Raw genomic sequence first — 72089 nt, 5'->3', positions numbered from 1 at the left:
CGACCTGCTCGACACCCACGAGGACTACACACCAGTGCCCCAGCCTACGCGGGACTCGACGCCGGAAGCTTCACTACCCCTGCCGTCGCCACGTCGATCACAGCGGCAGACAAGACCTCCGGAGAGACTCCAATACACAAACTTTTAATACACTTCACCCCGCCGGACTCATTTTTAAACAAGGGGTGAATGTGGTAAACCACTGTTATACCTGCCTGTGTGTGTGGTTGTATTCCACTGTGTACATGTCTGTACATGCCTCGGCTGACTCCACCCACGAGTCCACGTATAGAGGTGACTGCTCCACAGTCCCTCTGTATTCTGGACTGGTCGACCACTCGAGGCACACCTTCATTCTCTTGTTAATAAAAGCCTGTTAGTTACTCGCTTAACCTCAGTCTTTTGAGTAATTGATAGCGCATCAATTGATAGCGCATCAAGCCTACTTCGTATAAGTTCAACTCGTAGTCTTTGGTGTTGTTGATAGTGCATCACCACTGCAGCCATGAGCTCAGTGTGCCTCAGCCCAGCCTGGACGCTCATTTCAGAGAGGGCACGCACCTCCTCTGCACTCTGTGCAGCAGCACTCGCGGCCTGACTCGCCCTCCGGGGAGACGGCCCCCAAGCTTCCCTAACCCCCTTGCGTTGCTGCAGCCCACTGGTTCCTGGAGCTGGCTCCTCCCCAGAGCATTCCCCCCCGCTCCCCTCCAGGGAAGTAGTCTCCCCAGTCTGCAGATGGGCTGGCTCGCCTGAGGGTGGTTCGGATGGTCCGGCTTCCTCCTGGTCATCGCCTCCAGAGTCAGTGGCACTGGCAGCTTGAGGGCCCGGCTCCCGAGCTGGTGATGCAGCATCTGAAAGCAGGGAGTTTGAAGAGTGGCTTTAGCGAAAGGACAGGGTGGCAGCAAGGGATGCATGAGTGCTGCAATGCGCTGACTTGGGCCCAAAGTGAAAAAGCATGCTGGTGGGGGGAACAAGTGGAAGGAGCGAGTTCAGAAAGGTGATGACCTTACCATCGCACTGCACAATGGGGTCAGCGGCTCCAGAGGTGACAGGACCACTCATCCAGCCTCCAGCAATCTGGTGTACACGCTCTTCAAGGTCTGTCAGGGTCTGCAGATGAGGCCGGCCTCCTCCAGTACGAATCTGCTCCTGATGGTTCCTTGCCAGCTTGGCCTGCAAGAGAAAGAACGGGAAGTGATGAAACATGCTGCCCTGAGCTGACGTCATATGCCCCCCATGGTCGAATAGCCCTTACATTATGCTGCGCTGATCTGACATCACATGCCCCCCATGGTAGAATAGCCCTTACATTATGCACTGAGCTGAATGTGCGTGTGTGTTTCCAGGAAGAGCCATGGGTTATGGATGACAGCTGGTCATTGGGGCTTTGCAGACAACTCTGGCCATAAAGTGAGGTGCAGATGGAGGGATGGAGATGATTGTGAAAAAGGCACTTACCCTAACGACCCATGCAGGCCGCCATTTTGGACCCCACCAACCACGTGTGAGTCGTGCGGGCCGCCATTTTGGGCACCACCAGCCGCGGGGGAGCCGCCATCTTGGACACCATTTCGGGATCAGGCCCCCAGCACGGGCGAATGCTACAGCGACCCACCGACCTCGACGATGGCCTCCATCACCCTGGACCAATCTAGGCCCCATCAACTAGCCAGGTCCATGATGAACGTAAAGGTAAATGGCCATGCCACAAATTGCCTTTTCGACTGCGGAAGCACGGAGAGCTTCATCCACCCCGACACGGTGCGATGCTACTCCCTATCGGTTATGCCCACACACCACCAGGCCTTTATGGCCTCAAAGTCCCATACGGCGGACGTCGGCGGCTACTGTGTAGTGACTCTGACAGTGAACGGCGTGGAGTACAGAGATTTTAAATTCCTCGTCCTGCCACAGCTCTGCGCTCCAGTACTGCTAGGATTAGACTTCCAGTGCCATCTGGAGAGCGTCACGATGGCGTATGGTGGGCCCCTGCCTCCACTTACAGTCTGCAGCCGGCAGAATTTAAACACGGCGCCGCGCAAAGTATGCAGCCTGTCCACCCTGAAGGTCAAACCCCCCCCCGTTGTTCGCTAACCTCGCCAAAGACTGCAAGCCAATTGCTACTAAAAGCAGGCAGTACAGCGCCGGGGATAGGGGGTTTATTAAATCAGAAGTAGAAAGACTCCTGAGGGAAGGGATTATCGAGGGCAGCACCAGCCCATGGCGAGCCCAAGTGGTGGTAGTGAAGACCGGCGAAAAACAGCGCCTGGTTATTGATTACAGCCAGACGATCAATCGATACACGCAATTAGACGCATACCCACTTCCCCGCATATCTGACATGGTCAACCAGATAGCACAATACCGGGTATTCTCGACGATTGATCTGAAGTCGGCATACCACCAGCTCCCCATCAGGCCTGAGGACCGCCAGTACACGGCCTTCGAGGCCGACGGTCGCCTCTACCACTTCCTCCGAGTCCCCTTCGGCGTCACCAATGGGGTCTCGGTCTTCCAAAGGGAGATGGACCAGATGGTTGACCAGAACGCGCTGCAGGCCACCTTCCCCTATCTAGACAACATCACCATCTGCGGCCATGACTGGCATGACCACGACGCCAACCTAGAAAAATTCCTCCGTACGGCCCAACGGCTGAATCTGACATACAACAGAGAAAAATGTATGTTCCGCACCACGCGCCTCGCTTATCTTGGCTGCGTGGTGGAAAACGGAGTCATCGGCCCCGACCCCAACTGAATGCGCCCCCTCCTGGAACTACCCCTCCCCCACTGCCTAAAAGCCCTGAAGAGATGCCTAGGGTTCTTCTCTTACTACGCCCAGTGGGTGCCCAACTATGCGGACAAAGCCCGGCCCCTCATCAAGTCAACCTCCTTCCCCCTGACGGCAGAGGCCCGTGCGGCCTTCACCCTCATAAAAGAGGACATTGCGAAGGCCACAATGCACGCAGTGGATGAGTCCATCCCTTTCCAAGTGGAGAGCGATGCATCTGACTTCGCCCTAGCCGCAACCCTTAACCAGGCGGGGAGACCCGTGGCCTTCTTTTCACGGACCCTCCAGGGCCCCGAAATTCGACACTCCTCAGTCGAGAAGGAGGCCCAGGCGATAGTGGAGGCTGTACGGCACTGGAGGCATTACCTGGCCGGTAAATGTTTCACCCTGCTCACTGACCAACGGTCAGTAGCATTTATGTTTAACAACAGACAAAGGGGGAAAATCAAAAATGATAAGATATTGCGGTGGAGGATCGAGTTATCCACCTACAACTACGATATCTTATACCGGCCTGGGAAACTTAATGAGCCCCCAGACGCCCTATCCCGTGGGATATGTTCCAACGCACAAGTCGATAGGCTACGGACCCTCCACAATGATCTCTGCCACCCGGGGGTCACCAGGTTCTTCCATTTTATTAAAGCTCGCAACCTGCCTTACTCCATCGAGGAGGTCAGGACCATGACCAGGAACTGCCAGGTCTGCGCCGAATGCAAACCGCATTTTTATAGGCCAGACAGGGCACACCTGATTAAAGCCACCCGCCCCTTCGAACGTCTCAGCGTCGATTTCAAGGGGCCCCTTCCCTCCTCTGACCGCAACACGTACTTCCTCAATATTATTGACGGGTGCTCCCGTTTCCCCTTCGCCATCCCCTGCCCGGACATGACCAGCGCCACAGTCATCAGGTGCCTCAACGACCTGTTCGCCATATTTGGCTTCCCCAATTACTTCCACAGTGACAGGGGCTCGTCGTTCATGAGCGACAAGCTGCGCCAGTACCTGCTCGAGAAGGGCATAGCCACGAGCAGGACTACCAGCTACAACCCCCGGGGTAACGGACAGGTAGAGAGGGAGAATGCAATGGTGTGGAAGACCGCCATGCTCGCCCTAAAATCCAAGGGCCTCCCAATCTCCCGCTGGCAAGATGTCCTCCCCGATGCGCTCCACTCCATACGATCACTGCTCTGTACTGCCACAAACGCCACCCCTCACGAGAAGATGTTCGTCTTCCCCAGGAAATCCACCTCGGGGACATCACTACCGCCATGGCTGACGTCTCCGGGACCCGTCCTGCTCAGGAAACACGTGAGGAGCCATAAGACGGACCCCCTGGTCGAAAAGGTTCACCTCCTCCACGCCAACCCACAGTACGCCTACGTGGCATATCCTGACGGGCGGGAGGACACAGTCTCAATTCGAGACCTCGCACCCTCAGGTACCACCCGAAACACCATCGATCACCATCCACTACCTCCACCCACCACCACTACCCACGACGCACCACCGGGGTGTCTACCACGAACTGACGACATGCCGGTGCCATCCCTACCCCAAGAGGACGACACGCCAGTGCTCCGTCCCACGCGAGAAGCGGCCGCGGGCAAAGAACCGCTGCAACCGGCACCACGAAGATCATTACGGCAGACAAGACCCCCGGAGAAACTTTCGTATACGAACTTTTGAAACACTTCACCCCGCCGGACACTTTTTTAAACAAGGGGTGAATGCGGTAAACCATTGCTAACTCTGTACATGTCTGTACAGGTCCGGGCATGTCTCCACCCCTGGCTCCACCCCTAAGCCCGGGTATAAAGGTGACTCACCACCCTTCCCCCGGGAGCTCTTAGGATGGATCCACTAGCAGAGGCATGCTCCAGTTCTTAGTCAATAAAAGCCTACTTCATATAAGTTCAACTCATAGTCTTTGGTGTTGTTGATAGTGCATCAGCCACGTGCTAGTCAGAGTAGAAATAGAAGGATATTTCAGATGAATATGTGGCTAGAGTAATGGTGCAAGGGGGAGGGATTCAAATTCCTGGGACATTGGAACCGGTTCTGGGGGAGGTGGGACCAGTAAAAACTGGACGGTTTGCACCTGGGCAGGGCCGGGACTGATGTCCTAGGGGGAGTGATTGCTAGTGCTCTGGGGGAGAGTTTAAACTAAAATGGCAGGGGTTTGGGAACCTGAGCAGGGAGACAGAGGAAAGGGAAACAAGGATAAAAGCAAAAGATAGGAAGGAGAAAAACAAAAGTGGCAGTCAGAGAAATCAACGGTTTAAATCAAACATGGCCACAGTAAATAATAATTTTAATAGGTCTAAGAGCGTTAAAAAAACAAGCCTGAAGGCTTTGTGTCTTAATGCGAGGAGCATTCGTAATAAGGTGGATGAATTAGCTGCACAAATAGAGGTAAATATGATTTGATTGGGATTACGGAAACATGGCTCCAGGGTGGCCAAGGCTGGGAACTCAACATCCAGGGGTATTCAATAATCAGGAAAGATAGGCAAAAAGGAAAGGGAGGTGGGGTAGCATTGCTGGTTAAAGAAGGGATTAACACAATAGTAAGGAAGGATATTAGCTCTGATGATATGGAATCTGTATGGGTAGAACTGAGAAATACCAAGGGGCAAAAAACGTTAGTGGGAGTGGTATATAGACCTCCAAACAGTAATACGGAGGTTGGGGATGGCATTAAAAGGGAAATTAAAGAAGCGTGCAAGAAGGGCACAGCAGTCATCATAGGTGACTTTAATCTACATATAGTTTGGGCTAACCAAATTAGTAACAATACTGTGGAGGAGGAATTCCTGGAGTGTTTACGGGATGGTTTCCTGGACCAATATGTCGAGGAAGCAACCAGAGATCAGGCCATCTTAGACTGGGTATTATGTAATGAGAAAGGATTAATTAGCAATCTTGTTGTGTGAGGCCCCTTGGGTCGGAGCAATCCTAATATGATAGAATTCTTCATTAAGATGGAGAATGAAGGAGTTGACACAGAGACTAGGGACCTGAATTTAAATAAAGGAAACTACGATGGTCTGAGGAGCAAGTTGGGCAGGATTGATTGGGGACTCTCACTCAAAGGGTTGATGGTGGATAGGCAATGGCAAACATTCAAAGACCGCATGGATGAACTACAGAATTTGTTCATCCCAGTTTGGCATAAAAATGAAACAAAAATGGTGACTCAACCGTGGCTAACAAGGGAAATTAGGGATAGCATAACATCCAAGGAGAGGACATAAAAAATGGCCAGAAAAAGCAGTAAACCTGAGGATTGGGAGCAGTTTAGGATTCAACAAAGGAGGACAAAGGGATTAATTAAGAAGGGGAAAACAGAATATGAGAGTAAGCTTGCAGGGAACAAAAAAACTGACTGTAAAAGCTTTTATAGATATGTGAAGAGAAAAAGTTGGTGAAGCAAAGCGTAGGTCCCTTGCAGTCAGAATCAGGGGAATTTATAACGGGGAACAAAGAAATGGCAGACCAATTAAATACATATTTTGGTCTGTCTTCACAAAGGAGGACACAAATAACCTCCCAGAGATGTTGGGGAATATAAGGTCTGATGAAAGGGAGGAACTGAAAGAAATCAGTATTTGTAGGGAAATGGTGTTAGGGAAATTGATGGGATTGAAGGCCAATAAATCCCCAGGGCCTGATAATCTACATCCTAGGCTACTTAAGGAAGTGGCCCTACAAATAGTAGATGCATTGCTGATCATTTTCCAACATTCGATGGAATCTGGAACAGTACCCATGGATTGGAGGGTAGCTAATGTTACCCCACTATTCAAAAAAGGTGGTAGAGAGAAAACGGGAAATACAGACTGGAAAGCTTGACATCGGTAGTGGGGAAATTGCTGGAGTCCATTATAAAAGATGTAATAGCAGAGCACTTGGAAAACAGTGACAGGATCGGACAAAGTCAACATGGATTTACAAAAGGTAAATCATGCTTGACTAATCTACTGGAATTTTTTGAGGATGTAACTGGTAAAATAGATAAGGGAGAACCAGTGGATGTGGTGTATTTGGACTTTCAGAAGGCTTTCAATAAGGTCCCGCATAAGAGATTAGCGTGTAACGTTAAGGCACATGGGATTGGGGGCAAGGTATTGACTTGGATAGAGAACTGGTTGGCAGACAGAAAGCAAATAGTTGGAATAAACGGGTCTTTTTCCGAGTGGCAGGCAGTGACTAGTGTGTACTGCAGGGATCGGTCCTTGGACCCCAGCTATTCACAATATATATTAATGATCTAGACAAGGGAACTAGATGTAATATCTCCAAGTTTGCAGACAACACAAAGCTGGGTGGGCGTGTGTGCTGTGAGGAGGATGCCGAGAAACACCAGGATGGTTTGGACAGGTTGGGTGATTGGGCAGAAGCATGGCAGATGCAATATCGCGTGGATAAATGCGAGGTTATCCACTTTGGTGTCAAAAAGAGGAAGGCAGATTATTATCTGAATGGCAATAGATTGGGAGAAGAGGAACTGCAATGAGGCCTGGGTGTCCTTGTGCACCAGTCGCTGAAGGTAAGCATGCAGGTGCAGCAGGCGGTTAAGAAGGCAAATGGTATGTTGGCCTTCGTAGCGAGAGGGTTTGAGTACAGGAACAAGGATGTCTTGCTGCAGTTGTACAGTGCCTTGGTGAGACCACATCTGGAGTATTGTGTGCAGTTTTGGTCACCTTATCTGAGGAAGGATGTTCTTGCCATGGAAGGAGTTCAGTGAAGATTCACCAGACTGATACCTGGGATGGCAGGAATGACGTATGAGGAGAGGTTGGGTCGATTGGGCTTATACTCACTGGAGTTTAGAAGAATGAGAGGGGATCTCATTGAAACTTATAAAATTCTGACTGGACTGGACAGACTAGATGCAGGAAGGATGTTCCCGATGGTTGGGGAGTCCAGAACCAGGGGTCACAGTCTAAGGATAAGGGGTAAGCCATTTAGGATTGAGATAAGGAGGAATTTCTTCACCCAGAGAGTGGTGAACCTGTGGAATTCTCTACCACAGAAGGCAGTAGAGGCCAATTCATTAAATATATTCAAGAAGGAGTTAGATATATTTCTTAAGGCTAAAGGGATAAAGGGGTACAGGGAGAAAGCAGGGACAGGGTACTGAATTTGGATGATCAGCCATGATCGCATTGAATGGCGGAGCAGGCTCGAGGGGCCGAATGGCCTACTCCTGCTCCTGTCTTCTATGTCTATGGTTCTACGTGCAGCACACTGGAAATGTGGCAGAATTTGAAAGGCCTCTTAAAATGGGCTTATAGATGTAATTAAGTGGTAGTTAAGTGCCTTAAGGGCCTATCCCGCCGCCTGGAGGCGCGACCGAAACTGATTCTGGAAGCCCGCCTCTGGGAAAGTTGCGCGGAGGCAGGTTGATGGTGTGATCGGAACCCGCCATAATTTTTCCAATTTTACCACCAGTCCCGCCTCCAAACCCGCCCCCTCAGGGCTGGTAAAATCCAGCCCTTTGTGTTCTCCTCACAGTTTACTGTCCCACCTAGCTTTGTATCATCAGCAAACTTGGATACATTACACTCAGTCCCTTCATTTAAGTCATTAATATAGATTGTAAATAGCTGAGGCCCCAACACTAATCCTTGTGGGACTCCACTAGTTTCAATCTGCCAACCTGAAAAAGATCCGTTTATCCCTATTCTCTGTTTTCTGCCCATTAACCAATTCTCTATCCATGCTACTATATTACCCCACAACCCCATGAGCCCTAATCTTGTGTAATAATATTTTATATGACACCTTATCGAATGCATTTTGGAAATCCAAATATACTACATCTACTGGTTCCCCTTTATCTACCCTGTTAGTTACATCTTCAAAAAACTCCAATAATTTGTCAAACACGATTTCCCTTTCATAAAACCATGTTGACTCTGCCTAATCATGTTATAAGATAAGAACATAAGACGTAGGAGCAGGAATAGGCCACTTGGCCCCTCGAGCCTGCTCCGCCATTCAATAAGATCATGGCTAACCTTGGGCTCAAAGCCACTTCCCTGCCCACTCCCCGTAGCCCTTCACCCCCTTATCTTGCAAAAATCTGTCTATCTCCACCTTAAATGTATTTAATGACCCAGGCTCCAAGGCTCTCTGGGACCCTGAATTCCACAGATTTACAACCCTCTGAGAGAAGAAATTCATCCTCATCTCAGTTTTAAAAGGGCGACCCTTTATTCTGAAACTATGCCCCCGTGTTCTAGATTTCCCCACGAGGGGAAACATCCTCTCTGCAGCTACCTTGTCGAGCCCCCTCAGTATCTTATGTGTTTCAGTAAGATCACCTCTCACTCTTCTAAATTCCAATGAGTGTAGGCCCAATCTGCTCAACCTTTCTTCATAAGTCAACCCCCTCATCTCAGGAATCAACCGTGTGAATTGTCTCTGAACTGCCTCCAATGCAAGTATATCCTTCCTTAAATAAGGAGACCAAAACTGTACGCAGTACTCCAGGTGTGGTCTCACCAATACCCTGTACAGTTGTAGCAGGACTTCCCTGCTTATATACTGCAACCGCCTTGCAATAAAGGCCAACATTCCATTTGCCTTTTTGATTACTTGCTGTACCTGCAAGCTAACTTTTAGTGTTTCATGCACAAGGGGACCCCCAGGTCCCTCTGAATTGTAGCATTTTGTAATCTCTCTCCATTTAAATAATAATTTGCTTTTTTATTTTTCCTGCCAAAGCGGATAACCTCGCACTTTCCCACATTATATTCCGTCTGCCAAATCTTTGCCCACTCACTTAGCCTGTCTATATCCCTTTGCAGATTATTTGAGTCCTCTGCACAACTTGCTTTCCCACCCATCTTTGTATCATCCACAAACTTGGCTACATTACAGTCGGTCCCTTCATCCAAGTCATTAATGTAGATTGTAAATAGTTGAGGCCCCAGCACCGATCCCTGTGGCACCCCACTAGTTACTGTTTGCCAATCGGAAAATGACCCATTTATCCCGACTCTCTGCTTTCTGTTAGTTAGTCAATTCTCTATCCACGCAAATATATTGGGGCAGTAATTCCTCCCCAAACGCGTGAGTACGGAAGGGGTACTCACGCGTCTGGCCGGAGGAAATGCCGGTTTTCCGCATGCACAGCGCATGCACTGAAAACCGGCATTTCCTCTCCTCTAACCCAAGAGGTGAAGAGGCTAGCGCGTGCGCTGTAGGGGGCAGCGCGTGCATCTTGGATTGCCTCTGTTTTGGGGGATTTGTGCATGTCTAAAGGCCTCCGGTCTTTATGCTTGTAAAAAGCACACGTAAGTATTTATTTTTACAGGTAAGTGGTGTTTTAGTGTAATTTAGAATTTTTTTTCCCACAGGTTTATTATTTTAAAGAATCTACAATAAGGTAAGTTTAGTTTTAGACCCTTTTTATTAAAAATTAATTTTTTTCAAAAAAAAAAATTATTGTTTAAATTATTTTTTTAAACTTATTTATACTTAATTTAACGATTGGGATGTTTTTTAAATTTTTATTTAAAGTTTAAATAGTGTTTTGGGCCCCCGTAGTTTTCATGAGTTTGACAGTTCTTACTCTCAAACTCATGAATGAACCTTCCCCTCCCCTGATTGGTTGTACAGTGCTCACCTGATCCCAGCTGGCACATCGCACTAACTACGCCGCTGGATCAGGTAAGCACTGCGCGCTGACATCTGAACCGGGTCTGTGACAGGAAATGCAAGCAGGCCCGGGCTTCAGATGTCAGCGCGCAGGGTGAGTGCAGATCGGGGGCTTGCACGCGCGGCAAGCCCCCGACACCAAGTTCTGGGCCATTACCCCCAACTCTGTGAGCTCTTATCTTATGCAGTAACCTTTTATGTGGCACCTTATCGAATGCCTTCTGGAAATCCAAATTCACCACATCCACTGGTTCACCCTTATCCACGCTGCTCGTTACATCCTCAAAGAACTCCAGCAAATTTGTTAAACATGATTTCCCTCTCATAAAACCATGCTGACTCTTCCAAATGCCCTGCTACTGCTTCCTTAATGAAAGACTCCAGCATTTTCCCAACGACAGATGTTAGGCTAACTGGTCTATCGTTCCCCGCTTTCTCTCTCCCTCCTTTCTTAAATTATGATTTTCTAAGTGCCCTGATACCACTTCCTTAACAATGGATTCCAGCATTTTCCCGACGACTGATGTCAGGCTAACTGGCCTGTAGTTCCCTGGTTTTTCTTTCCTCCTTTCTTGAATAGCGGTGTTACATTTGCGACCATCCAAGCTGCTGGGACCTCTCCAGAATTAGGGAATTTTGGAAGATCAAAACCAATGCATCCACTATCTCTTCAGCCACCTCTTTTAGAACCCTAGGATGTAGGCTGTCAGGTCCAGGGGATTTGTCGGCTTTTAGTCCCATTAGTTTCTCTAGTACTTTTTCTCTATTTATATTAATTACATTAAGTTCCTCATCCTCATTAGACCATTAGTTCCCCAACATTTTTGGTATGCTTTTTGTGTCTTCTACTGTGAAGACAGATACAAAATATTTGTTTACCCTTTCTGCCATTTCCTTATTCCCCATAATAGTAAGTACACATTTAGCCCAATGTCTAAAACCATCCGTGTAGGGAACATTGAGCAGGAAATCGTGCGCTTGGCTTCTCCAAGCCTGTTCACATTACCTGGACTTGAAGGTAATAGTGGCACGGTGGCATAGTGGTTAGCACTGTTGCCTCACGGCGCCAGGGACCCGGGTTCAAATCCGGCCTCGGGTGACTGTCTGTGTGGAATTTGCACATTCTCCCCGTGTTTGTGTGGGTTTCCGCCGGGTGCTCCGGTTTCCTCCCACAGTCCAAAGATGTGCGGGTTAGGTTGATTGGCTATGATAAATTGACCCTTAGTGTTAGGGGGATTAAATACGTGGGGTTACGGGGATAGGGTGGGATATGTGTTGGTGTTGGTGTAGGGGTTACGGGGATTGGGTGGGATATGTGTCGGTGCAGGCTCGATGGGCCGAAATGGCCTCTATCTGCACTGTGGGGTTTCTGTGATTCTGTAATCAAAGAGTTCTGACTGAGTGAAACATTCTATCTCTCTTTATACCATTGTCTGGCTTCCTGCTGGATTCAAACGCTATTGGGTGTTTTATGACCCTTGGATCATAGTCTTTGTTATACAAACCTTTGATGTGATGCTCTATAGTAAAAGGAACCTATTGCCTTATTTATACTGCAGTAATTTCCATCTCTGACACCGCCCACTCTCCCCTCACTGTGCTCTGAACAAAAGCCTGTGTTTTAAACGCTTATTTTTCAACTATACAACTCTTTTGGCTCCATTTTATATTACATAAGAACATCAGAACATAAGACGTAGGAGCAGGAGTAGGTGATTTGACCCCTCGAGCCTGCTCCGCCATTCAATAAGATCATGGCTGATCTGATCTTGGCCTCAACTCCACTTCACTGCGGGCTCCCCAAAACCCTTGACTCCCATATTAATGCCAACTAGTTTATTTATTTAATAATCTATATGTGCCTATCCTTACAGTACAATGTCCTTCTCCAATGTCGTCAGTGTTATGAAGGGAAAAGTTAGGAATTTGCGAGCACACAGTTTAAATTAATTCTGTCTTAATGAGAGGTTCTGTCTTTGTTCTGTATTAGAATAATATGAACCAATATCTATATTCCTACATTCCCCACTTCGAAGCTAAAAAGAACCTCCTTTTTGTGGCCTCGCAAACTTATTTCCCGGTCAGAGCTCATATTTATATTGTATTCTATCAGATCTTAACTTGATTCAAGGTTTAAAAAATCAAAATCATGCAGACCATTACTGTGAGGGCAATGGGCCCGAATAGCTGTGCTACTAGCAGGAGCACAGAGGCTGTTCTTGCCCAGGGATGCTCTATACCACCGCCCACCATTCATGGTTACCCAGGATGCCAATAGACTGTTCAATATCATCATTCTGCTGCTGCATAACTACAATACTGTCCCTGAGAAGTGCTGGTGCATTGCAATATAGATTTAAGACTCATGAAAGGGGCGCAATTGGATGGCCAAAATTTACAACTGCCTGTCAGGGTTCTGTCTGAAGGGTAATGTTTACTTGGATTTCTGTTACTTTGTGGGCCCTAAAAGGCACCAATCTTTTATCCCCAATTTTCGTCATTTTGTTTGGTGTAAGGCAAAATGTGGTTGACCAGACCACACACATGGTGTGTAACACAGTAGCTTCCTCTCTCCGAACATTAGTTCTCTTTGAGTTCCATCAGTCAACCTGTATGGTGCAGTTAGGGGATTCTTCATCCAGGGTGAAGCCACATGGTGACGCTGAGCTCCGCAGCACATCGCAGTCACATAGTGAGGAACCACTGTCCCTAGAACAGCAAGAGGTGTCTGGGGCTTTCCACGCTCCCTCATTCCATCTCACCAATACCCTTGGATAGTTTACAAACTCCTTGGTGTATTTCATCTTCCAACAAGTCTATCAAGTCCACTTCAAATATTTCCATCGGTCTCACATCAGCAGAGACAACAGGATTCCCATTATCCCGGGAATCAGTCCGAAATAATCTCACTCTGCTTGCAGGCTTCCTGGCATAATACACCAATCTGAATCTTTGCACGTTATGCCAATCCATATTCCCATCTGATTTCCACATTCTCATTTCTTTGCCTAATATCAAATTTGGTATCAAATTGTTTGCTAATACATTTAATCCTTTTTTGGATCGGATTAAGTAAAAAAAAACTCGATACATACTACGCGTATTGCCTTTGAGATAAATTGTTTCTTATAGTCTTCGTTGTTCTGGTATAACATTCCAGCTGCCTATTTATTCCTTTAAACAATCTCTTTAATTGCTTGTGCATTGTTTTATCATTTACCCACATTCTCTTTGTCAAATTACCTGATTTTCTTCCCGAATTGAACTTATTAAGATTGTGGACCATATCTCTGAGCAATGCCTGATTAAATTCTACATACATACGATTGCATAAATCGCAAGTCAAAGATACTAAAGAAAACATTAAAAGTAGGAAAATTTGCAAATCCCAAATTGCTATCAGTCCATTATTTGGTCCTTTTTCTTGTCTCAGACATTTTGCTCATTCACCCTGGTCCAATTTAGCTTCGTTACATATGGGATCTTGCCTTTTTGCCTTTAACATGAGTCCGCAGTTCAAACAATTGCCACAATTGATCAAGATTAATTTATCTCTCTCTTGGCATCACCAAAACATATAGGAAATTTAAACATACATGGCCAGGGTAGCATATTGGTTATGTTGCTGGACTAGTAATCCTGAAGCCTGGACTAATAATCAAATAGACGTGAGTTCAAATCCTACCATGGCAGTTGGGGAATTTAAATTTAGGTAATTAAATAAATCTGGAATATAAAAACTAGTATCAGTAATGGTGATCATGAAACTACCTGATTGTGGTAAAAACCCATTTGGTTCACTAATGTCCTTTAGGGAAGCAAACCTGCCGTCCTTACCCGGTCTGCCCATATGTGACTCCAGACCCACAGCAATGTGGTTGACTTTTAACTGCCCTCTGAAATGGCCTAGCAAGCCACTCAGTTGTAACAAACCACTACAGAAAACAATAGTAAGAATAAAATTGGACACACCACCCGGGATCGACCCGACATCACCCTGACTTGGAAATATATCGCCGTTCCTTCATTGTCGTTTGGTCAAAATCCTGGAACTCCCTCCCTAACTGCACTGTGGGAGTACCTTCACCACATAGACTGCAGCAGTTCAAGAAGATAGCGCACCACCACCACCTTCTCAAGGGCAATAAATGCTGCCATTGCCAGCAAAACCCACATCCCATGAATGATTTTTAAAAAGCATACTGGTGTTCCGGGAGAAGCTCTTTCATGACCTGTCATGGCTTCAAAAGTGAAAAGCTGTTACTTCAGTACTTTAGACACAGTTCCTTTAATTACTATCACCTATCAGGTGTACTTTTACGATCCAAGTCTCACTGGCTTCTTTCTCCAACATAGTTTTAACCATTGTGTTTGTTCTTTCCACCAAGCCTGACACCAGTGGGTGGTCTGGGATGTGGAATTTCTGCTCGATCCCTAACATAGTGCGCATTGTTTAATGACCTGGCCCACAAATCATGCACCATTATCATTATCGATCATCTCGAATTCCCCAACTCAAAGAACTTGTTCCACAAGAACTTTCGCAGTAGTGAGCGGTGGGTATCGCTTCGAGCTGATGCTTTCAATAAACAAATCCAGCATGTCTTTACATTCAGGATTACAATCTGGCAAATCACAGTAAGGGGTTAATTACTTCTGCACTGTGAAATGCCCTTGGGGGTGGGGGAGGAGTCAGCCAGCACAACAGCAGTTTCAGACCTGCTGGTAAGACAATAACAAAATGGGCTTGGCAAAAATTCAAACTGTAACTTTGTATTTCTTCAAAGCTGCTTTTTACCCTTCTTTAAAAAACCTTTGTGTATTTTAGCAGTGGTATTTAAATTTCATCAAAATAAATCCAAACCACATGTCTAATTTAAAATGTATAAAGTCTAACACTTTCATAAAGCACAAAAGTTTTCCTTAATTCTCCTACCTTCTGGTGGAATAATCTTAAATTGAAATGAACATATTGTTAACAAGCACATTCACGCTCTCACAACAACGCCGGGTACCTTAATCACACTCCATCATTTAAGCCTTATTAGCTCTCATTCACCTTAAATTATTGATTCCTTGATTAACTCAAAAGTGAAAAAGTTTGTGTGATAATCCCAAATTGTGAGCTAGAGGTTGTTCACATAATTTATATAACCAGTTGTCTAAAGTGGCCACCAATAGAAAAGCAGTATTCAGAATTTGATAATTTGGTCAAACTCTCTGTCTGTAAACTCAGGTGTCAGACTTCAAAATAGAAGGACTCAGCAGAGGGCCCGATATCACCAGTGGCTATCGCTGCGTAAAGGCAGCCTGCAACTCAACAACAACAACTTGTATTTATATAGTGCTTTTAATGGATTAAAATATCCCAAGGTGCTTCACAAACATGAGTGTTATCAAACACAATTCGACACCAAGCCACATAAAGAGGTATTAGGACAGCTTGGTCAAAGAGGTAGGTTTTAAGGAGTGTCTTAAAGGGGAAGTTGCATTATGACTGCTGGAATTGGTGTCAGGAAGTAAATTGATTTTGAACATTTTTGTCAAGATGACTCGACCTGCGAGAGAACGTGCAGCAAGGTTTTCTGATATAACAACAGAAAATGCTGGAAAAACTCAGCAGCCAAGGCAACATCCGTGGAGAGAAAATAGAGTCAACGTTTCGAGTCAAACCCTTTGTCGAGACTGGAAAGGCACAGGAAATGAAATAGATTAAGAGGCCAGGCTGGGAGAGAACAAAAGAGAAATGAAGAGACATTAAGAGGTATTCAAAACGAGACGAGATGGTGATAGGACTAGTGGAGACAAAAGACGGCTCTAGATTAGGTGTGAAATGTGCTGGCAGAATGGGAGACAGCTGCCATGTGGGAGAGAGAAAAAAAAGGGAGGGGGGGAAAAGGGCCAAAACAAAGGTGTGGATAAAAAATAAGCAGAAATGTAATGGGGGCCGAGGTTATGATCTGAAATTGTTGAACTCGGTATTGAGTCCGGAAGGCTGTAAAGTGCCTAATCGGAAGATGAGGTGCTGTTCCTCGAGTTTACGCTGAGCTTCCGTGGAACAATACAAGAGCCCGAGTACGGTGAGGTCTGAGTGGGAATGGGGCGGTGAATTAAAATGACAGGCGACCGGAAGCTCGGGGTCACCCTTATTGACTGAAAGGAGGTGTTCCGCAAAGCGGTCACCCAATCTGCGTTTGGTCTCCCCAGTGTAGAGGAGACCACATCGTGAGCAGCGAATACAGTATACTAGATTGCAAGAAGTACAAGTAAATTGCTGTTTTCTGATAATTGACTGGAGGCCTTGGTGCAAAACTTGGAGATAAGGAGAGACATCCTGTATCCGCAGGGGGGCAGGAGGCCCTCCAGACATATGCTCAGGGGGCGGTGGGAAGCAGTACTCGACCATTGAGTTCATATGCTTTACCAAACCCTCACAAATGTAGCACTGTTGAAAGACTGATGCCTCTTTCTTGCAGGATAAGGTGGCGCATAACACGTGGCAGCAGGAAGGAGCTGGAGGAGGACAAGCGCACCTGCATGTTTTAATCCCATGGAGGAGACAGTGCTGGCCATCATTGAATGGACATCCCTGAGGCATACCTAATCCTCCTCCTCTTTTCAGATGAGGACTTCAGTGACCTAGGCTACTGAAGAAGGCTGATGGATGTACACAACCAAATGCCTGGTGCACTGGAGAGCCTGCGCACAATGTCAAGGAGCACGGAGGAGTCCGGCTCCAACTTGGCACAGGGCTTTCCAAAGAGCTTGGAGCCACCGTGTCAAACATGGAACGGGTGTCACTTCCATCATCACACAGGTGGAACCCACCATGATGCAGCGTCTGATGGCCGATGTCACAGCTTCCAGCAAAGGTCTGAGTGCTGCAGTGGAATCTGAGACTGCTGCAATTGTGGCTCTGGATACCACTGTTCAATGGGGCTTCCCCAGTGTCACAGGGGTCCATCATACTGTTTTCCAACAGATCAGCAGGATTGCTGAGATGCTGCCCCGGGAGAGTGGCAGTGGCTCCATGGAACAGGAACCTGCAGTGCTCTCTCAGGATGACAGCATTCCTGCTCCCACGCCTGCCACTCCTTGCTGTTGCCTGTCAATCAGCTGGCCCAGACAGATGTAGCCTATACTGATATGGTGCAGTCTGAAGCCAGGCCCTCTCGGCCCAGAGCTGCTTGAGGTCACCCTCCAAGGCCATATGCCATCTCCTCAAATGAAGGTCAGAAGCCCTCCATCACCCATGCTGCAGACACTGAGGAAGCACCTCGTAGGAGCACTAGGATAGGAAAAGGCACACTGAAGACAGGCACTAAGGGAATGCACAAGAGGGATTTGTTTCATTTTGTATGTATTATTTAATGGGTGAATTTATAAAATTGGATTTGAATGTGCATTTTTTGGTGGTTTTTACTTTTGTTGTGTCAGAAAGTGGACGATGTGATGGTCAGTGATAGAGGAAAGGTAACGAGCGTGGGACTATTGGGGAATGGGGAGGTATCGTTGAGGTTACTGGTATCGCTCATGAATAATCTGTTCACGTAGAAAGGAGCTGTGTACATTGTAGCCTTCCTTCCTTTTCCACTTCCTCCTCCTCCTCCACTTCATCCCCCTTCTAGCAGCTTGTCCTGCTCTGCGTGGCTTCTCTTCATTCTCAGTGTTCAATTCCTAGAGGAAGCCCTACCAGGCCACCCATGTCTGGAAGCAACTTCTTTCACCACGTTATTTTATAGACAAAAGGAGTACTGCAGGATTAGCCACACCACTCCCTGTAGAGTATTCAAACATTAGCCAAGTACAGGAAACCTCCAAAAACACACAGAATTGCACCAGCAACCAGAAAAAATAATCCAGGAACTAACTTGTAAATACTTGATGATCCCTTTAAATAGTGCTGGTGGGAGGTCCTTCATTCCATTGAACATCAGAAAGAAAAGAAAGGCTTGCATTTATATAGCGCTTTTCACAACCACTGGACATCACAAAGTGCTTTACAGTCAATGAAGTACTTTTTCAAAGTGTACTCACTGTTGTAATGTAGCAGCCAATTTGTGCACAGCAAGCAAATGTGAGAATGACCAGATAATGTTTTAGTGATGGATAAATATTGGCCAGGGCACCTCCCTTGTTCTTGTTCGAAATAGGGCCTCCGTTTAACGTCTCATCCGAAAGACAGCACCTCCCACAGTGCAGCACTCCCCTGTGGTGTCAGCCTAGATTTAATGTTCAAGTCTCTGGAGTGAGACTTGAACCAACAACCTTCTGACTCAGAGGCGAGGGTGCTACCAACTGAGCCACAGCTGACACATGATCACTGTGGGAGCTTGCTGTGCATAAATTGGCTGCCACATTTCCTGCATTACAACAGTGACTACACTTCAAAAAGTACTTCATTGACTGTAAAGCGCTTTGGGACGTCCGGTGATTGTGAAAGGCGCGATATAAATGCAAGTCTTTCTTTTTCAACGCTGTGTTCAGCTGTGCGAGGTTAAGACAGGGTGTTGGCTGGAGTGAGGAGTTTCAAAATAGCAGAGGTGGCTTCAAATCAGCATTACACTCTGATTCACGTCATCATCTCTCTGCTCTACCTGCTGCCGGCGGTCATTTGACATGCGCGCACAAACCCCTTTACAAAGATGACACCCTACGCACTTCCCATCGGAACTGTGTGCACATCTCTGACCCCATTTTCGAGTCTTAGGTGGCGGCATAGCAACTAAAAAGCAGGCCGTACATGGCCCAATTTAGCCCCCATAGTCTATGTTATAGAAATCTTTGATGTTATGCTCTGTAGTAAAATGAACCTCTTGCCTTATTTATACTGCAGTAATTTCCTTCTCCTACACTCGCCCTTGCTGTGATCAAAAGCCTGCCAGCACAGTCTAAATCAATTCTGTCTAGATTAGCTGTTCTGTCTTTGTTCTGTATTAGAATAATGTAAAACATATTTATATTCTTAGAGTCATAGAGTCATAGAGTTTTACAGCACAGAAAGAGGCCCTTCGGCCCATCGTGTCTGCGCCGCCCATCCATCCCTGTCCAGTCTAATCCCATTTTCCAGCATTTGGTCCATAGCCTTGTATGCATTGGCATTCCAAGTGCTCATCCAAATGCTTCTTGAATGTTGTGAGGGTTCCTGCCTCTACCACCCTTTTGGGCATTGAGTTCCACATTCCAACCACCCTCTGGGTGAAAAAGTTCCTCCTCAAATCCCCTCTAAATCTCCTGCCCCTTACCCTGAATCTATGCCCCCTTGTTATTGACCCCCCTACTAAGGGGAAAAGTTCCTCTTTGTCTACCCTATCTATGCCCCTCATCATCAGGACCTGAGATACATTCAGGCTAGACTGGGAAGGGGTGGCAGGTTCCCTGAACAAAATGAGTGAACGAACCAGCCAGGTTTTTTCAACATCCATCTATATTTATCACTCTTCCCTGCCCTTTTCTGGGCGGTGGTTTATAATATTGCTGCTGGAATCAGGAAGTGAAACTGAAAGTATTTCACTTTTCACAGTTCACCATTTTACTCGGAGCACAGTGCAAGGTGACCAGTCCTTCGAGATGGAAGGTGAACTTTCCTGTGCTGTGTGCCATGATCTGTATAAAGACCCTGTCTTACTCGACTGTGATCACAATTTCTGCCGATCCTGTATAACCCGGTATTGGGAGAGCGCTGTCACCGCCGCCTGTCCTCTCTGTGGAAAGCAGACTTCCTCCAGGAATCTGAGACCCAACCGTACCCTCGCCAACATCGTGGAGACATTTATAAACAGTGATCAAAGTGCTAAAAGTCAGCAGGAATGCAGTCGCCACAAGGAGAAGCTGAAGGTTTTTTGTAAAACTGACAAACAGCCCATCTGTGTCGTTTGTCAGATTTCAAGAAGTCATCAAAAGCACGAGGTGCTGCCACTGGAAGAAGCTACTGAAGAGTTTAAGGTGAGGAGACACCGTGTAAAATAAAATACAGACACCGGTAACAGAATCCTGAACAGGGAGCGTTCACAGATTCGGGTTTGAGCGTCTCTCAATACTTAAAGATCTTTAGATAATGCGTTTGTATTTATTTAATTACTCAGTCCTTACACAGACTGCCATTTGTATTGCTGCTGAAGGAGCCAGGGACAGAAAGTGAGAGTTTCACTTTATTCTAAACACCATTTTAATAGATCAGTGTAAATTGATCAGCCCTTGGAATGCAAAGTGAAGTCTCTTGTACAGTATGTTATCAGATCGATACCGATCCTGTCTCCGTGACAAGTGATGATCTGTGGAACGTGTCTCCTATTTATATTCCAGATGTGAAGCGTTTAATGTCAACATGAACTTGTTAAACTTCCTCCTCTCGAACAGCGCAAAGTTTCAGCAATCGGGAGAAACAACAGGGACCAGGAAACAGAAGCAGGCCAATTACTCTCGGTATTTGCTTAAAGAACAGCAGAGGCAGATTTAACGGTAAAGCACTTGAGAAGTTAAGGGGAAAGGGATAGAGTGGAGGAGAAGTAAGATGAAATAAAACCCCTGTGTGAATTAGGTGACACAGCACACCACCAGAGACCAGATACAGGAAAGAATACCCCAGAGAAGTAAAAGGTAAAAATAGGGATAGCGGACAGAAGGAAAATGAAAAGGGAGTGTTTGGAATTAAAAAAAAGTAAAACCTAAAGGGACAACAGGAGAAATAGAACAAGAAAGGGAAATAGCTGAGAAAATTATAACTAAGGTGGAGTCCATGAGGTGTGGTTATTGTGCAATATTCATAAAGGAGAAAGAGGGATAAATACAAAGGTGAAGAGATATGAAAAATGTCTGTTAATCAGCAGCTTAAAAAGGATTTCTGACCTTCGAGGTGCAGGAACTTACAGGGAGAGAAGGCAAGAGATTTTCTGAGGCTGAGTGGATAGAATTCGATTCAGTAAGTGATAAGGCCAGGATAGGATCAGACCTGGAGAGGGAACCTTCAGGGACTGTAGCTGGAGACCAGTACAATCAGCAGCAGATTCTCATCATACAGGGACACGTGCTGAAGGGAGCCAATGATAGGGGAATGCTGGATGGATTGAAGTTATTGAAAGAAGCAAGAAAGGACAGAGACCCTGTGAAGCTACTCGAGATTATAATTAGTGAGCAGATACCAGGCACTGCCCAGTTTTAAAGTAATTCTCAGTGTAGTGTATGTAACCGTTCCACCTTTAAGAGAACTATTTTAAGGGTTGCACTACTTTATCTTGGCTGCTGTATACTGTAATACCGGTGGTGACCACACCGGTATATAAGTGCTGTGTAATGATTTATTGGGCAGTTCCGCCCTGACCTTCGACTAGTAAAGACCTGTTAACATTTACTCTTGTGGTCTGTGTAATAATTCTCATTATAACACCCAGACTTAACAGTGGCGACGAGTACGATCTTACCCTGCGGCAGAGATACATCCAAGGCAGTTTAACGGGTGTCGAGAAGAGGCATCCGCCCTCATCATTCTGCTGAGAGAAGACTCGGGTCTGCAGAGCAAAGGAAGAATTCTGACACGAAGCCTTCCATCCGCAACAGGCAGTGATCATCCCTTCTATCACGGTGGTGGGTAAGCCGATCAGCGACGAGCAGCAAGTCGGCCACGTTGGCTGTGAAGTAGGGGAGGGAAGAACGGAGGATATAAGGGCGGAGAACTCGACCACGGCTGGGGAAAAGAGCTGGACAGAAGTCGGGGCCAGAGGCGCTGAGACTGGGGCAGCGTAAGGCACGGAAGCCGCGGTGAATGCAAACGCAGCCGGTGTGAGAGACCGGGCTACAAGCGGGCTGGGAGACGCAACAGCGTCGAGAGAGAGCTCGACCGCGACCGGTGAAAAAGGCCAGGCAGCTACCGAGGCCGCGAGGCGCAGCGACCGGGACAGCGTAAGGCGCGGGAGAAAATAGTGGGCTGGGAGACGCAACAACGTCGAGAGAGAGCTCGACCGCGACCGGTGAAAAAGGCTGGGCTGCTACCGAGGCCGCAAGGCGCTGCGACCGGGACAGCGTAAGCGCGGGAGAAAATAAAAAAAAACGCGGAGAACTCAGCCGCAGCCGGGGGGGAAAGGACCGGACTGCAAGAGGGGCTGGGAGGCACGATTTGAAAACCGCTGGGGAGGGCGAACGCAGCAATACGGCAATCGCCATTACAGCCAGCGGGGGAGAAAGGCAAACGCGGGAAGCCGCCATTTTCGTAGGCGGGGAAGAAGACAAGCGCGGGAAACCGCCATTTTGTAAAAAAAAAAAAAAAAATTCTTTTTGTTTCTCAAGAAGATTGCGAGGATGCCTAAGCGTGGTAACATCAACGATTTCGATCCCGATGTTGAAGATTGGGCCACGTATGTAGAACGCATAGAGATTTATCATAAGGCAAATAAAATATCAAATAAAGATAAAGCACTAACCTTACTAAACTCAATGGGTGCGAAGACATATGAGCTATTGAAGCATCTTCTATCACCAGCTAAACCGGCGGATCAGACTTTCGCTAATATTGTTGCTGTCCTGAGAAATCATTTGAACCCCACACCGCTGATGTTAGCGGAACGATTTAAATTTTATGCGAGAACGCAACTGAAAGAGGAAAGCAACGCGGAGTACTTAATTGAACTGCGTAAGCTAGCGAAATACTGTCAGTTTGGGGAAAGACTGACAGAGGCACTGAGAGACAAATTCGTGTGTGGATTGTCGAAAGAAGGAACACAAAAGCGGTTGCTTGAAGAGAATGATCTTACACTTGATAAGGCTGTCACTATTGCAGCATCGCACGAAGCCGCAGCGAGAGGCACTGCAGAAATGCAGCTGAAGGCAGCGGTACTCAGCGTAGATCAAATGGCTTTGGGTACAACGAAATGTTATCGTTGTGGAAAGACAACACACGATCAGAACCAATGCTGGTTTAAAAACCAGGAATGTAGAAAATGTGGCAAGCTTGGTCACATAACTAAAGTATGCCGGTCAGGAAAGAAGACCAGCAACAAAAAGTCACCGCCGGAAAAGTGCAGAAAGGTACATAAGGTGGCTGAGAAGAGTTCGGATGAACAGAATTCGGATTCAGACTCCAACAGCAAGGAACTGGGTAGTCTGAGAATTCACAATGTGAGTAAGGAAACTGACCGACAAACTATCTGGGCCACACTGCAGATAGCAGGGGTCCAAGTGAAGATGGAATTGGACACCGGATCGACGTTGACGGTCATGAATAAGCAAGATTACAAAAGGTTATTCACACATATTCCCCTACGGGATACGGAGATAGTATTAAAGACATACACGGGGCAAAGAGTATACCCCATCGGAAAGATAAAAGTCAAGGTGGTACACAAGGGCAAAGAACACCAAGGAATGGACATATATGTACTACCTGAGGGAGGTCCACCACTTCTGGGACGGGAGTGGATCAGGAAAATAAATATGGACTGGCACTCCCTAAAAGCAATAACGGTAGATTCCGGGAAAAACAAAGATGTCAAACCTGCACGATTGTCCAGAATATTGGATGAGGGCATATGCAGCAGTGACAGTGACAAAGCAGAGAGTGAGAACTCGGTGAAGACAATCAGCTCAGACTCTGGTACTGATGATGGTAAGACCAGCCCATGTGCAAAAGACAAGTCTAAAATGGACTTGCAGACTAATGATGGAAAAACGAAGGAGTGCATAAATGCTTCAGAAGAGAACAAAGTATCAGAACAGAATTCCACTGAACAACAACAACATAGTTTGACAGAGAATTCTGAGTCTGTCCAGTCTACAGACATGCACATTTCTGAGGAACACCAGGCTCGAACTCAACTCAATCTGAAACTACAACAGCAATTAGAACAAATGATTCGCCGTTTTGAGCAAGAGATGAATGCAAAGAAAAAGTTCTTTGACACAGAGTGGGAGAATCTGGAAAGACAGCAGAAGCAGCTGATTGAGAAAATGGAACAGGAACACACAAACCGTCTGCGCGATGAGGCCAAACGAATCAAAGCTGAGCAAGAAAGGGAATATGTCAAATTCATCGATCAGTTGAAAGCTAAGAAGAAAGAGCACCCTTTTGTGAGCAGTGTCAGCAGTAATAAGCCACTCAGGGAATTGGTGGCAGAGGCAAAAGCTGAAGTGATGGAGGAAATAGAAGACAATAGAGAAGAAGCAGAAGATGATGACTCATCTGAGCCATTATCACCCCTACCAGGTCATGCACGTGGTCCCTCCGAACTGAGCCAAATCAGTCTGGAAGTAGAAAAACTTCCCAAGGTACTCGAGCCTTTAGAAGTCAGCAATGCTGGTTCTGAAGTTACGAAAGTTCAAGCTGTTAAGTCCAGTGAAGGACTATTAGATGAGTCACCCCAGCAACGAGAACCTACTACACCACCGAGAACTACTACACCACCGAGGCGTTATCCGGACCGAGTCAGGAGGCGCAGGAGACGCCTCCGCAGAGACTGAATCTGTGAACTGTTTTTACATGAAGTTGTGTATATATGTTATGATGTTATGTTTAATGGGGAATATATATACTGTTAAGCTAAAAAGGGAGGATTGTAGTGTATGTAACCGTTCCACCTTTAAGAGAACTATTTTAAGGGTTGCACTACTTTATCTTGGCTGCTGTATACTGTAATACCGGTGGTGACCACACTGGTATATAAGTGCTGTGTAATGATTTATTGGGCAGTTCCGCCCTGACCTTCGACTAGTAAAGACCTGTTAACATTTACTCTTGTGGTCTGTGTAATAATTCTCATTATAACACACAGACTTAACACTCAGGATGTGTGCATTGCTGGCAAGGTAGCATTAATTGACCTGAGAAGGTGGTGGTGGACCTTGTGAGCCTCTGTAGTCTTATTCTTTGTCGCAGTTTTTATACAACTGAGTGGCTCGGCCTCTTCAAAGGACAGTTAAGAGTGAACCACATTGGTGTGGGATTGGAGCCACATACAGGCCAGACTGAGTAAGGACAGCAATTAGATTTTAACACAATCCGACAACTTCATGGCCACTTTTACTGGTACCAGCTTTTTAAACTGAATTCAAATTCTCAAACTGCCAGAGTGAGATATGAGTTCAATTTCCCTGGAGTATTAGTCCAGTAACATAACCACTAGGCTACTGTAGGTAGAAGGTCATAAGATCTTAGAAAGAAAGGCCATTCGTGTCTTCAGGACAATACCTGCAGGATGGTGAGCTGCCAACCTTGAATTAGAGCAGTGCATAGAATTACATAGAATTTACAGCACAGAAACAGGCCATCGGGCTCAACAAGCGAGAGTCTAACCACCGCCCCTTGACATTCAATGGCATTACCATCGCCGAATCCCCCACCATCAACATCCTGGGGGACACCATTGACCCCGAGCTTCCGGTCGCCTGTCATTTTAATTCACCGCTCCATTCCCACTCGGACCTCACCATCCTTGGCCTCTTGTATTGTTCCACGGAAGCTCAACGTAAACTCGAGGAACAGCACCTCATCTTCCAATTAGGCACTTTGCAGCCTTCCGGACTCAATATTGAGTTCAACAATTTCAGATCATAACCTCAGCCCCTATTACTTTTTTACTTGTAATTTTTCCACTCCTTTCCGCCCCCCCCCCCCACTTTCCTTTTGTTTCTCTCTCCCACCTGGCAGCTATCTCTTGCCCTGCCAGTACACTTCACACCTAATCTCAGCCTATTACCATCTCGTCTGGCTTCGAATAACTTTTATTGTCTTTTACTACTTTTGTCTCGTTTACTTCTTTTGTCCGATCGCAGCCCTGCCTTCGATCTATTTTCTTTTCTTTCCAGTTTTGAAGAAGGGTTCGACCCGAAATGTCAACTCAAATTTCTCTCCATGGATGTTGTCTGACTTGCTGAGTTTTTCCAGCATTTTCTGTTGTTATTCCAGCCACATAAATACTGTGGCAACAAGAGCAGGTCAGAGGCTAGGTATTCTGCGGTGAGTGTCTCACCTCCTGACTCCCCAAAGCCTTTCCACCATCTACAAGGCACAAGTCAGGAGTGTGATGGAATACTCTCCACTTGCCTGGATGAGTGCAGCTCCAACAACACTCAAGAAGCTCGACACCATCCAGGACAAAGAAGCCTGCTTGATTGGCACCCCATCCACCACCTTAAACATTCACTCCCTCCACCACCGGTGTAAGGGTATGGGGCTCTGCTCTGCCCAATTGCAGGGGTCTTTAGTGCCTGTTGGTGTATTGGGCCTCGGTCTCCTTTATACCCTTGCAGGTCGGGTGTCACTAAACACCCTCTAAGGAGATAGAGAACAACAGCTTATAGAGGAGGACTAAAATACGGTGGTGACCCGCACAGTTTATATCTAATCTGTGGGGTACCCCTGAGCCCAAGTGCTCCTGGAGTCCTCTCTCTTTTCCCTAGTCTGCTGTTCCCTTGTTTGGCGAGTTCGAAGCGCCCTAATGCCCCTATCTGGCTCTAACTCCAGAATTTGGGTGGAGAACGATGCACTTTAAATAGACACTCGGAGACAAGTAGTCCTTGGAAAAAGAACAGGTGACAACCAATTTTATTTGCCAAGGTAAGTTCTACCACAAACGTAATAAACACACAAACACATTTATAACTATATAAATAAAATATGAGAGAGAACGGACACAACGAGAATGTTTACACAGTTTTATCTTTACCAATTCCAATCCCACCAACCCACTTTCCTACCTAAACTAGACTGACAGTTGCAGGCCCTTGTATTATAGTCACAGCCTCCTCCCTTGGCAGATGGAATTTTGAGTGCGGTTGACGGGAGTCGGTATACGGTACGGCTTGCGGCGATGTTGCGCCGTCTGGTAGCGGAGTAAACCTTCAGTATACCGATTGAGCCTGGGGCCTGATGGTGGATCTTCTCCTCAGCGTGGTTGGAGTTCTTTAGATGTTAGTTTGCCCCGGATTGTCCCTCCCGGGTTCGTCTTTTCCCTCAGCATCTTAACTCGCTCTCCTGTTTGTTCTTCTGGTAATAGTTCTCTCTCAGCGTTGGTCCTTCTTGTGTTCCATATTTATACAGGTAGGTGTGAGGACAGGGGTATTGTTTTGAGTGCACATCGGCTCCTCCAAGTCTGCTGCCCCATTGTGTCAGTCCTGGGACTTGATTAGTTTGGGCCACCTCTTAACTGTAGTGATCCCAAGACTATTGTCCCTAGTCCGAGTTGATTAAGGTGATGATGGCTTGTATTCATAGCCCGACTAGGGGTGAGTCACATATTCAAACCCGGACCGGGTGGTCCCCATTGGCCGGGGGTTTCCTCGCTTCAGGTCTGACTCGGTCCCCTGATTGGCCTTTGAGAATGCACTCTGCTTCGATTGGCCGACATCTATGGCTCGCCTCTGAGCCACAGTCCCCTGTATTCGGATGTCCCAGGCATATCCCAGCCTGCTTGTCGGGACCTCTGCCTTGGCCGAAAATGTTGGTTTTAAACTGTATAGGGTAATCCAATTTTTGGTAAAACGTGTTTGTGGATTTTCGAACCCTACACCGGCCTAACGTGGCTGCAGTGTGTACCATCTACAAGATGCAATGCAGCAACTCGCCAAGGTTTCTTCGGCAGAACCTCCCAAACCCGCGAACTCTTTCACCAAGAAGGACAAGGGTAGTAGGCGCCTGGGAACACCACCACCTCCACGTTCCCCTCCAAGTCACAAACCATCCTGACTTAGAAGTATATCGCCGATCCTTCATTGTCGCTGGGTCAAAATCTGGGAACTCCCTCCCTAACAGCACTGTGGTAGCACCTTCACCACACGGACTGCAGCGGTTCAAGAAGGCGGCTCACCACCACCTTCTCAAGGGTAATTAGAGATGAGCAATAAATGTTGGCCTTGCCAGTGACGACCATATCCCACAAAACAAATAATAAAAAAACTGGTTCATGCCGGTTTATGTTCCACACGGGCCTCCTCTCACCCTATCACCGCAATCACTCTCTGTGGTAGCGAGGTCCACACCCCAACCCCTCTCTGGGTAAAGAAGTCGCTCCTGAACCCTCCCCATTGGATTTACTAGTGACCATCTTACATATATCAGCTCCAGAATTGAGTTCTCCCTAGTGGAATCATCCCCTTATTGTAATTATCTTGTAATTTCTGCTTTGGCGCTCTTCAAATCGAGAGACAAAGGGGGAGAAATTGAGTATAGCCCCGTTTGGGGCGCCAGCCTCGCCAGGGCGCTAAAAGTAGCGCCCCGGAAACATTCGCGCCCCCGCACCGGAAATTGAGTGGTTGCACCCCAAAGGGAAGCGTGGTGCTACTGGAGGCGCCCCACATTCCTCTTGGGGCACTGTGAGTGAACATCGTGGCAATACGTGCCGCAGCGCCACACGCTGCGGCACGTTGCGCTGCGGTATTGCAGGCCTTCCTCCCCTTCTTAAAGGGGAGGGGCTTTGTGCAGTGCGATCTGGGGCCCAGCTGGGCCCCCGAGGATCGGGAGTGCAGGCAAAAGAGCCCGGCACCGAAGAGCAGTGCCGGGCTCTTGGAGCGCAGCTGGCACTCCGTGGGCGGGGGGTTCAGGAGGCCGGGGATGGGAGTGCAGGCAGGTGCTGGCAGGCGGCCAACAACAAAAATGGCTACCCCACACCTCGCCTTTAATTTGCGCCTCCCCGGCCACAGGTAGACCCCCCTGAACCCAGTAAATCAGGGGGCGCTGACAAATATTGCGGCCGGGGCGTCAGCGGGGCGCTGCGCACACCGATGACGTCATCGGCAGCGGCGCAACGCTAACGGTTTGCGCCACCACTAACGTCCCGCGGAATTTAGCAGGAGGCGTGGGCAGTGCCGCGCCCGGGCGCCAGTTGGCTTGCGACCCACTTAGCGCCCTCTTAAGGCACTAACGGGTGGTGCGACCTACTGAATTTCTCCCCCAAAGTGACCATAAACATTTTACATCAGTAGATTTGGATTGTTGAACTGCCTGGATAATTTAGATAAAGTGCTTGGATTTATGAAATACTTTACCCTTAACACAGGCTTGCTTTTGTATTGTTGTTGCGGAAGAAAGTGGGAGTTTCACGTTATTCTAAAAACCAGTTTACAGATCAGTACAAATTGATCGGCCCTTTCAATGCACGGCACACTCTGTAGTGCTGTAAAGATCCTGGTGTAGGTTGTTCACAGGGAGTAACAGGATATATTGTACACTGAGAGAGCGGGATCACAAGATACAGCAGTGCTGGGCGAAGGATTTGAGGTTTGACAGTGCTGGGTTTAGAGAGCCATTCATGGGGAATACAGTATAGGCCCAGGAGTCCAGCAGCTGAAAACAATGTTGGTGCAACAGGTGAGGGCAAAGGGCAAAAACTGCCACGGCCACAACAGGGACATCAATTGTAGATGTGGTCACACCAGATAACCAGAGATCAGAAAGCAAAGAGTTGGAATAAACGGCTCTTTTTCCGAGTGGCAGGCAGTGACTAGTGGGGTACGGCAGGGATCGGTCCTTGGACCCCAGCTATTCACAATATATATTAATGATCTGGACGAGGGAACTAGATGTAATATCTCTAGATGTAATATCTCCAAGTTTGCAGATGACACAAAGCTGGGTGGGCATGTGTGCTGTGAGGAGGATGCTGAGAAACTCTGGTATGATTTGGACAGGTTGGGTGATTGGGCAGAAGCATGGCAGATGCAATATAATGTGGATAAATGCGAGGTTATCCACTTTGGCGTCAAAAACAGGAAGGCAGATTATTATCTGAATGGCAATAGATTGGGAGAAGGGGAAGTGCAACGAGCCTGGGCGTCCTTGTGCACCAGTCGCTGAAGGTAAGCATGCAGGTGCAGCAGGCGGTTAAGAAGGCCAGTGGTGTGTTGGCCTTTGTAGCGAGATGGTTTGAGTACAGGAACAAGGATATCTTGCTGCAGTTGTACAGGGCCTTGGTGAGACCACACCCTGAGTATTGTGTGCAGTTTTGGTCGCCTTATCTGAGGAAGGATGTTCTTGCCATGGAAGGAGTGCAGCGAAGATTCAACCAGACTGATACCTGGGATGGCAGGAATGACGTATGAGGAGAGAGTGGGTCGATTGGGCTTGTACTCGCTGGAGTTTAGAAGAATGAGAGGGGATCTCATTGAAACTTATAAAATTCTAACAGGACTAGACAGATTAGATGTTGGAAGGATGTTGCCGATGGTCGGTGAGTCCAGAACCAGGGGTCACAGCCTAAGGATAAGGGGTAAGCCATTTAGGACAGAGATGAGGAGGAATTTCTTCACCCAGAGAGTGGTGAACCTGTGGAATTTTCTACCAAAGTAGGCAGTAGAGGCCAATTCATTAAATATGTTCAAGAGGGAGTTGGATATATTTCTTAAGGCTAAAGGGATCAAGGGATATGGAGAGAAGGCAGGGACAGGGTACTGAATTTGGATGATCAGCCATGATCTCATTGAATGGCGGAGCAGGCTCGAGGGGCCGAATGGCCTACTCCTGCTCCTATCTTCTATGTTCTATGTTTCTATGGCACATCAGGGCAAATAGTCATGGCTGCAAAAGGAGCACCAATACTAGCAGAAGCCACACCAGAGGGGAAACCGAGCTACAACTACACCAAGAGTAGAGATGAGTAAAGCAAAACTCAAACCCAGGCCCCTGAGAGAGGTTACGTGGAGAAAACTTACTGGATCGACATCCAACAGGAGTTGGGCCAATTTATGGGTAAATTTAACTATTGTTTGTTAACTATATCTTTGTGAATTTCAGGTGCACCACATTTGGCTTGTACAGAGAAACTGCACCTCCCCCTCTCCATGAACAACAGAAAATACTTCAACGTAGAATGATGGAACTGATAATAAAAACAGAAAGTGCTAGAAATAAATAGCAAGTCAGTCAATATCTGTAAAGAGCAAAGGCACGTTATAATGTTTTGGATAGGTCCCCTTCACCAGTCAGTGCAAGGTTTCAGACCTCACAGCTAAATCTATCTTGCTTACAACCATAGGGCCGTGTGGGGTTAATGCCTACATATATAAAACTGTAGCAGGGAAAAGTAGTATTGGTGAAGAAGCTGTCCTCTGCGTCAATGGCCAATATGGCAATCAGCTGATTTATTAGGACAAAGCTAATTGACAATTAGGCTGCTTCAGTCTCTCTTTTGTTCTGTGCCTGATTCAGAACAAACATTTGATTATTTTTAATCCTGTTGGAGAAGTGAGTTGAATTATTCTGAGTTCTATTGACGTTTGTATATCAACCAAGCTTCGCACTTGCTGTTCAATTCAGGAGAAATGTGGAACTTGTTACCACAATGAGTAGTTGAGGCAAATAGCATTGATGCATTTAAGGGGAAGCTAGGTAAGTACATGAGGGAGGGAGGAATAGACGGTTATGTTGATGGAGGTAACACTTTGAGATATGACCGACTCACTAGATTAACATTGTATTATAAAGCTGTGGAACTCCTGTGGCATTTACTCATGGGAAATAGTCGAGTAAATTTACGGCTAGTACTTCAAATTAGCTTAAAAAAAGCGTCTCTCAAATTCTCTATTAACTTCATATCTCGGATCAAACATTCATGATGCAAAGGAAATGGAATCAGGTGGTTCCTGTAGCGGGCGGCCGATCCCTAATGCCAGTTTTATGCCAGACAGCAAACTGAAAATGCTGAACGTGAAGAAAAAGAGGCCTCATAAAAGTCTGAGAGCTGTACATAGGAGCAGGAATAGGTCATTCAGACCATTGAGCCTGTTTTGCCATTCAGTTAGATCATGGCTGACCTGTATCTTAACTCCATCTAGCTGCCTTGGTTCTGTAACCCTTAATATCCTTGCTAACAAAAATCCATCAATCTCAGTTTTGACATTTTCAATTGACCCCCAGCCTTACAGCTTTTTGGGGGAGAGAGTTCCAGATTTCCACTACCCTTTGTGTGAAGAAGTGCTTCCTGACATCACCCCTGAACGGCCTGGCTTTCATTTTAAGGTTCTGCCCCCTTGTGGACACTCCCACCAGAGGAAATAGTTTCTCTCTATCTCCCCTCTCAACTCCTTTAATCATCTTAAACACCTCAGTTAGATCACTCCTTAATCTTCTATATTCGAGGGAATAAATGCTCTGAGCATTTTCATTGATTAAATTAGATGGTATTTAATTTTCAGCTGTTTATGGCACAGATGTGTACAAATTAACTGATCTTTGTTCAGGAGGAACTGCGAACCTTACTGAAGCCGGTCCAGGACAAGAAGAAGGAATGTGACGCTGTAAAAAGTGATTATGTGAAAACATTAGCCCACATTCAGGTACATTTGATGTCACTTTGTTGTATATTTTCCAATCACGATTTGTTTTTCTTTGAACCATTGAATGTCCATTACCAAAGTAAAATCTCAATTTAGCTAATCATTGAATTAGCACAGACACTTCCCTTGTGCTGGTGAAACAGGAGTTAAAGAAAATACAGCAGCTCGATCCTCAGTTAGAGCTCCCTCTACTGAATAAATTATCATCTGGTCCCCATTAACTGGATTTCACTGCAGCAGGGAATGTTTTTCTCTAAAAGATTCTTGTATGAAGAGAACTGCACAGGCTGCACAACTTTTTTAAAAGGCTCATTTGTTTTTTCAATCTCACTATTCTTTTCCAAAGGACCAAGGCGTAAAGACAGAGAAACAGATTAAAGCAGAATTTGAAAAACTTCACCAGTTTCTCCGTGAGGAAGAGAGGATTGAGTTGGAAGATCTGAAACTGGAGGAAGAGAAAAACAGTCAGGAGATGAAGAGGAGGATTGAGAAGATAATGAAGGAAATCTCTTCGCTTTCAGTCACTGTTCAGGATATTGAACAAGTGCTGAGTGAACAGGACAGCATGAAGTTTTTAACGGTAGCTGTATATTTATTTGGTTTTTGTTTCCTTCGTCCCTCTTTGACACAGCCTTCAAGATCGTGCAGGGTGTGCCATCAAAACCTAGAATATTACATTGAATTACAGAGTATTTACAGCACAGAAACAGGCCTTTCGGCCCAACAGGTCCATGTTGGTGTTTGTGCTCCACACGAGCCTCCTCCCACCCTTCGTAGCCTAAGCCCATCAACATATTCTATTCCTTTCTCCCTCGTGTTTATCTAGCTTCCCCTTAAATGTATTTATACTATTCACCTCAACCACTCCATGTGGTAGCGCGTTCCGTGTTCTTACCACTCTCTGGGTAAAGAAGTTTTATTACGTTAAAGGCACTATATAAATGTAAGTTGTTGTTGAATTCACCATTGGATTTATTAGTGACTTTCTTGTATTTATGGCCCCTAGTTCTGGTCTCCCCTGCAAGTGGAAACATCCTCTCTATGTCTATCAAACCCTTTCATAATCTTAAAGACCTCCATCAGGTCACCCCTCAGTCTTCTCTTTTCTAGAGAAAACAGCCCCAGCCTGTTCACTCTTTCCTGATTGGTGCAACCTCTCCGGTCTGGTATCATTCCAGTAAATCTATTGTGCACCTTCTCCAGGGCCTCTATCTTTTTTTTTATAATATGGAGACCAGAACTGTTCCCAGTTCTCCAAGTGTGGTCTAACCAAGGTTCTATACAAGTTTAAGATAACTTCCCTGCTTCGCAATTCACTAGAAATGAACCCCAGTGCTTTGTTTGTTTTTATGGCCTTATTAACCTGTGTCACTACTTCTAGTGATTTGTGTATCTGGTATCCCCAGATCCCTCGGTTCCTCTGCCCCATTTAGACTTATTTTCCAAGGAGTATGGGGCCTCCTTTTCTTCCGACCAAAATGTACCACCTCACACTTGCCGAAATTGAAGTTCATTTGCCAATTACACGCCCATTTTGCAAGTTTATTAATGTCTTTCTGTATTTTATTGCAGTCCTCCTCGGTATTAACTATATCCCCAATTAGGTGTCATCCGCAAATTTTGAAATTGTACTTCCAATTGCCGAGTCCAAATGGTTTCTGTAAATGGTGAACAACAGTGGTCCCAGCACCGATCCTTGTGGAACACAACTTTACACCTTTTGTCAATCTGAGTAACTACTTTTAACCCCTACTCTCTGTTTTCTGTTCTGTAGCCAGCTTGCTATCCATTCTGCTACTTGTCCCCTGACTCCACATGTTCTGATCTTAGTCACAAGTCTACTATGCGGTACCTTATCAAAGGCCTTTTGGAAGTCCAAATATATTACGTCTACTGAATTCCCCTTGTCTAGCCTTTCTGTTACTTCAAAGAATTCAATAAGGTTGGTCAAGCATGAACTTCCCTTTTGAAATCAGTGCTGACTATTCTTCATTATATTTTCAGATTCTAGATGTTTTCCTATTACATCTTTGAGTAAGGATTCCATTATCTTTCCTACTACTGGCGTTCGGCTAATTGGTCTATAGTTCACTGGACTTATTCTATCTCACTCACTAATATAAAGCTCACTCACTAACCAAAATAAGACCAATCACCTGTGACATTTGGTTTTCTGTCTCACACCCAAGAGCACTAACGGCTGTCTTTAACATGGAAGTTCTTAAATCTGGAGCTTGTTTGCTGTGAAATATTATTATAAGGGGATAGTTTCATCAAATCAAACATTGAGGAAAATAAACTTCAAACAGAGTAAGAAACCCTTCCGAACGGCCAGGCCATTCTCCCCCGAGAGTGCATTTACACTGCAGCTGCTAGTCAGACAGCAGTAACTACAGTCCAGGATCAGCCACACAGGACCGTGTTGTTGGGCAAAGGACACATGCAAGTTACAACTTAATTAAAGTGACTCTCTTTAAATAATATTTTAATTCTAAGAATTTGAGACTTCAGGATTTTACAATTGGATTGTAGCTCTGTGAGTTGTGTTGTGCAGTCAGATCGAGTCAGTTGTAATGTTGTGGAGTAACTCACAGTACAGTGAGGACAGGAAGAGGCAGTCCAATAACTTTCCATATTTAGAATGTACTTTTCTGTGGAATCCAGTCTGTTACTTTCTTTTTGTGATAAAATGTTCTCTAAACACAAATAATAATAATTGTTCTTGTTCCGCAGAAATTTCCAGAAACTGAGAAAAGGTATAATTTACACCCTTGATTTGAGTCGATATTTTAATTTCTAACATCTCTTGTCCACCCTGGAATGATCCAACACTGACCTTTATCTCCTGTTCCAGAGCGAAGCGAACTCTCCCAGAGCCGCAGAAGGTTTACCCTTTAATAAATGTGGGGAAGTACATTGGGTCACTGCAGTACAGAGTGTGGAGAAAGATGCTGACGGTGATTAATACAGGTGGGTGTGAGCTTCCTCATACCAGCTATTAAACAGCTCTCTCTATTAGTAGAAGAGACCTCTCTGTTTATAATAAATATAGAATTGTATTTGTAACTGACTAGATTTTACTGGTCGGTTTTCTGTTACAACACATAATTGTCAAATCAGCTTCCATTTGACATAGAAACATAGAAGATAGGAGCAGGAGTAGGCCATTCGGCCCCTCAAGCCTGCTCCACCATTCAATGAGATCATGGCTGATCACCCAAATTCAGTACCCGGTCCCTGCTTTCTCCCCATACCCCTTGATCCCTTTAGCCTTAAGAGATATATCTAACTCCTTCTTGAATATATTTAATGAATTGGCCTCTACTGTCTTCTTTGGCAGAGAATTCCACAGGTTTACCACTCTCTGGGTGAAGAAATTCCTCCTCATTTCTGTCCTAAATGGCTTACCCCTTATCCTTAGAATGTGACCCCTGGTTCTGGACTCCCCAACCATCGGGAACATCCTTCCTGCATCTAGTCTGTCTAGTCCTGTCAGAATTTTATAAGTTTCAATGAGATCACCTCTCATTCTTCTAAACTCCAGCGAGTACAAGCCCAATCGACCCAATCTCTCCTCATACATCATTCCTGCCATCCCAGGTATCAGCCTGGTGAATCTTCTCTGAACTCCTTCCATGGCAAGAATATCCTTCCTCAGATAAGGCGACCAAAACTGCACACAATACTCAATATGTGGTCTCACCAAGGCCCTGTACAACTGCAGCAAGACATCCTTGTTCCTGTACTCAAACCCTCTCACTACAGGGCAGCGCGGTGGCATAGTGGTTAGCACTGTTGCCTCACAGCGCCAGAGACCCGGGTTCGAATCTGGCCTCGGGCGACTGTGTGGAGTTTGCACATTCTCCCCGTGTTTGCGTGGTTTTTCTCCGGGTGCTCCGGTTTCCTCCCACAGTCCAAAGATGTGCGGGTTAGGTTGATTGGCTATGATAAATTGACCCTTAGTGTTAGGGGGATTAAATATGTGGGGTTACAGGGATAGGGTGGGATATGTGTTGGTGTGGGGGTTGCGGGGATCGGGTGGAATATGTGTCGGTGCAGGCTCGATGGGCCGAAATGGCCTCTATCTGCACTGTGGGGTTTCTGTGATTCTGTGAAAGGCCAACATACCATTTGCCTTCTTAACCGCCTGCTGCACCTGCATGCTTACCTTCAAGGACTGGTGCACAAGGATGCCCAGGTCTCGTTGCACTTCCCCTTCTCCCAATCTATTGCCATTCAGATAATAATCTGCCTTCCTGTTTTTGCCACCAAAGTGGATAACCTCACATTTATCCACGTTATATTGTATCTGCCATGCTTCTGCCCAATCACCCAACCTGTCCAAATCATCCTGGAGTTTCTCGGCATCCTCCTCACAGCACACATGCCCACCCAGCTTTGTGTCATCTGCAAATTTGGATAAATTACATCTAGTTCCCTTGTCTAGATCATTAATATATATTGTGAATAGCTGGGGTCCAAGGACCGATCCCTGCGGTACCCCACTGGTTACTGCCTGCCACTCGGAAAAAGACCTGTTTATTCCAACTCTTTGCTTTCTGTCTGCCAACCAGTTCTCTATCCAAGTCAATACCTTGCCCCCAATCCCATGTGCCTTAACTTTACATGCTAGTCTCTTATGCGGGACCTTATCGAAAGCCTTCTGAAAGTCCAAATACACCACATCCACTGGTTCTCCCTTATCTATTTTACTAGTTACACCCTCAAAAAATTCCAGTAGATTAGTCAAGCATGATTTACCTTTTGTAAATCCATGTTGAGTTTGTCCGATCCTTTCACTGTTTTCCAACTGCTCTGCTATTACATCTTTTATAATGGACTCTAGCATTTTTCCCACAACCGATGTCAGGCTTACCGGTCTGTTATTCCCCGTTTTCTCTCTACCACCTTTTTTGAATAGTGGGGTAACATTAGCTACCCTCCAGTCCATGGGTACTTTTCCAGATTCCATCGAATGTTGGAAGATGATTAGCAATGCATCTACTATTTCTAGGGCCACTTCCTTAAGTACCCTAGGATGGAGATTATCAGGCCTTGGGGATTTATCGGCCTTCAATCCTCTCAATTTCCCTAACACCATTTCCCTACAAATACTGATTTCTTTCAGTTCCTCCCTTTCATCAGACCCTATGTTCCCCGACATCTCTGGGAGGTTATTTGCGTCCTCCTTTGTGAAGACAGAACCAAAATATGTATTCAATTGGTCTGCCATTTCTTTGTTCCCCATTATAAATTCCCCTGATTCTGATTGCAAGGGACCTACGCTTGACTTCACCAATCTTTTTCTCTTCACATATCTATAAAAGCTATTACAGTCAGTTTTTATGTTCCCTGACATTTTTGCTGAACAATTAATAGAAATTCCAGTGGGAGCGTTTTCAGGGCAGATGTGGGCTGTACTGAACTTCTGTCTGCCACATGGATGTGTCCCTGTCCCAAATCCTGGAGTCTTGGCTATTTCCATATTGTGAGTCGGTGTCAATACTATTTCCCGCTTCAATAGGGAGCCAACTTTAGGTGAGAGTTGTAAAGTCTGTGGGTTGTGCAGTTAATAAATACACAGTCTTCAGAAGTAACAAACAAACAGGTCTTTACTATTCGAAGGTCCGGGCGAATCTGCCCCAGCAATCCTGCCACAACACTTATATACTGGTGTGGTCACTATCGGTATTACAGTATACAGAAGCCAAACAAATAGTGCCACACCTAAAGTAGTTCTCTTAAAGGTGAATGGTTGCATTCAATAGTTCCCTTAAAGGTAGACGGGTACATACACTACAAGAGTAGACTGGTCAGAAATGTAAGGGACATGAGGAGCTACATTTGAAAACTGAAAACTGCTGCTGCTGGAGGCCGGTTTTCTGAAAGCTCACGACCAATCAGCGATAAATGGGTCATTTTTCGGTTGACAGTCTGTAACTAGTGTGCTGCTGCAAGGATCAGTGCTTGGGCCTCAGCTATTTACAATCTATATTAATGACTTAGATGAAGGGACCGAGTGCAATGTATCCAAGTTTGCTGACGATACAAAGCTAGGTGGGAAAGTAAGCTGTGTGGAGCACACATAGGGCCTGCAAAGGGATATAGACAGGTTAAGTGAGTGGGATGGAGTCTAATGTGGGATAATGTGACGTTATTCACTTTGGTAGGTGATGCGCTATCAACAATACCAAAGACTACGAGATGGACTTATATGAAGTAGGCTTTTATTGACTAAGAACTAGAGCATGCCTCTGCTAGTGAATCCATCCTAAGAGCTCCTGGGGGAAGGGTGGTGAGTCACCTTTATACCCGGGCTTAGGGGTGGAGCCAGGGGCTGAGACATGCCTGGACTCGTACAGGGTTAACAGTGGTTTACCACATAGGCATGTACAGGTTAACAGTGGTTTACCACAGTAGGAAGAATAGAAAAACAGAATTTTTTTTAATGGTGAGAAACTATTAAATGTTGGTGTTCAGAGGGATTTGGATGTCCTCGTACAGGAAACACAAAGTTAGCATGAAGGTACAGCAAGCAATTAGGAAGGCAAATGGCATGTTGACCTTTATTACAAGGGGTTTGGAGTACAAGAGTAAGGAAATCTTACTACAATTGTACAGGGCCTTGGTGAGACCACACCTGGAGTACTGTGCACAGTTCTGGTCTCCTTTATCTGAGAAAGGACATACATGCCTTAGAGGCGGTGCAACAAAGGTTCACTTGATTGATCCCTGGGATGAGAAGGTTGTCCTAAGAGGAGAGATTGAGCAGATTGGGACTATACTCTCTGGAGTTTAGAAGAATGAGAGGTGATTTCATTGAAACATATAAGATTCTGAGGGGGGTTGACAGGGTGGATGCTGAGAGGTTGTTTCCCCTGGCTGGAGAGCCTAGAACTAGGGGGCATAGTCTCAGGATAAGTAGTCAGCCATTTAAGACCATTTCTTCACTCAGAGGGTTGTGAATCTTTGGAATTCTCTACCCGAAAGGGCTGTGGATGCTGAGTCATTGAGTATATTCAAGGCTGAGATAGAATGATTTTTGGACTCTAGGGGAATCAAGTGATATGGGGATCGGGCGGGAAAGTGGAGTTGAGGTCGAAGATCAGCCATGATCTTATTGAATGGCGGAGCAGGCTCGAAGGGCTGTATGGCCGACTCTTGCTCCTATTTCTTATGTTCTTATTACTTTTGGGAATTTAGCCTTTTAAATGTTAAATACCCCCCATGTCTTCAGCAACACTGGACACCAGGGACAGGGGAAACGGAGTCAATAAATTATTTAAAAGGAAATTCGATAATTGTGTGAAAAGAAGCATATTAATGTATAGGGGGAGTGAGCAGGGCAGTGGAATTTGTTTGTCTGGATTGGCCTATAATTTAATAATGGTCAATTACCATAGATATTAAATCATTGGCAAAAAATCTAGATGGGAGATGAGAAATTTTTGATTCACCTCCCATTGTGGGGCCCTAATCTGAGTTAAACAGGCAATAAGTGCTACTGCCTCAACTCTGCCGGTTTAAAATTACACCACAATTGTCCTCAACACAAAGCGGCCTTTCCTGAATGTCCACCCAAAGCCTGCTCCACCACAATGTGGGTCATCAAGCCTTCCACTCTATTTTCCCCAAGTTAAGCCCCAAACTCCACCCTAATTAATCCCACCACCATTATATTGGGGTGGGGTCTACTTGCTCAGCAGGGTTGATGATCAAGAAGGCCGTTCTTGGTTTTCTCAGTACTTCACCTCCAAAGAAGTTGCAGTCCTCTCCCAGAGGCATTTGGGTCAGTATTTCTTCCCAATGGAACCAGAAAAACAATGAGGACGAGCTGTCCATTGCTACAGACTGGCAGGTTTCCCACAGGTACAAGGAGCAATTGACTCAATACATATTAAAAAGCCCCATATGAAAACCTGCTCAATATCATGAACACTTAATGATTAATTAGATTCATGTGGAGCTTGTGTGTGATGTCCCATATATAATATTGAACATTAACCCACTATCTGGGAAGCTGTCTTGATGCTTTCTTCATGTGCTAATCTACCACACCAGCTCCTGTGACTCAGACCAAGTATCAAAATGGTTGATTGGTGATCAGGGTTATCCCCAGCAGTCATGGCTTACAACAGCAGTAAGGTTTCTACAGACAGAGGGGGACACCAGACATAATGAGGCCCATGTCAGTGCAAGAAGTGCGATAGAGAAGACTATAGGGATTTTAAAGCCTGGTTTCTCAATGCCTGGATAAATCTTGTAGAGCCCTGCAATACAGTCTGTCGAGAGTCTCCAGAATCACTGCAGCTTGCTACGTACGACATAATATCGCAGTGAAGACAAGCTTGCTGCTACTGGAAGGGGATGATGATGAAGACGGGGGAAGAATATCCATTCACACAGCATGAGGAGGTTGCACAGGAAGGGGAGAATGTGGTATAAACAGCGCTCTATTCCCTCCCTGCTAACTCAGTCTCTCAATGAGGAGCACTATCACTGCTCCTAATTCACCCTGTTTGAATAATTAGGGCCCCAGGACATCAGTGGGTTAGTGGCAGAGACACGTGGGCTAAACCAGCAACTGGCGAGAATCCTGCCCCTCACATCGAAATAAAAGATACAGGCACGGACATGGCCTGATTCTGTCATTGAGCATTCTGGGATTCCTTGACTTCTCTATCAATTTTCTCCAGGACTCTTTTCCCAATAAGCAAATCTCTGTGTCGCTTTTCCTGCAAAAACTACATCTCTCTCTCAGGGTCTCCTGGTGTACCCCCAACATCTCTAGTGTTGTGCTGTAGATTGAAATCCATGTCCAGCTGAGAGGGTTGACAGGACCTCAGTTTAATGTCTTGTCCGACACTGCAGCCCTCCCTCAGTACTGCACTGGAATGTCAGCCTGGATTTTGTGCTCAAGTCCCTGGAGTTGGGACTTGAACCCATGACCTTCTGACTCAGAGGTGAGAGTGCAACCACTGAGCCACGGCTGATACCTGGTCTGAGTCCTAGAAGTCTCTGAGCTCTGCACAGAACACACAGTCTGCTTATGGAAACTGCAATTTGATGTTCACACCAATAAAGAGGGTAATGGAAAGCCCAAACTATAACTAGCACAAGAACATTCACCAAAAGAATGGTTTAAAAATAAACATGATTACTGCAGTTACCTGTAAGGATGATGAAACATTCCTCTCAATGTCAGTAAATAATGGGACAAATAAAAGGAAAAGAAAAAAAACTGAGTGTTGGATTTCTGAAATATATGTATTTGTAGAATGTTATGCTTTTATCAGTCTGCTGTTGAGATACCGCGGCAAACGTGGGAGTCGAGACCAGAGCTAGTAAAACACAACTGCTTTATTCAACCTCACGGCAAAGAGAAAGAGGAAAAGCCCGTGCATCCACTTAAATACTCCCCAGACAGGAAGTGCTCCCGGCAGCGTGTCCCTGTGGGAAACAAGTTGCTGGAGGAAAGGGCCCCCGGCTGGGGGCGTCTGCTTAAACTGTCCGTGCCGCCGTGAGCGGATTATGTCCAGTGGCGGTGTGTTGCCACAGAGCTCCCCCCAGAATCCGCTTAGGAGGAGTGGACGAGTCGTGACGGTGGTCTGATGGTTCTGCCGCAGCGGCTCTGAGTGGTCGCCGGTCTAGTTGGTGGGGCCGGGCAGTTCGCCGCCGGCTGTGCTGGCTTGCTGGCGGGACGGCCTCTAGTTGGAGGCCGGGCCACGGGGACCTGTTCCCCTGGTTCTGTGTGTGCTGGTTTGAGCCGGTCGATGGAGACTGTGTCGACCCTGTCGCCGAGTCGCAGCTTGAAGACCTTGTCCCCGGTTTGTAGTACCTCGTGCGGTCCATCGTACGGGGGTCGCAGAGGCCCGCGGTGTGCGTCGTGTCACACGAAAACGAAGCGCGCCTGCTGTAAATTTGGCGGGACGTGAGGTGCGAGTTCGCCGTGTCGGTTGACCGGAAGTGGGGCGAACTGCTGAGCGGAAGAGAAGGAGTTGAGCCGCTGCTGTTCGGCTAACCAAGGCGTGGTAGCCTCCGGAAGGAATTCGCCTGGGACGCGCAGTGGTTGTCCGTAGACTAACTCCGCTGCCGAGGACTGGAGGTCTTCCTTGACCGCGGTGTGTAGGCCTAGTAGCACCCATGGTAGGCGGTCAGTCCAGGTACTGTCCTGCAGGCTGGCGCGGAGTGAGGCCTTGAGTGACCTGTGGAAGCGTTCACACAGCCCATTGGCCTGCGGGTGGTATGCCGTGGTTTGGTGGAGCGTCACCCCGAGGTTTCGTGCTGTGGCCGTCCAGAGTTCGGAGGTGAACTGGGCGCCTCTGTCGGAGGTTATGTCGGCTGGCACGCCGAACCTTGCGACCCAGGTGTTAACGAACGCCCTGGCGATGTCGGCTGTAGTGGTGGAGGGCAGCGGCACTGCCTCAGGCCAGCGTTAGTAGCGGTCGACCATCGTGAGGAGATAAGTTTGGCCTTGTGGTGGCGGCAGAGGACCGACGATGTCGACGTGTACGTGGTCGAAGCGGTGGCTGGGTACCTCGAAGTCTCCCAGGGGTGCTTTTGTGTGTAGCTGTACCGTTGGCAGGTGAGGCAGGAGGTGGCCCAAGTCCGAACATCTTTGCTGAGGCCACGCCAGACGAAACGCTGGGAGAGGAGTTTGACGGATGCGCGGGCACCCGGATGGGAGAGCGGGTGTAGCGCGTCGAAGATGCGGCGGCGCCAGGTTGCATGGACGACCGGCCTGGGTTGGCCGAGTGAGACGTCGCAAGTGACTGCCGTGGCTTCGGGCCCGTGCGCGACCTTGGCTAGGCGTAGCCCTGGCAGGCTGGTAGCCGCCGAGAGGAGGTCTGGGTCCGTGAGCTGGGCCGCTGCTAGTTGCGCGTAGTCAACCGCGAGGTGATTCGCGCAGATGGCGGGACGGGAAAGGATGCGAAGGTGTTCGAGATGTTCCTGTTTGGAGGAGCTGGCCACGAGAATGTCGTCTAGATAGATGAATAGGAAGTTCAGGTCCCGGAGGACTGAGTCCATAAGGCGCTGGAAAGCCTGGGCTTCATTCTTGAGGCCGAAGGGCATCCTCAGGAACTCGAACAGGCCGAATGGGGTGATGACGACCGTTTTGGGGATGTCCGCGGGGTGTACGGGGACTTGGTGGTAACCGCGCACCAGGTCGACCTTGGAGAAGACGGTTCGTCCGGCCAGTCGGGCCGAGAAGTCCTGGATGTGTGGCACCGGGTATCGGTCGGGGGTGGTGGCGTCGTTGAGGCGGCGGTAGTCCCCGCAAGGGCGCCAGCCTCCGCCGGGCTTGGGGGCGATGTGGAGGGGCGAGGCCCAAGGGCTGCTGGAGCGGCGGATGATGCCGAGTTGTTCCATGGTGGTGAACTCGGCCCGCGCGATTTCCTGCTTGGCCGGGTTGAGTCTGCGGGCGTGGGCAGAAAGTGGGGGGCCGGTGGTGGTGATATAGTGCTCCACACCGTGTTTGGCGGCTTTGGCTGAAAAGGTCGGGTTAGTGAGGGCGGGAAACTCGGCTAGGAGTGCCGAGTAGTCGTCTGTAGCTCTGGCGAGGCAGTAGGTCGTCAGGCCGGCCGGACGGGCCGGGGTGAATGCGCCGGGGATGGGGGCCATAGTGTTGATGTCGACGAGGCGGTGCCTCGGAATGTCGACAAGGAGGCCGTGGGCGCGTAGGAAGTCGGCGCCGATGAATGGGCAGAGTACCTTGGCTGTGAGGAACTCCCAGCGGTAGCGGCGGCCTGCGAGGTCGAGCGTGACCATGCGGGTGCCATATGTGCGGATGTCAGAGCCATTGGCTGCGGCCAGCGTGATACCCCGTGTGCCGCATTGGATTTCGAGGGCGGAGGCGGGGGTGATGCTGTGCTGGGCCCCTGTGTCGCACAGAAATCGGCGGTTGGTTCTGTCGTCGGTGACGTACAGTAGAGGCCCCTTTTGCCCCGCGGCCATTGCGGGGGCCGGTGCGGGGGGGGGTTTGAAAGTGCACGGTGGCGCGCAGCATTGGGCCCTAGTGCCAAAACGGGTGTGGTAGTAGCAGTGACCCGGAGTGGTAGGGCGGTCGGGCCTAGTGGGCCGGGAAGACCGCGTGGTCGTTGCCGTGAGGTCGGGCGCGACGTCGCGAGCGGACTGCGCAGAGAGCAGCCGGTCGGCCTTTTCGGCTATGTCATTCAGGTCCGTGGAGCCAGACTCCACAATGAGCGGGCGGATGCTGGCGGGGAGTTGCCGAATGAAAAGCGTGCGCAAGAGGGCGCCGGTGTTTTTGTCATCCGAGAGGGACAGCATGTGGGAAAGCAGATCCGAGGGTGAAGCGTCACCAAGGCCGGGGAGGTCAAGGAGTTGGCAGTTGCGCTGGTAAGAGAACGTTTGAAACTTTTTAAGGAGCGCAGCCTTCAGATGTTCGTACTTGCCTTCCACTGGTGGAGCCTGCAGCGCTGCCCAAACCTTGGGGACTGTGGCGTAGGTGAGAGAGGAGACGAGGTAGTCGTACTTTGTGGCGTCGACTGTAATGTGTTTCAGCCGGAATCTGGACTCAGCTTAAACAAACCAGGCTTCGGCCAGGTTCTCCCAAAAGTCCGGTAGTTTAACCGTGACTGCGTTTGTATCCGCCATGCTAGCTTAGGATTCGTCCTGAGCGTCGGGGTCACCAGTGTTGAGATACCGCGGCAAACGTGGGAGTCGAGACCAGAGCTAGTAAAACACAACTGCTTTATTCAACCTCATGGCAAAGAGAAAGAGGAAAAGCCCGCGCATCCACTTAAATACTCCCCAGACAGGAAGTGCTCCCGGCAGCCTGTCCCTGCGGGAAACAAGTTGCTGGAGGAAAGGGCCCCCGGCTGGGGGCATCTGCTTAAACTGTCCGTGCCGCCATGAGCGGATTATGTCCAGTGGTGGCGTGTCGCCACACTGCATTCAAAAAACAGACTCGTGTTTTAGTTACATCCTACTTCGGAACTGAAGACTAGAAGATAATTAAAACACTTTGCAGGGCGGAATAAAGAGACAAACAAACCACAGATAGTTTAATCAGAGAGAAAGTTCATGCATTCAATGAACTGAAAACTGCTCTGTAGTAAAGGGAGAACCTGTTAGATTGTACAAGATCCTGTCAGTGAGGCAATGAAAGGACATTAAAAGAAGCAAAGAGTGTAGAGCCAGCTAAGATAGGGAGAATGCATGGGAAAGATTTTCATGAGGAAAAGAGGCAAGATTTTGTAGAAATTGGAAAGAAATTAATAAAATACTGCAGTGAGAGATGACATGAAATGTGGGTGAGGTCTGTGTTTGCAGCATATTCTGTTTACATTTCAGACTTCATAAGAACATAACAAATAGGAGCTGGAATAGACCATTTGGTCCTTCGAGCCTGCTCCGCCATTCAACTAGATCATGGCTGATCTTCTACCTCAACTCCACCTTCCTGCACTGTAGTGTATGTACCTTTAAGAAGGAACTATATTCTGCAGCCCCTGTATACTGCAGTACCAGTAGTGACCACCCCTGTATATAAGCCTGTGAAGTAACTTTGTATATTAGTTCCAGTTTTGTCTCCATTCAGTAAACACCTGTTATAACCAACTTCTGCAGTCCGTGTCTCAATTACACACGGACATTACATGCACTATCCCCATCTCCCTTAATTTCCTTAGTTCCCAAAAATGTATCGACCTCTCTCTTGAATATACTCAACGACTGAGCATCCACAGCTTCCTGGGGTAGAGAATTCCAAGGATTCACAACCATTTCAGTGAAGAAATTTCTCCTCATCTCAGTCCTAAATGGCTGACCCCTTATTCTCAGACTGTGACCCCGTGTTCTAGATTCCACAGCCAGTGGAAACATTTTCTCAACATTAACCCTGTCAAGCCCCTTAAAATATTATATGTTTCAAGTAGATCACCTCTCATTCTTCTAAACTCTCGGGAATATAGGCCTAGTCTACTCAATCTCTCCTTATAGGGCAATCCCCTCATCCCAGGAATCAGCCTGGTGAACCTTTGTTGCACTCCCTCTAGGGCAAGTATGTCTTTCTTTAGGTAAGGAGACCCGAGCTGTACACAGTACTCCAGGTGTGGCCTCACCAATGCCCTGTATAATTGTAGTAAGACTTCTTTACTCTTATACTTTTGGAACATTTTGGAAGGGGAGGGTGAACAGCCAGTTGTCGTGGTGCATATAGGTACCAACGATATAGGTAAAACATGGGATGAGGGCCTAAAAGCTGAATATAGGGAGTTAGGAGGTAAATTAAAAAATAGGACCTCAAAGGTAGTAATCTCAGGATTGCTACCAGTGCCACGTGCTAGTCAGAATAGAAATAGAAGGATATTTCAGATGAATACGTGGCTAGAGGAATGGTGCAAGGGGGAGGGATTCAAATTCCTGGGACATTGGAACCGGTTCTGGGGGAGGTGGGACCAGTACAAACCGAATGGTTTGCACCTGGGCAGTGTATCGATTTGTATGTGGGTTCAATGACGAGAGATTCATGAAAGAGAATGACTTTTTATCTAAAGTATGTTCAACTCTTTTAACAGCATTACAGGAGACACCATCTTAGAGATCCATCTAAAGTGAAACTAAAACTAAACTCTCTCTCTCTCACATGCCCTCTGCTGGTCAGGCATAAATAATCAAACAGGCAAATATGCTGGTAAGGCATAATAATCAAACAGGCAAATACCATCACTATTTGCTGATATCATTACATCTCCCTTTCTTAAAACAAAAGTATTTTACTTTTATCTAACAACATGTTTTCTTTGTATTACTCTGCATTTTAACTGTAACACTTAATGAACTCACATTATCATGATCAAGGTTTTTTAACCTTGTTTTGTGTGTTCACATGAAATATGTAAATACACTAGAACTTGAAGAGAGAATAAGATAACATTACTTCCTTCTATAACAAGAGTCCTTAAATTTGCTCAATGAGTCTCTCAGGAGGCTTCACATGTCTTGAGGATTTTCTGATTGATTGTCCTTGAATCTGAGTTGTTGCCTCCGATGATGATTTCTCAGCTGTGTGATCAGGTTGTTCAACAGTATCAGTCTTTTGACCTGCTGTGTGATCAGGTTGTTCAACAGTATCAGTCTTTTGACCTGCTGTGGCTGGTCCCATGAGAAGATCCTGACGATTTCTTCGCAGAACAGCACCCTCATCTGTCTGAATGGTGTATGATCTTGGTTGAACTTCACTCAGGACAGTTCCCTTCTGAGTCCATATGTTTGTTTTGTCTTTGAACCTTACTTGGTCACCAGTGTGGAGTTCAGGTAGGTTTTGTGTTCCTCTATCATAGTAGTACTTTTGCTTTTCTTTCTGTTGTTCTTTGAACTTCCTCACTTTCTCCCCCTCTTTTGTTTTCAGGAGGTTCTCCGGGATGGGTAGGTTTGACCTTAGCAGACGTCCCATCAGGAGTTGGGCTGGTGACATACCACACTCGAGCGGCGTTGTGCGGTATACAAGCATGCTCTGGTAGAAGTCAGTTCCACTGTCTTTTGCCTTGTACATCAGTCTTTTCACTGTCTGGACCGATTTTTCCACTAGTCCATTGGACTGTGGAAAGTGAGGACTTGACGTTGTGTGGACAAAGTCCCACTCTTTGGCAAAGTGTCGGAAACTTGCATTGTAAAACTCGGGTCCGTTGTCTGTGAAGACCTCGCTTGCCACGCCATGTCTGGAGAATATGGCTTTCATACATGTTATCACAGCATCTGCAGTGGTGGTGTGCAGTCTACAAATCTCTGGATACAGGGAGTAATAGTCTGTGACTACAAGAGAGTCCTTCCCTTGACATACGAATAGGTCAGCGCCTACCTTCTGGTAAGGTCTGTCTGGCACTGGGTGTGGCTTTAGTGGTTCTACCAGATTGCTCGCTCGATATTTCAGGCATATTGTGCAGTTTGTCACTTCATTTGTCACATCTTGGTTGATTCGTGGCCAGTACATCACCTCTCGTGCTCTTTTCTTACACTTTTCGATTCCCAGATGTCCTCCATGGATCCTTTTTAGCATCTCTTTTCTCAGACTCTTTGGGATAACTATTTTACTTCCTTTGTAGATGATGTCTTCGACCACTGATAGTTCCGCCCTGCAGTTCCAGTACTCTGCTATGTCAGGTGAGCAGTCTTGCTTCATGTTGGGCCATCCATCCAAGATGCTTTTCCTCAGTCATCTCATTGTTTCATCTTTGTTTGTCTAGTCTTTATGAGCTCCATTTTTGCATCTGCTATGGGCAGTGCACTTGTTATCATGTCCACGTAGGCGTTCACTTTTTCATCCATTTTGGTGTTTGCGGGCTCACTTGGGTCAACAGCTCTGGACAACGTGTCTGCTGTATACATCAGCTTACCCGGTGTGTACGCAACATTCAGTGTATAGCGTTGCAGCCTGATCATCATTCTTTGTATTCTAAGCGGACAGCTAGTTAGTGGCTTTTGGAACAATGCAATCAAGGGCTTATGGTCAGTCTCTACACTGATTGCTTGTCCTGCCACAAACTGGTGCAATCTTTCACAGGCGTATGTGATGCTGAGCAGCTCCTTTTCTATTTGAGCATATCGCGTCTCCGCGTCTGTCATTGAGCGCGATGCATATGCAATAGGTTGCCAGTAGTCATATTTTTGCAGAAGAACGGTACCGAGCCCACTCTGTGATGCATCTGGTGATATCTTGATGGGTCTCGCTGGGTCATAAAACCTCAGAACTGGTTCCTCTGTGAGCAGTTTCTTTAGATCGCTCCATGACTTCTCATGCTCATGATTCCATTCCCATTCTATGTTCTTTTCAGTTAGTCTTCTCAGTGGCGCCATCTTTTCTGAGAGGTTGGATATGAATTTACCCATGTAGTTGATCATTCCATTAAACCTCTGCACGTCCTTTTTGCATTGTGGCTTTGGCATATTCTCAATGGCGGACACCTTTCTGGGATCTGGTCTGATGCCCTCACTGCTAAGGATATCTCCCACGAATGTCAGTTCTGTCACCCCGAGCTGCCATTTCTCTCTATTCAGCTTCAGGTTTGTTTTCCTTGTTGCTTCCAGCACTTTTTTCAGTCTCTCATCATGCTCAGTTCTCATGGTTCCCCATACTATGATGTCATCCATTGATGTATCAACTCCCTCCAGGTGCTCATAGATCATATGGATAGTTTTGTGATACACTTCAGGAGCTGAGGCAATGCCAAATGGTAACCTTAGGAATCTGTATCTGCCAAATGGACTGTTGAACGTGCACAGCCTTGAACTTGCTTCATCCAGTTTCATCTGCCAAAATCCTGATGATGCATCTAACTTGCTGAAATACTTTGCATTTGCAAACTGTTACATGATTTCCTCACATGTAGGAAGCTTGAAATGCTCTCTCTTTATTGCTCTGTTTAGATCTCTTGGATCCAGGCAAATTCTGAGCTTTCCATTCTTTTTGTCCACAACGACGAGGGAACTCACCCACTCAGTTGGCTCATCTATCTTCTGAATCACGTTCAGGCTTTCCATCCTGTCCAACTCTGCCTTCAGTTGCTTTTGAAGAGCAAACAGAACTTTTCTGCATGGATGTATGACCGTTGGCATACTTTTATCTACTCTGATCGTGTGTTCTCCTGGAAGGCAGCCTAGACCCTTAAATAGGTCGTTGTACTCTTTCATGAGTTCATCATAGACTGTCTCTCCTTCGCTTTCCACAACGAGGACTCTCTTGACCAGGTTCAGTCTCTCACAGGCTTTTAAACCTAGTATGGCCTGCACATCCTTTGGCACCACGATTAATGCTAGCGTGTGCTCTCTGTCCTTGTGTGTCACTTTGACAATGCATCTTCCTTTCACTGGTATATCAGTACCTGAGTATCTTGTCACTTTCACTTTTATTCCATGTATCTTTGGTCTGGGTCTAATTTTCTTAAAATCAGTCTCTGATATCACATTAACTTGTGCTCCAGTATTCAATTTAAATGGAATATGTATGTCATTCACTTTTAGTGTCAACATCCAGTCTCTTTTTCCTTTTTTGTTTTCAGACACAACATCTACATAGAACTCCTCTATCTCGCTTTCATCTACTGTATGGACCTTGCTTTGTTGCTTTTGGTTCTTACAGCAACGGGCATAATGGTTGTTTTTGTTGCAACTATTGCATGTTTTACCATATGCTGGACACTTTTTTGGTGGATGCTGTGTACCGCATCGACTACATGACTTTCGATTGCCCCTTTCATTTTTGTTCGCTGGCCACGCCTCTTTTTTCACATTGGCGCTCTTTTTGTTAAACGGTTTGTGTCCGTTCTTTCTCACTGCATCCACGTTGCAGCTACTGTCAGTGAACAGCTCCTTTGTCTGCGACTTCACAATCTCTGTAGCCCTACACAGTGCTATGGCTTTTCCCAGGTCTAGATTTTGCTCTCTTAGCAGTCTTTCCCTTAGACTATTATCTGGAATACCACACACCAGTCTGTCTTTTATCAGCAAGTCTGTCAGTCCCCCAAATTCACATGTTTTGCTTCGGTTTCTCAGTTCAGTCACATACTGATCAATAGTCTCACCCGTTTTCTGTACACATGTGAAAAATCTGTGCCTCTCAAACGTCACGTTACGTTTAGGTATGCAGTAGGCCTCAAACTGTTCCATTATTTTATCTAGCTTCATTTTGTCTCCATCAGCAGCGAATGTGAAGTTATTATACACCTCCAGCGCTTCATCACCCATGACATGTAAGAACACTGACGCTTTCATTTTATCACTTTTCTCGTCAGCTCTGATTGCCGCTAAATACAACCCCACACGTTGTTTGAACCTCCTCCAACTTTCAGCCACATTACCTGTCAACTGAAGCTTCGCCGGTGGGTGTAAACCTTCCATTTTTTCACTTCTTTAGCTATACTCCAATGGCAAGTAACGATGTTCTCTTTTGGCTTGCTAATATGTGGAGAGCTGATTTAACTTCAGAATTTTCCTCTTCATCTCTTTCAATCACTTCTGACACCATTTATCGATTTGTATGTGGGTTCAATGACGAGACATTCATGAAAGAGAATGACTTTTTATCTAAAGTATGTTCAACTCTTTTAACAGCATTACAGGAGACACCATCTTAGAGATCCATCTAAAGTGAAACTAAAACTAAACTCTCTCTCTCTCACATGCCCTCTGCTGGTCAGGCATAAATAATCAAACAGGCAAATATGCTGGTAAGGCATAATAATCAAACAGGCAAATACCATCACTATTTGCTGATATCATTACAGGCAGGGCCAGGACCGATGCCCTAGGAGGAGTGTTTGCTAGTGCTCTGGGGGGGGGTTTAAACTAAAATGGCAGGGGGTTGGGAACCTGAACAAGGAGACAGAGGAAAGGGAAACAAGGATAAAAGCAAAAGATAGGAAGGAGAAAAACAAAAGTGGCAGTCAGAAAAGTCAACGGTTTAAATCAAACATGGCCACAGTAAATAATAATTCTAATAGGGCTAAGAGCATTAAAAAAACAAGCCTGAAGGCTTTGTGTCTTAATGCGAGGAGCATTCATAATAAGGTGGATGAATTAACTGCGCAAATAGAGGTAAAAGAATATGATTTGATTGGGATTACGGAAACATGGCTCCAGGGTGGCCAAGGCTGGGAAATCAACATCCAGGGGTATTCAATATTCAGGAAAGATAGGCAAAAAGGAAAGGGAGGTGGGGTAGCATTGCTGGTTAAAGAAGGGATTAACACAATTGTAAGGAAGGATATTAGCTCTGATGATGTGGAATCTGTATGGGTAGAACTGAGAAATACCAAGGGGCAGAAAACATTAGTGGGAGTGGTATATAGACCTCCAAACAGTAATGCGGAGGTTGGGGATGGCACTAAAAGGGAAATCAGAGAAGTGTGCAATAAGGGCACAGCAGTCATCATGGGTGACTTTAACCTACATATAGATTGGGCTAACCAAATTAGTAACAATACTGTGGAGGAGGAATTCCTGAAGTGTTTACGGGATGGTTTCCTGGACGAATATGTCAAGGAACCAACCAGAGATCAGGCCATCTTAGACTGGGTATTATGTAATGAGAAAGGATTAATTAGCAGTCTTGTTGTACGAGGCCCCTTGGGTCGGAGCGATCATAATATGATCGAATTCTTCATTAAGATGGAGAATGAAGTAGTTGACTCAGAGACTAGGGTCCTGAATTTAAATAAAGGAAACTACGATGGTATGAGACGCGAGTTGGGTAGGATTGATTGGGGAATGTCACGCAAAGGGTTGACGGTGGATAGGCATTGGCAAACATTCAAAGACCGCATGGATGAGCTACAGAATTTGTTCATCCCAGTTTGGCATAAAAAAAAACAAAAATGGTGACTCAACCGTGGCTAACAAGGGAAATTAGGAATAGCATACGATTCAAGGAGAGGACAAATAAATTGGCCAGAAAAAGCAGTAAACCTGAGGATTGGGAGCAGCTTAGGATTCAACAAAGGAGGACAAAGGGATTAATTAAGAAGGGGAAAATAGAATGTGAGAGTAAGCTTTCAGGGAACATAAAAACTGACTGTAATAGCTTTTATAGATATGTGAAGAGAAAAAGATTGGTGAAGTCAAGTGTAGGTCCCTTGCAGTCAGAATCAGGGGAATTTATAATGGGGAACAAAGAAATGGCAGACAAAGTAAATACATATTTTGGTTCTGTCTTCACAAAGGAGGACACAAATAACCTCCCAGAGATGTCGGGGAACATAGGGTCTGATGAAAGGGAGGAACTGAAAGAAATCAGTATTTGTAGGGAAATGGTGTTAGGGAAATTGACGGGATTGAAGGTCGCTAAATCCCCAGGGCCTGATAATCTACATCCTAGGGTACTTAAGGAAGTGGCCCTAGAAATAGTAGATGCATTGTTGATCATCTTCCAACATTTGATGGAATCTGGAACAGTACCCATGGACTGGAGGGTAGCTAATGTTACCCCACTATTCAAAAAAGGTGGTAGAGAGAAAATGGGGAATTATAGACCGGTAAGCCTGACATCGGTAGTGGGGAAAATGCGAGAGTCCATTACAAAAGATGTAATAGCAGAGCACTTGGAAAACAATGACAGGATCGGACAAAATCAACATGGATGTACAAAAGGTAAATCGTGCTTGACTAATCTACTGGAATTTTTTGAGGATGTAACTGGTAAAATAGATAAGGGAGAACCAGTGGATGTGGTGTATTTGGACTTTCAGAAGGCTTTTGACAAAGACCCGCATAAGAGATTACCAAGAACAATTGAGGCACATGGGATTGGCGGCATGGGATTGGCGGCAAGGTATTGACTTGGATAGAGAACTGGTTGGCAGACAGAAAGCAAAGAGTTGGAATAAACAGGTCTTTTTCCGAGTTGCAGGCAGTGACTAGTGGGGTACCGCAGGGATCGGTCCTTGGACCCCAGCTATTCACAATATATATTAATGATCTAGGCAAGGAAACTAGATGTAATATCTCCAAGTTTGCAGACGACACAAAGCTGGGTGGCCGTGTGTGCTGTGAGGAGGATGCCGAGAAACTCCAGGATGATTTGGACAGGTTGGGTGATTGGGCAGAAGCATGGCAGATGCAATATAACATGGATAAATGCGAGGTTATCCATTTTGGTGTCAAAAACAGGAAGTCAGATTATTATCTGAATGGCAATAGATTGGGAGAAGGGGAAGTGCAACGAGACCTGGGTGTCCTTGTGCACCAGTCGCTGAAGGTAAGCATGCAGGTGCAGCAGGCGGTTAAGAAGGCAATTAGTATGTTGGCCTTCGTAGCGAGAGGGTTTGAGTACAGGAACAAGGATGCCTTGCTGCAGTTGTACAGGGCCTTGATGAGACCACATCTTGAGTATTGTGAGCAGTTTTGGTCGCCTTATCTGAGGAAGGATGCTCTTGCCATGGAAGGAGTTCAGCAAAGATTCACCAGGCTGATACCTGGGATGGCAGGAATGACGTATGAGGAGAGATTGGGTCGATTGGGCTTATACTCGCTGGAGTTTAGAAGAATGAGAGGGGATCTCATTGAAACTTATAAAATTCTGACAGGACTGGACAGACTAGATGTAGGAAGGATGTTCCTGATGGTCGGGAAGTCCAGAACCAGGGGTCACAGTCTAAGGATAAGGGGTAAGCCATTTAGGACAGAAATGAGGAGGAATTTCTTTACCCAGAGAGTGGTGAACCTGTGGAATTCTCTACCACAGAAGGCAGTAGAGGCCAATTCATTAAATATATTCAAGAAGGAGTTGGATATATTTCTTAAGGCTAAAGGGATCAAGGGGTATGGGGAGAAAGCAGGGACAAGGTACTGAATTTGGATGATCAGCCATGATCGCATTGAATGGCGGAGCAGGCTCGAGGGGCCGAATGGCCTACTCCTGCTCCTATCTTCTATGTTTCTATGTTTTTGCTCTAACATACCACTTGTCTTCCTAATTACTTGCTGTACCTGCATGTTAACTTTCTGTGATTCATGTACAAGGACACCCAGGTCCCTCTGGATGCAAACATTTCTCAGTCTCTCACCATTCAAAAAATATTTTAGTTTTTGGTTTTTCCTACCAAAGTGGATAACTTCACACTTCCCCACATTGTATTCCCTTTGCCATGTTCTTGCCCACTCAGTCACCCCGTCTGTATCTCTCTGCAGCCTCTTTGCATCCTCCTCACAACTTACTTTACAACCTAACTTTGTATCATCAGCAAACTTGGATACGTTACACTCAGTCCCTTCATCTAAGTCATTAATATAGACTGTAAATAGCTGAGGCCCAAGCACTGATCATTGTGGTCAAACACGATGTCCCTTTCATAAAACCATGTTGACTCTGCCTAATCATATTACGATTTTCTAAGTGTCCTGTTACCACGTACCTAATAATAGATTCTAGCATTTCGCCTACTACTGATGTCAGGTTAATTGGCCTATAGTTCCTGTTTTTTCTCTTCCTCCTTTCTTAAATAGCGGGGTTATGTTTACTACCTTCCAATCCTTGGGGACTGATCGGGATTCTAGGGATTTCTGGAAGATTAATACCAGTACATCCACTATCTCTGCAGCTACCTCTTTTAAAATCCTAGGATGCAGGTCGTCGGGTCCAGGGGATTTGTCGCCACTTAGTCCCAGTTCCTGCAGTTAGCAGGTCACTCAGCCCATTAATGTTCTCTCTGTGATTGGAGCATCTGCTATTTCTTCTCCCCCTTTTCTTTCTCCCCCTCTACTCAGGGATTTACTTATTTCAGTTTTCAGTTCTGATGAAGGGTCGACACCCAAGATGTTAACTTGTCTCTTCTTGTTTCAGATGCTTTTTGCCGTGCGGTATATTTCCAGCATTTTCTGTTTTTATAATAAATACAGTAACTGTTGAAGTTAAATGTTGGTACCTGAGAATCATTTTGTGCACAGATCAATCTTTACAAAAGCGGAGTCTGTAAATGTAGAATTGTAATAATTTCATGGGATCCTATTCTAAGGAGATCGACCCCATCAATCAAAGTGACTGGCACAGTTATACCACACCACACGCAGGATTACATTGTATATTTTTAACCAGAATGATTTAAATTTTACCCAATCTATTTGTTCATCAGGTAGAAATGTATTAAATGACATCAAACTGATATTGACCAGTTCTGCATGTGTAACTGCTGGAAGCTGTTGATTACATTTTCTCGTTCAGTTCACTGACCTGGTCCTTTACTTCCTCTGTCTTGGTTTTGTTATGTCTGACATTGGTGATAGGTACTCGATTGCCTTGGCCTGAGCACATGGAGTTTGATAGTGCTGTTATCATTGTATTGTGTATAGGTATTTGATTGCTTGTGCCGGAAGGTGTGTGTGTGTGGCAGCCATGATAAAAGCAACATGAACTGAACTCTGCTGACAGTCTCTGGATTATCTTTGCAAACGCAACAGGTTTCTTTCAACCCTCCTGACTGTTTATCCCTTTTCCATTTGTTTATCTGATAACTCCCTGTATGTGCTTTCTCTCCTGTTGTGTGAAGGGGATAATTTGTTTGCCACCCATACTCAAGAATTTGGAGCATATGAATTGAAATGAGAATATTTGTAATTATTTTATTTATTCAGCAAACCTGGGCTGCTGGACAATTCCAGACACCGTCACTAGAGAGGATTACAGTGTGTTTAGATATAAAAGTGTTAATGTTCAGTGTGACCAAAACTAGATTGACCTTGTGTGAAAGTCTACACAAACATCCTTTAGTTAATAATGAATTTCTGTTCATGTTATAATTCACTTCAATGTCTTGTCGACCACATCTGAACCGTGACATTTTAAGGCTCAAATCCCTTCCTTGGCCCATTTATTGTCGATCACAATACACTGTGATGGAGAAAAGCCCCCAGAAAATACTGGAAAGCCTCAGGAGGTCAGACAAAGTATTTTGCTTTTGCCCTGTGATGGAGAATATATGGTGAGATAAGGTGTCCCTCTCTCTTTCTCTGCCTCTGTCTCTCTCTCTCTCTCTTTCTCTCTCTGTGTACTGCCTGTCTCTCTCTCTGTCCCCCTCTCTCTCTCTGTGCCTCTCTCTCTCTCTCTCTCCCTGTCTCTCTCTCTGTCTCTCTCTCTGCCTGTCCCTCTCTCCTTCTCCCTCTCTCTCTCTCTCTCTCCCTGTCTCTCTCTTTCTCTCTCTCTATCTCTCCTCCTCTCTCTCTCCCTGTCTCTCTCTCTGTGCCTGTCTCTTTTTCTCTCTCTGCCTGTCCCTCTCTCTCTCCCTCTCCCTGCCTCTCTCTGTCTCTCTCTCTCTCTCTGTTATACTCTCTCTCTCTCTCCCTCTCTGTCTCTCCCCTGTATCTCTCTTTCTCTCTGTACCTGTCCCTCTATGCCTGTACCTCTCTCTGTCTCTCTTTCTGACTCTGTCACTTTCTCTCTCCCTCTCTCACTGTCTCGCTCTCTCTCTCCCTGTCTGTGCTTGTCCCTCTCTCTGTTTGTCTCTCTCACTCTGTCAATCTCTCTCTCTGCCTCTCTCTGTCTGTCTCTCTCTCTCCCTCTGTCTCTCTCTCACTGCCTCTCTCCCTCTCTCTCTTTCTCTCTCTCTCTCTCACTCTCTCACTGCAGGGTGTGTCCGCCCGGTAAAACCTTCTCCCAAAAGTGTCTTTCCGTTTCCCCTGTGCGCTGCTGAATTAATTTCTAATTCTGGATCATTGCCGATTATACCAATCACTAACCGGCTGTGAAAGTTGCAGTGAGTGACTAACTTTCTATCTGTGTCCCTCTGTCGCCAGCTCCAGTCACCTTGGACCCTAATACAGCCCATCCTGAACTTCTCCTGTCTGAGGACCTGAGCACCGTGAGAAACACCGGGAAGTGGCAGCAGATCCCCGACAATCCGGAGAGATTTGATTCCTGGGTCTGTGCCCTGGGATCGGAGGGATTCACATCAGGGAAACATTCCTGGGAGGTGGAGGTGGGGAACAAGACTGAGTGGGATGTGGGTGTGGCCAAGGAGTCCATCAACAGGAAACGTGGATTCACCCTGAATCGAGGCAACGGATTCTGGGTAGTGACGCTGAGAGATGGGAATAAATACTGGGCTTGTGACGCACAATGGAAAATCTTAGCGCTGAGTGTGAACCCGAGAAAGATTCGAGTCTGCCTGGATTATGAGGGAGGGAAGGTGTCCTTTTATAACTCAGATAACAAGTCCCATATCTACACTTTCACTGGTACATTCACTGAGAAACTCTATCCTTACTTCAGTCCATGCGGCACTGATGGGGATAAAAACACAGACCCGCTGAAAATCTGTCCCCAGACAGTAACAATCCAGGAGGATGAGGGTTTTATCCCACAGGGTCTGGGAAACTCTCACCCGATAACACCAATAATCACCGATAAATATCCGCAGGGTCTGGTAAAATCCCACCCATCGATAATACCAATAATCACCAATAAATACTCGCAGGGTCTGGGAAAAACCCAGCCGATAACACCAATATCATCGAAGAAAACCCGCAGAGTCTGGAAAAATCCCACCCGATAGCAACAATAATCACCTATAAATATCCGCAGGGTCTGGTAAAATCCCAACCATCGATAACACCAATAATCACCGATAAATACCCGCAGGGTCTGGGGAAAACCCAGCCGATAATACCAATAATCACCAATAAATATCCGCAGAGTCTGGGAAAATCCCACCCGATAACACCAATAATCACCAATAAATATCCGCAGAGTCTGGGAAAATCCCACCCGATAACACCAATAATCACCGATAAATACCCACAGGTTCTGGGGAAATCCGTCCCGATAATACCAATAATCACCGATAAATATCCGCAGAGTCTGGGAAAATCCCACCCGATAACACCAATAATCACCGATAAATATCCGCAGAGTCTGGGAAAATCCCACCCGATAACAGCAATAATCACCGATAAATATCCGCAGAGTTTGGGAAAATCCCACCCGATAACACCAATAACCACCGATAAATATCCGCAGGGTCTGGTAAAATCCCAACCATCGATAACACCAATAATCACCGATAAATACCCGCAGGGTCTGGGAAAAACCCAGCCGATAACACCAATAATCACCGATAAATACCCGCAGGGTCTGGGAAAATCCCTCCCGATAATACCAATAATCACCAATAAATATCCGCAGAGTCTGGGAAAATCCCACCCGATAACACCAATAATCACCGATAAATACCCACAGGGTCTGGGGAAATCCCTCCCGATAACACCAATAATCACCGATAAATATCCGCAGAGTCTGGGAAAATCACACCCCGATAACTCCAATAATCACCGATAAATACCCGCAGGGTCTGGGGAAATCCCTCCCGATAACACCAATAATCACCGATAAATATCCGCAGAGTCTGGGAAAATCCCACCCGATAACACCAATAATCACCGATAAATACCCGCAGGTTCTGGGAAAATCCAACCCGATAACACCAATAATCACCGATAAATACCCGCAGGGCCTGGGAAGATCCCCCTGATAACACCAATAATTACCGATAAATAACCGCAGGTTACATAGATACATAGATACATAGAAGATAGGAGCAGGAGTAGGCCATTCGGCCCTTCGTGCCTGCTCCGCCATTCGATGAGATCATGGCTGATCCTTTAATTCAGTATCCCGTCCCCGCCTTCTCTCCGTAACCCTTAACCCCTTTTGCCCGTAGAAATATATCTAATTCCCTCTTAAATATATTTAATGAGCTGGCGTACGCTGCCCTCTGTGGCAATGAGTTCCACAGGTTCACCACTCTCTGAGTGAAGAAATTCCCCCTCATCTCTGTCCTAAATGGTTTAGCCCTTATCCTTAAATTATGTCCTCTAGTTCTGTTCTCACCCGCCAAGGGAAACATTCCTTCTGCATCCAGTCTGTCTAGACCTGTCAGAATTTTATACACTTCTATGAGGTCCCCTCTCAATCTTCTAAACTCCAGTGTGTACATCCCTAAACTACATAGTCTCTCCTCATAGGTCATTCCCGCCATTCCTGGTATCAGCCTGGTGAATCGCCGCTGCACCCCCTCCATGGCAAGAACATCCTTCCTCAGATGAGGCGACCAAAACTGTACACAGTACTCGAGGTGTGGTCTCACCAGTGCCCTGTACAGCTGCAGCAAGGTATCCCTGTTCCTGTATTCTAACCCTTTTGCTATGAAGGCCAGCATACCGTTTGCCTTCTTGACCGCCTGTTGCACCTGCATGCTCGCCTTCAGTGACTGGTGTACAAGAACACCCAGGTCTCTCTGTACTTCCCCCTCTCCCAATCTATTGCCATTTAAATAATAATTTGCCCTCCCGTTCCTGCACCCAAGGTGGATAACTTCGCACTTGTCCACATTATAGTGCATCTGCCATTTATCCGCCCAATCGCCCAGTCTGTCCAAATCGCTCTGGAGCTTCCTGGTCTCTTCCTCTGAGCCCACCCCCCCTCCTAGTTTAGTGTCGTCTGCAAATTTGGAAATGCTGCATCCGACTCCCTGATCCAGGTCATTAATGTAAATTGTGAACAGCTGGGGGCCCAGGACAGATCCCTGTGGTACCCCACTTGTTACTGCCTGCCATTCAGAAAATGAGCCGTTTATTCCAACTCTCTGTTTTCTATCTGACAGCCAGTTCCCTATCCACGCCAAAACTTTCCCCTTTATCCCATGAGCCTCAATTTTCCATGCTAATCTTTTATGTGGGACCTTATCGAAGGCCTTTTGGAAGTCCAGGTACACCACATCTACTGGCTCTCCCCCATCTATTCTACCAGTTACTCCCTCAAAAAATTCCAATAGATTAGTCAAGCACGATTTACCCTTTGTAAATCCATGTTGACTCTGTCCTATCCTGTCCCCATTTGCTAAGTGCTCCGCTATTTCATCCTTAATGATGGACTCCAGCATTTTGCCCACAACTGATGTAAGGCTTACAGGTCTGTAATTACCTGCTTTTTCCCTACCCCCCTTTTTGAATAGTGGGGTAACGTTAGCTACCCTCCAATCCATCGGCACTGTTCCCGAGTCTAATGAATTCTGAAAAATCATCCTTAGTGCATCCGCTATCTCTAGGGCCACCTCCTTCAGTACCCTAGGATGCATGTTATCAGGCCCTGGGGATTTGTCCACCTTCAATCCCTTTAGCTTCCTTAACACCATATCCTTAGAGATATTGATTTGCGTCAGTTCCTCCTTTGCCAATGTCCCTATTTTTCCCGATATCCCAGGGAGGTTTTTTGTGTCTTCCTTCGTAAAGACTGACCCAAAGTATGCATTTAGTTGATCTGCCATTTCCTTATTTCCCATTATATATTCCCCCGTATCTGACTGCAATGGGAAGATTCCCCCGATAACACCAATAATCACCGATAAATACCCATAGGGGCTGGGAAAATCTCCCTGATAACACCAATAATCACCGGTAAATATCTGCAGGTTCTGGGAAGATTCCCCCGATAACACCAATAATCACCGATAAATATCCACCGGGTCTGGGAAAATCCCACCCGATAACACCAATAATCACCGATAAATATCCACAGGGTCTAGGAAAAACCCACCCGATAACACCAATAATCACCGATAAATATCCACCGGGTCTGGGAAAATCCCACCCGATAACACCAATAATCACCGATAAATATCCACCGGGTCTGGGAAAATCCCACCCGATAACACCAATAATCACTGATAAATATCCACAGGGTCTGGGAAAAGCCCACCCGATAACACCAATAATCACCGATAAATACCCGCAGGGTCTGGGGAAATCCCTCCTGATAACAACAATAATCACCGATAAATAACCGCAGGATCTGGGAAAATCCCACCTGATAACGCCCACTTTAATGAATAACTGCAATAATCTCAGTATCTGCACTTTGCCATCGCCCAGTGCTTCAGTGATTCTGAGAAAATAGTTTGATTTTAGGATCCCAGCTTCTGTTTATAAAAGTAAATTGTATGAGTATCAGTAAACAATGAACTGAACCATAGTGATAGAATAGGCTCACACACGCTAACACATTGCTTTAAGAATAATGTCCTGTGTAAGATGTTAGAAACTGCTGAATTGATGGCGTATCGGGTCTGTATAATTATTCCATTCCCTGTGGTCCTGAATGTATTTCTCTACATGTATTTAGTGCTCTGCTCTATATCTCTGGAGGTGATCTTTATGTGGGGTCCCTCAGCTTCACTGACTTGTGTTTGACATGTGATGTAAGGTCACTGCAATATAGATCCGATACTTTGTAGAAATACTTGCGATGCAATCTGATCACGGGTTTACTTGTTGGTCATTTAAAGCATCTCTCTATTTACACCATGTGTGTGATTCCTGTGATGAGTGTGTAATGTAAGAGTTTGGGATCTATAACAAAGTTCCTTACAATCGTTCCCGTCTAACAGAGTGACTGCGCCAGTCTGATAGGTGATCAGACTCCAGTTAACATCGGATGAATGTAACAGACCAGGGATGGAAAGGGTTAATCAGGGATTCCTGCAGCTAAGCTGAAGTGAATTCATGAAGTTTGTTAGTGTAGTAATGAAGCAGAGGGGAGATGAGGAGATATTTGATGCAGCGAGTTGTTATGATCTGGAATGCACTGTCTGAAAGTGGGGTGGAAGCAGATTCAATAGTAACTTTCAAAAGAGAATTGGATAAATACTTGAAGGGGAGGAATTTGCAGGGCTATGGGGAAAGAGCGGGGAGTGGGACTGATTGGATAGCTCTTTCAAAGAGACTCGATGGGCCGAATGGCCTCCTTCTGTGCTGTAAGATTCTATGAATGTCAATGAGTTGTGTCAAATCTCAGCTTTAGTCCGCCATGTATGATAAGCCCCCGACCTGCACTTACCTTGCGCGCCGTCCGTTGAGCTGTGGGCCCCCAAGGAATTGCGATCCTGGGCCTCCTCCAACTGCCGGCGTGCAGTGCTTGCATATCTCAGGGGTGCAGTTAGTTCGATGCGTCCCCTGGGATCACATGGGCCATGGAGAGCCAATGGTAGCAGCCTTTCCTGCGCACGCGTTTGACCGCTGAACCCCTTCTTTCAGGGGAACAGAAGTGCCGGTTTCCCGCGCATGCGCAGTGCATGCAGGAAACCGGCACTTCCATTGGGCCTACGGGTGAGTACCCTGTGCGTATTCACCCGTGGAGACCCGAATTTCTGGGCCATAATCTCCAAACCATGGCGTCTCATGTGTGTCCAGGGGAATTACTTGCTGTTTATTGACTTGACACAGGAGGGACACATGAATGTTAGTTGGTCAAGGTAAAGCCAGCATGGGAATGTAGAAAGGGTGCCAGGGACAGACAAACCGGTGCCTAAAGAGACACAATTCAGAATCAAGCTTGGGGGCGACCAGGTTCCCAGTGAGGACGGACTGAGCAGCTACACGAGAGAATAGGTGGGATGAGAAGGTGCTGTTACCCATTGACAGGAGCTACAAGGACTTGGGTGTTAAGTCCTGCAGGAAGAGAAACATCTGTGTTGACACTTTCTGATAATCAAAGAGTGGGAAGGAGCAGGGAACGCAGCTGCTGAGACACGCTGACAATCACAGGACAATGATAAGAGAGGGTATAAAAATAGAGAGCCTGAACCGAGGAGGAGAGCTACAGTGAATCCTCCACAGAAGAAGCCTTGGTTGGCGTAGTTCCCAGGACAGAGACAATCATTGTGATCACTGTGCCCTGTTAGGTGAGGCTGTCTTATGACGGGAATGTTGTACAGTACGATGTCCTCTACCTGCTGTGACATGTTGCTGCTTTGCTGGTATGTTTCAAGTCTCTCGCAAATAAAGCTTCAATTGATTTTAATCAATATATATGTAGTCGTGTCTGATTGAACAGGTCTGAACTCAAATTATATTTAGGGATGCAGTACATCATTTGGCCAACAGGTGTTATCAGTTCCTGTTGCCTGGTTCCATTCTTATCTGTTGATTCATAGCCAGAGAATCACTTGCAATGGATTCTCTTCCTGGTGTCCCCCAAGGTCCTATTCTTGGCCTCCTCCTATTGCTCATCTACATGCTGCCCCTCGGCGACATCATCCGAAAACACACTGTCGGGTTCCACATGTACGCTGACGACTCCCAGTTCTACCTCACCACCACCTTCTTGACCCCTCCACTGTCTCTGATTGGTCACACTGTTTGTCTGACATCCAATACTGAATGAGCAGAATTTCCTCCAATTAATATTGAGAAGACCGAAGCCATTGTCTTCGGTCCCCACCACGAACTCCGTTCCCTCGCCACTGACTCCAGCCCTTTCCCCGGCAACTGTCTGAGGCTGAAACAGACCGTTCACAACCTTGGGGTCGTATTTGACCCCGAAATGAGCTTCCGACCACACATCCGCTCCATCACCAAGACTGCGTACTCCCACCTCTGTAATATTGCCCGAATCCGCCCCATCCTCAGCTCATCTGCTGCTGAAACCCTCATCCATGCCTTTGTTACCTCGAGACTTGACTATTCCAATGCTCTCCTGGCCGACCTCCCATCTTCCACCCGACATAAACTTCAGCTCATCCAAAACTCAGCTGCCCGTCTCCTAACTCGCACCAAGTCCTGTTCACCCATTGCCCCCTGTGCTCACTGACCTACATTGGCTTCTGGTACAGCAATGTATCAATTTTTAAATTCTCATCCTTGTTTTCAAATCCCTCAATGGCCTTTCCCCTCACCCAACAAAAATCTATCGATCTCAGCATTGAAAATATCAATTCACCTGGCATCTACAGTCTTTTGGGGAAGAGAGTTCCAGGTTTCTCCTGCCCTTTGTGTGAGAAAGGGCTTCCTGATTTCCCTCCTCAATGGCCTGGCTCTAATTGAAGGTTATGTCTCCTTGTTCTTGCTTCCCCCACCGGCAGAAATAGTTTCTCTGTTTCTACCTTATCGAATCCTTGTAACATTTTAAACACTTCGATCACATCACCCCTCAATCTTCTATACCCATGTAATACAAGCCAACCTGCCCTCGTAATTAACCCTTTACACCCCGGTATCATTCTGGTGAATCATTGCTGCACCCCCTCCATCCTGAGGTGCGATGCCCAAAACTGGGCGCAGTTCTCCAGATGGGGTCTGACGAACGCTCTGTACAACTGCAGCATCATTTCCTCCCCTTTGTAATCCACCCTCCTTGAGATAAAGGCCAACACACCACCAGACTTTTTGATTGCTTTTTGTACCTGTCTACTCGCTGTAAATGATTTGTGACCTTGGTCTCTCAAATCGCTTTGTTCCTCTACGGACCCTCGTTTCTCACCATTCAGATTTATCTTTTCTTGTGTCCAAAGTGGATGACCTCACACTTGCCCACATTAAACTCCATCTGACATAGACTTCCCCACTCATTTAATCTGTTTATATCCTTTTGCAACTTCCTGCTCCCATCTGCACTACTTACTGTCCCTCCTACTGTCATCTGCACACTTGGATATACAACTTTCATCACCAAGTAATTAATAAATATGGTGAAAAGTTGAGGCCCCAAATCAGATCCCTGGGGAACACCACTTTTCACATCCTGCCAATCTGAGTACCTCCCCTTTATCCTCACTCTCTGTCTCCGACCTCCCAACAATTTCCAACCCAAGTCAAGAGGCTACCTCCAATTCTGTACACTCTCATTTTTACCAATAATCTTTAGTGTGGAACTTCATCGAATGCCTTCGGAAAATCCATATAGATAACAGCCACAGACATTCCCGTGTCTATCTTATTAGTGATCTCCACAAACAATTCAACTAGATTAGTCAGACATGACAAGCCATCCTGGCTCTCCCTGATCAGCTCAGATTTGTTCAAGTGCTCAGTCACTCGATCCTTAATGACAGAATCTAGTAGCTTTCTCACAACTGACGTTAAACGGACAGGCCTGTAGATACCTGGTTTGTCTACGAGGCACTTTACAGCTCTCTAGCCTCAATATTGACTTCAATCTTTAGCTATATCTCCCACTTTCTCTCCGGTAGGAGCTGCTAGCAATATAGGATGGATGTGCCAGTGATTCTGGAGACAGGGGGAGGGAGAGGTAATTGGGGTGGGGATCGTCCCAGTCGGAACACTGTGCTGGTGAGGTGGTCTGCACCCACGGTGCCCACCTGTTTTATTCTTGCCCGAAACATCAACTTGTCTGTTGCCTCTACTGATGTTGCCTGACCTGCTGAGCGTCTCCAGCATTTCCTGTCTTCAGTTCAGCTTTCTAGCATCTGCAGTATTTGTGCTTTTTTGTTGTAGAAATGTTCAGTGCCGTACTGATGATTCGCCAACAGGTGGGCACAGTTGCTCTTCCTAACCCATCAGTGCACCTTGGGCGACTTCACAGGATATTTAAGGATCAGGATGGCCATTCGGCCCATCTTACTTGATCCATCCAGGAGGACTCCACTGTTCCCCCTTCATTGCAGCATTCCAGTTTGTATTAGATAATTTCAGTATTTCTGCTTCCACTATATCGAGGAGCCCATTCCAAGTGTTAATCACGCTTTGTGTGGAGAAGAACTTCCTATTTTCAGTCACGAGCTTGCATTTTACTATATTGACCCTGTGTCCCCTTGTCCTTCTCTAAATTCAATCTTGGGATATGGGGGTCTCTGTCAGGGACAGCATTTATTGCCCATCCTTCGTTGCCCTTGATTGGATAGCTCTTTCAATGAGCCGGTACAGGCACGATGGGCCGAATGTCCTGCTTCTGTGCTGCATGATTCCGTGATAAATCAAAGTTTATTCAAAATGAGAATTGCATTTAACAAATCCACCATGAACGAGGTAGAATAAATGAACCACTTCTCAGTGCTACCAACAGATGGCAGAATTGTTCCAGCTATTTGCTCTGAAGCTTTGCTTTCACACAGTGCAGAGAACGTGCCCAGCAGATACTGAATACACGCTGAGAGATCACTCCTATCCAGCAAGAACTCTGGATAAATATTTCGGTCAACAATCTCTTGAGATATTTTTCTGTATTATCAGACACGAGGCATCAGCAGACAAAGCAACAAGGACAGATCACAAACAACAGTAGGAAGTGCTGGAAACACACAGCAGGTCAGGCAGCAACTGTGGACAGAGCTGACAACAACAACAACAACAACTTGCATTTATATAGCTGCTTTAACATAATAAAACATTCCAGGAGTGATTATCAAACACAATTTGACACTGAACCACATAATAAGATATTAGGACAGGGGAACGGATCGGGAAGATGGAGAGAAACTATTCCCGGTGATTGGGGAATCTGGGATCAGGGACACAGCCTAAAAATTAGAGCCAGACCTTTCAGGAGTGAAGTTCAGAAACAATTCTACAAGCAAAAAGTGGTAGAAGTTTGGAACTCTCTTCTGCAAACGGTATTTGATGCTAGATCAATTGTAAATTTTAAATCTGAGAATGGTAGATCTTTGTTAACCGAATGTATTGCGGGATATGGGGTAAAGGTGGGTATATGGAGTTAGGTCACAGATCAGCCATGATCTCATTGAATTGCGGAACAGGCTCCAGAGGGGCTGAATGGCCTCCTCCTGTTCCTATGTGACCAAACACTTGGTGAAAGAGGTAGGTTTGAGGGAGCGATTTAAAGGAGGATAGAGAGGCGGAGAGGTTTAGGGAGGGAATTCCAGAGCTTCGGGCCTAGGCAGCTGCAGGCACAATGGTGGAGCGAAGGAAATTGGGGATGGGCAAGAGAACAGAATTGGAGGTGCGCTGAGATCTTGAAGTGTTGGTGGGGTTGGAGGAGGTCACAGAGATGGGGAGGGGCGAGGGCATGGTGAGATTTGAACACAAGGATGATAATTTTACAATCGAGGCGTGGCCGGACCGGAGCCAATGTAGGTCAGTGAGCACAGGGCCGATGTGTGACCGGGACTTGGTGCGAGTTAGGAGACGGGCAACTGAGCTTTGGATGAGCTCAAGTTTACGGAGTGTGCAAGGTGTGAGGTCGGCCAGGAGAGCAGTGGAATAGTCAAGTCTAGAGGTAACAAAGGCATGGATGAGGGTTTCAGCTCGATGTCTGAGCAGTGGAGCCTTTGTCAGAACACCGTCAGATGTTGCTGTTTGTTGGTATTGTTTAATACATGAGGGAGAAAGGAATAGCAGGATATGAGGATAGAGTGAGATGAAGTAGGATGGGAGGAGGCTCGTGTGGAGCATGGACCAGATGTGCCGAATGGCCTGTTTCTGTGCTGTAAGTTCTCTGTATTTCTCTTGTCTCTCCAGTTCTTATGTTGTTATTGCAGTTAGAAGGAAAGTCCCAGTCACTGAAGGGGGAGAAGTGGACCACAGGACAGACTCTCAGTTGTGTGAAGAGAGGTGCACCTTGACAGTGTGCAAACTCGGGCCGACAGTACACCAGATTGCTTCAGTTACCAGGAAATGCCTTCGGATTCTTTGTAAGGGTTATGCAGAGCAGGGTGTGGTCGAACTAGTGGGAAGGCAAAGTACAATTGTGAAGGAAAGACAGTCCCGGCACAAGAGGGAAACTGTGTGGGTGGTACAGGTGAAGAGCAGGAAACCACAGCCTTGGGATCAGTCCCCCACTGCAAGACCTGCTTCGATGCAAGGTGGATTCCCGGAAAACCTACCGCCGAAATTACACCATCCAAATTAATATTCACACGTTGCAGTTCAGCCCAAGCTCAGACCCAGGAGGTGGACCGCTTCTGGTTCCAGAGAGCTGTGATATGTGTGAGGAGAGAGGGTCGGGCACATTGAGTTACTGTACAGTACGCACGGAATAAACCTCTGTTACAGCAAGAAGTCATTTCAGTTCAGTTCCTCGCAGTCTTTCTTGTTTGCCTTACTCTGTCCTTCCAGTTCTTCATAGGGCCGGGTAGCGAGCTTAATGAACCTGTAAAGTCTGTGGGTTGTTTAGTTAATTAATGCACAGACTCCAAGAGTAACTTAAAACAGGACTTTACTATTCGAAGGTCAGGGAGAATCTGCCCAATAACTCCTGGCACAACACTTATATACTGGTGTGGTCACCGTCGGTATTACCGTATACAGAAGCCAAACAAAGTAGTGCCACACCTAAAATAGTTCTCTTAAAGGTGAACGGTTGCATACAATAGTTCTCTTAAAGGTAGACGGGTACATACACTACAATCCTCCCTTTTTAGCTTACAACATACTTATTCCCCATTAAACATAACATATAATCAACTTCATGTAAAACAATTCACAGATATAGTCTCTGCGGGAAACAGTTCACAGATTCAGTCTCTGCGGGAACAGTTCACAGATTCAGTCTCTGGTCTTGACTCAGTCCGAACAACATCTCTGTGGTGTAGCCGGTTCACATTTCTAGCGTGACTCATCCAATAGTCTTTTCCTTGGCTTAACAGCTTGAACTTCCGTCCTGCTGAACCAGCAGTGCTGACTTTTACAAACAGCTGGACTGCCTTGGTAATTTTTCCTACTTTCCAACTGATTTGGCCCCCTTCGTAGGGCCCACGTGCATGATCTGATAGAAGTGATAATGATTTAGATGGTTATCGTCTTCTGCTTTGTCTTTTTCTTTTCTGCTTCTTGGAGACTCTCGGGGCTCCCTTATCCGCTGCCAGCTGTAGCGCCACCATCTCCCTATGTTCCTTAGACTTTAAGTGCTTCATCCTGATTTCTGCACTTTGGGAGTTTTCATCACAAGCTGGGCATACCAAGTCATCGTAATATTCCGTGTCACTCAACAGGTCATGGTAATATTCGGTGTCGTCCTGAGCTAGTCTAGCGAGAGGGCCTGCTACTTCTTCCGTACCCAACTGGACGTTAGCCGACTGTTGTTCCCTCCCTAGACATCTTTCCTGAAGAGACTTCTTCATGCGTTCATATTCATCCCGCTCTTCCTGGGTTTCCTGCAAATCCTTCACTAATGACCTCGTTTGTGATTTCAATACTTCCCCTTCCCTCGGGGATTGATTGATCAGGCTATTCAATCCTTCTACTGGAGCAGCTGTTTCAACATTCTGCTGTTCACATTGACGTGATTCAGCGTACTTTTGGCATCCCTGTAAAATCTGTGTTGCAACCTCAGCTATTTCCATAACTTTTGAGAGCTCCGAACTCCTTCCCTTTGAAGAGTGAAGCTCGTGTTCAGATTGTTCCCATGGTAGAGTCTTGTCCTTCAGCATATGAAGGAGTTGGCTGACCGTTAACTCTTCCACGGGAACACTGTGGGTCATAGTCTTCTCCATTTCATCCACCTTTTCCTCCAATGCTTTCACCTTCTTTTCCTCTTGTACTTTGGCTTCCAGCGCTCGGAGAAGTTGCGCATTGATGCTCTCTAGCTCATGTTCAGAGGCCATTCTTACAGTCTCTGTGTTTCTTACAGTTCCCTTTTCTTCCACTGAACGGATTCCCAGTTGAATCTGTTCTTCAAGTTGTTGAATCTCGGTCATTGCCGCCCCATATTTGTCTTGGGTTTCCTTTAATATTTTTATGAGTTCTTGTACATCTTGTCTTTCATGTTCTGCCATGTCTTTCACCTCTAATTCCTCATCTATGGATGGAACTTCTACCGATGAGTCTGTCTTGGCCTTGAGCTCATCAAGAATTTCCTGCAGCCTTTGGACTTCTTGCTCATGTTCAACCTTCAGTTGCTCATATGCTTCCACTGAAACTAGCTCTTCGGAGGTTGCCGAGTTAACCCCTTCCAGAATTGTAGCCTGGGCCTGTTCATACTGTTCTTTCAACTTCTCACACTCTGCTTGTAAGGAGTCGTAGAGAAGAACTGGAATAAAATCCTGGCTTCCTGAAGATTCCTCTTCATTTGCTTCTTCCTGCAAATATTCTAACTCCTGAACAGCATAAGGGAGATGTGATCGGTAATTGGTCACGATGGCTCTATGGTCGCTCTCTGCTTGAGCTAGCTGCTTCTGTTGTCTTTCCAGATTCTCCCATTTGGTGTCATCGAACTTTTTCATTGTTTTCATCTCTTGTACGGGACGGTAACTCAATTGTTCGAATTGTTGTCGTAATTTGAAATAAGTTTGAGTCCGAGCTCGGTGTTCTTCCGTCATGGATATGTCCGTAACTTGAACAGGCTCAGAATTTTCTGTCAAACTAGGTTGTCGTTGTTCGGTGGAGTTCTGCTCTGAAACTTTGTTCTTCTCTGGAGCATAAGCCTTTATGCATGCCTTCGTTTTTCCAACCTTCGTCGGCAAGTCCATTTCAGCCTTGTCTTTCATATTTGGGTTGGTCTTATCGTCATCCGTTTCAGAATCTGAGCTGATTGTCTGCACCGAGTCCTCACTCGTTATGGCTTTTAGATAGTGCCATTCCATGTCTATTTTCTTGATCCACTCCCGTCCTAGAAGTGGTGGTCCTCCCTCATGTAGTACGTATAAGTTCATTCTTGGGTGTTCTTTACCCCTATCTCTCACTTTGACTCTTATCTTTCCCATGGGGTATACTTTATGCCCCGTGTATGTCTGCAATACGAACTTGGTATCTCTTAAGGGTATATGTGAGAATAGCCGGTGGTAATCCCTTCGATTTATGACTGATAGAGCTGATCCAGTGTCCAACTCCATTTTCACTTGGATTCCAGCTATTTTTAGCATGACCCAAATAGTTTGTAGGTCAGCTTCCTTACTCACATTGTGAATTCTCAGACTACCCAGCTCCTGGCCGTTTGGGTCTGAGTCTGAATTCTGTTCGTCTGAACTCTTCTCAGCCACCTTGTGTACCTTGTTGTACTTTTCCTGTGATGGCTTCCTTTGGTTGTTGGTCCTTTTCCCTGACCGGCATACCTTAGCTATGTGACCCAGTTTGCCACATTTCCTACATTCCTGGTTCTTAAACCAGCATTGGTTCTGGTCGTGTGTTGTCTTCCCACAACGATAGCATTTTGTTGTTGTCGAGGTAATTTGATCCACACTTA

The 72089-nt window shown here is 46.3% G+C and overlaps 1 protein-coding gene across 1 annotated transcript; it reads left to right on the top strand.

The window, feature by feature from the left end:
- Positions 1–19996: 19996 nt before the first annotated feature.
- LOC147095986 (zinc-binding protein A33-like) lies at positions 19997–64020 on the top strand. Its single transcript, XM_085974943.1, has 6 exons — positions 19997–20407; positions 32621–32716; positions 33063–33296; positions 35450–35472; positions 35571–35686; positions 57959–64020. Exons 1-6 carry the CDS (start codon positions 20033–20035, stop codon positions 58714–58716), a joined length of 1602 nt encoding a protein of 533 aa, XP_085831069.1. The 5' UTR covers positions 19997–20032; the 3' UTR covers positions 58717–64020.
- The last annotated feature ends 8069 nt before the right edge of the window (positions 64021–72089 follow it).

Source organism: Somniosus microcephalus, unplaced genomic scaffold (genome assembly GCF_052327205.1).
Source record: "Somniosus microcephalus isolate GS21.2 unplaced genomic scaffold, FLI_Smic_1.0 unresolved_chr1, whole genome shotgun sequence".
Taxonomy (NCBI): Eukaryota; Metazoa; Chordata; class Chondrichthyes; order Squaliformes; family Somniosidae; genus Somniosus; species Somniosus microcephalus.
The sequence above is the reverse complement of the archived record's forward strand: the minus strand, read 5'-3'. Positions and strand labels throughout refer to the sequence as shown.

Coding starts and splice junctions, on each gene's coding strand:
- LOC147095986 (XM_085974943.1), top strand. CDS start 20,033: ATGGAAGGTGAACTTTCCTGTGCTGTGTGCCATGATCTGTATAAAGAC. Junction 33,297..35,449: donor ACAGCATGAAGTTTTTAACG/GTAGCTGTATAT, acceptor CTTGTTCCGCAG/AAATTTCCAGAAACTGAGAA. Junction 35,687..57,958: donor GCTGACGGTGATTAATACAG/GTGGGTGTGAGC, acceptor CTCTGTCGCCAG/CTCCAGTCACCTTGGACCCT.